The sequence below is a fragment of the Centropristis striata genome, unplaced genomic scaffold (assembly GCF_030273125.1).
Source record: "Centropristis striata isolate RG_2023a ecotype Rhode Island unplaced genomic scaffold, C.striata_1.0 Scaffold_28, whole genome shotgun sequence".
NCBI lineage: Eukaryota > Metazoa > Chordata > Actinopteri > Perciformes > Serranidae > Centropristis > Centropristis striata.
In genome coordinates, this window is record NW_026739044.1 from 246,559 (window position 1) to 309,108 (window position 62,550).

At 33.8% G+C, this 62,550-nt stretch overlaps 1 pseudogene; it reads right to left on the bottom strand.

Moving 5' to 3' along the window:
• Positions 1-8,907: 8,907 nt before the first annotated feature.
• LOC131968003 (uncharacterized) lies at positions 8,908-48,010 on the bottom strand (annotated as a pseudogene).
• Positions 48,011-62,550: the final 14,540 nt, after the last annotated feature.

Below are 62,550 nucleotides of genomic sequence, written 5' to 3' on the forward strand. Positions count from 1 at the left end.
CTCTCGGCTCCCAGCTGCAGGTTTAATTGGTGTTTGGACACCTGAGGACTCTTTTAGCTCAAAGACCCTGGAGAGGAAAAGTGTCAGCAGAGGCTGAATCATGAACTGAGACAACACAAGTAACGGCTGCACAACAAAAAAAAATAGAAAATCTTCTTAGAAGTAAACAGAAACTCACCACCAAACTGTTAGAATCTAAAGGAGTCAGATTAAAGTTCTCATTTCTAACCGTTGAAGAGGATCTGCTGTCACTAATTAAAGCAGTTAACACTCATGTATGGTTCAGTCACCTGTTTGTGTGGAAGGTCCCTTTAATTAATTTTTTTGGTCATTTTGTGTCATTTTTTGGTAATTCTGTGTCTTTTTTTGGGTCATTTTGTGTCTTTTTTAAATAATTTTGTGTCTTTTTAAAATAATTTTGTGTCTTTTTAAAATAATTTTGTGTCTTTTTTGGTAATTCTGTGTCTTTTTTGGTCATTTTGTGTCTTTTTTGTGTCATTTTGTGTCTTTTTTAAATAATTTTGTGTCTGTTTTTTTTGTCATTTTGTGTCTTTCTTCGGTTATTTTGTGTCTTTTTTGGTCTCTACCATGTTCATGAGAATCACCCACTATGAGGATCGGAATTTTTTTAAAATTAATTTTTGTCTTTTAAAATTAAAAAAAAAAATAATAATAATTATTATTTTGTGTCTTTTTTAGTAATTCTGTGTATTTGTTTGGTCATTTTGTGTCTTTTTTTGGTCATTTAGATTATAAATTCATATTAAACAGTGACTTTAGATTAAAGGGTCAAAGAAAATATGTATTGAATGCTGTTAGATTTTTACTAGGAGCTGCACCATGTTGATGAGAATCACCCAGCTATGATTACAAATAAATACTACACATTGTGAATTTAATGTGTACACAAAGTTCAGAATGCTGTTTTGTGCTGAGAACATTATTATTGTTTAGTCTGTGTGAGTGAAGAACAGATTAGAGACTCCAGGAGGAGCTCACTGAGACGCTTTAACCTCAACATCTGACTCTGTTTAGTCCACAATCATCTATCCATCAATCCTCAATCTGTGTGTGTTTGTGTGTTAGTCGAGTTTTTTAACAACCATTCATCTGATCGACATCACAATTAGTGACTAGAGCTGCAAAAAAGGTGTTTAAAAACCAGATCAGACAGTAAATCTGAGGGAAATGATCTTGCTGCATGGACAGATAATTTACCTTGACAAGATTTATTAAATCAAGATTATTAAATCTAGAAATAAGCATGTTGAACACTTAAAATAAGAAATGAACTCTTAAAACCAGATAAAGTAAAGCTGCCAGCAGTGATGAACTGGCCCGAGCAGAGTGACCTGATGATTATTTGGTTCTCAAGATAAAAAAATGTTTTGTGTCTTTTTTGGGTGTTTTTGTGTCCTTTTTGGTCTTTTTTTAGTCTTTTGTGTCTTTTTTTGTAATTTTACGTCTTTTGTTTCTTTTTAGTTTTTTTGTCTTTTTTTTTTTGCTTTTTTGTGTTTTTGTGTCTTTTTTTGGTGTTTTTGTGTCTTTTTTTGTGTCTTTTTTGTCATTTTACGTCTTTTGTTTCTTTTTTGTCTTTTTTGTGTCTTTTTTGTTTCTTACCAAGATAAAAAAAAAACTTTGTGTCTTTCTCTGTGGGTTTTTTTTTGTGTGTTTTTATGTGTTTTTTGGTCATTTTACATCTTTTGTTTATTTTTTGGTCATTTTACGTCTTTTTTTTGTCTTTTTTGTGTCTTTTTTTGTGTCTTTTTGTATCTTTTTTGTGTCTTTTTTGGGGGGTAATTTTGTGTCTTTTTACATCTTCTTTTGCTCGCAAAATGACCATAAAAAAGACAAAAAATGTACAAAAGAGATTAAATTAAGGCTGCAAGAGTGACCTGACAATTATTTGTTTCTTACCAAGATAAAAAAAAACTTTATATTTACAAGTGTTAGATAATTTATCTTGTTTTAAGAGTTAATTTCTTATTTTAAGTGTTCAACATGCTTATTTCTAGATTTAATAATCTTAATTTAAGAAATCTTGTCAAGGTAAATTATCTGTCCATGCAGCAAGATCATTTCCCTCAGATTTACTGTTTGATCTGGTTTTTAGACCTTTAGATTTACTGTTTGATCTGGTTTTAGACCTTTAGATTTACTGTTTGATCTGGTTTTAGACCTTTAGATTTACTGTTTGATCTGGTTTTAGACCTTTAGAGTTACTGTTTGATCTGGTTTTAGACCTTTAGATTTACTGTTTGATCTGGTTTTAGACCTTTAGATTTACTGTTTGATCTGGTTTTTAGACCTTTAGATTTACTGTTTGATCTGGTTTTAGACCTTTAGATTTACTGTTTGATCTGGTTTTAGACCTTTAGATTTACTGTTTGATCTGGTTTTAGACCTTTAGATTTACTGTTTGATCTGGTTTTAGACCTTTAGATTTACTGTTTGATCTGGTTTTAGACCTTTAGATTTACTGTTTGATCTGGTTTTAGACCTTTAGATTTACTGTTTGATCTGGTTTTAGACCTTTAGATTTACTGTTTGATCTGGTTTTAGACCTTTAGATTTACTGTTTGATCTGGTTTTAGACCTTTAGATTTACTGTTTGATCTGGTTTTTAGACCTTTAGATTTACTGTTTGATCTGGTTTTAGACCTTTAGATTTACTGTTTGATCTGGTTTTAGACCTTTAGATTTACTGTTTGATCTGGTTTTAGACCTTTAGATTTACTGTTTGATCTGGTTTTAGACCTTTAGATTTACTGTTTGATCTGGTTTTAGACCTTTAGATTTACTGTTTGATCTGGTTTTAGACCTTTAGATTTACTGTTTGATCTGGTTTTAGACCTTTAGATTTACTGTTTGATCTGGTTTTAGACCTTTAGATTTACTGTTTGATCTGGTTTTTAGACTAAACACCTTTTTTGCAGCGTGCTGCTGCAGGAGAGGGAAACACTGCTGTGGACACAGTTTTTGAGCACAATATATGAATTTGAATGTAGAGTGGCCGAGCTCGACTCCTAATCTCTAGTTTCAATATTCAAAACAAGGGAAGACAAAATCTTCCTTTGAATCTTTAACATATATTGAAATATTGACAAATGAGGAGCATACTATTCAAAGTGTCTGAGCCTCCAGGAGGCTGGAAGATCTTCTTCTGCCCTGCAGCACACTGCAAAAACTGAAATCTGAATAAGATGAAATATCTTAACTATATAATATAGAGTTTTATATGCTTATTTTCTGTCTGATAAGATAATTCTTCTTAGTCAGCAGTTTTTATTTTAGACTGTTTCACTTGTTTGATAGAAAGATTCCACGGCTTTGGCCTTATTTCAAGAATTTTAAGAAAAATATTCTACATACAGAAAAAATTCACTAGTTTTTATTCTGACTTTTCTGGTTTCTATAAATATAAAGCCTATGCATATCATTATGTCAAGATGATGGCTCTAGCATTTACTGATTATTAATTCAAGAATATTTTTCAACATGTTGAGAAAATAGGTCATGTGTATTTCATTAGAATCAAGAAAAAGTAACTTATTAGTCAGAATACACTAATTTTAAGGTATTTGTGGCTTCATTGAGATTAGATATTTTTACTGGTTTTGGAAAGTTTTGACAAGACAAATTTTATTGTTCCGTTGGCAGATAATTTTGATATTTTCAATTAAACCCTTCTCATTCTGCCTGTATTCACCATGTGTCTTTTGTTGGTCATTTTGTGTCTTTTGTTGGTCATTTTGTGTCTTTTTTAGTCATTTTGTGTCTTTTTTGAGTCATTTTGTGTCATTTTTGTGTCTTTTTTTTGTCATTTTGTGTTTTTTTGGTCATTTTGTATCTTTTTTGTGTCTTTTTTTAGTAATTTTTATGTCTTTTTTTAGTAATTTTGTGTCTTTTTTGTGTCTTTTTTTGGTCATTTTGTGTCTTTTTTGTGTCTTTTTTTGGTCATTTTGTCTTTTTTAGTCCTTTAGTCCAACATAAAATGTGATTTTGAATCTTTTTTTACTTTCAAAACACTATCATGCTCAATAAAGAATTTTAAATGTTGAAAAAATGCCCTTTTTATTAGTCAGAATACACTAATTCTAAGGTATTTGTGGGTTCATTGAGATTAGATATTTTTACTTGTTTTAGAAAGTCTTGACAAGACTAATTTTATTGTTCCGTTGGCAGATAATTTTGCCATTTTTAAGCAAAGTACACCTAATTTTTTGTACTTTTTTCCCTTGTTTTTAAGAGCTGGCTTTTTGCAGTGTGCAGAAAAAAGTGGAGTTCTAAATTTGAATAAAATAAAACTTTAAGGGGCTATAAACAAAACACTAACTCAAATTTGAATGCAGTCTGGGGCTATTAAACCCTTTTCATCCTGCCTGTATACACCACTTGTGTCTTTTTTAGTCATTTTGTGTCTTTTTTTTGGTAATTTTGTGTCTTTTTTTAGTCATTTTGTGCCCTTTTTGTGTCTTTTTTTAGACATTTTCTGTCTTTTTTTCTGGTCATTTTGTCTTTTTTAGTCCTTTAGTCCAACATAAAATGTGATTTTGAATCTTTTTTTACTTTCAAAACACTATCATGCTCAACAAAGCATTTTAAATGTTGAAAAAATGCCCTTGTTATTAGTTAGAATACACTAATTCTAAGGTATTTGTGGCTTCATTGAAATTAGATATTTTTTTACCTGGTTTGGAAAGTCTTGACAAGACACATTTTCTTGTTCCATTGGCAGATAATTTTGCTATTTTTAAGCAAAATACACCTAATTTTTTGTACTTTTTTTCCTTGTTTTTAAGAGCTGGCTTTTTGCAGTGTGCAGAAAAAAGTGGAGTTCTAAATTTGAATAAAATAAAACTTTAAGGGGCTATAAACAAAACACTAAGTCTAATTTGAATGCAGTCTGGGGCTATTTTGTCCATTTTAAACCCTTTTCATCCTGCCTGTATACACCACTTGTGTCTTTTTTGGTCATTTTGTGTCTTTTTTTTGTCATTTTGTGTCTTCTGTGTTTTTTCTTTTGTAATTTTGTGTCTTTTTTTAGTCATTTTGTGCACTTTTTGTGTCTTTTTTTGGTCATTTTGTCTTTTTTTAGTCCTTTAGTCCAACATAAAATGTGATTTTGAATCTTTTTTTACTTTCAAAATACTATCATGCTCAATAAAGAATTTTAAATGTTGAAAAAAATGCCCTTGTTATTAGTTAGAATACACTAATTCTAAGGTATTTGTGGCTTCATTGAGATTAGATATTTTTACCGGTTTTGGAAAGTTTTGACAAGACAAATGTTCTTGTTCCATTGGCAGTTAATTTTGCTATTTTTAAGCAAAATAAACCTAATTTTTGTACTTTTTTCCCTTGTTTTTAACTCTATAGAGTCTTGGGCTATTATGTCCATTTTAAACCCTTTTCATCCTGCCTGTATACACCATGTGTCTTTTTTGGTCATTTTTTTTTTTTTTTTAGTCATTTTGTGTCTTTTTTGTGTCTTTTTTTAGTCATTTTGTGTCTTTTTTAGTCATTTTGTGTCTTTTTTTAGTCATTTTGTGACCTTTTTGTGTCTTTTTTTAGTCATTTTGTGTCTTTTTTAGGTCATTTTGTGTCTTTTTTAGTCATTTTGTGTCTTTTTTGTGTCTTTTTTTAGTCATTTTGTGTCTTTTATTAGTCATTTTGTGTCCCTTTTCTGGTCATTTTGTCTTTTTTAGTCCTTTAGGCCAACATAAAATGTGATTTTGAATCTTTTTTTTACTTTCAAAACACTATCATGCTCAATAAAGAATTTTAAATGTTGAAAAAATGCCCTTGTTATTAGTCAGAATACACTAATTCTAAGGTATTTGTGGGTTCATTTAGATTAGATATTTTTACTGGTTTTAGAAAGTTTTGACAAGACAAATTTTCTTGTTCCATTGGCAGATAAGTCTTTTTTGGTCATTTTGTGTCTTTTGTGTCTTTTGTTGGTCGTTTTGTGTCTTTTTTTTGTCATTTTTAGTCTTTTTTGTGTGTCTTTTTTAGTTATTTTGTGTCTTTTTTAGTCATTTTGTGTCTTTTTTTCTTGTTCCATTGGCAGATAATTTTGCTATTATTAAGCAAAATACACCTAATTTTTGTACTTTTTTTCCTTGTTTTTAACTCTATGGAGTTTTGGGCTATTTTGTCCATTTTTAAATCCTTTTCATCCTGTATACACCACTTGTGTCTTTTTTTTTTTTAGCCTTTTTTAGTCATTTTGTGTCTTTTTTGGTCATTTTGTGTCTTTTTTCGGTAATTTTGTGTCTTTTTTGGTCATTTTGTGTCTTTTTTTGGTAATTTTGTCTTTTTCTTGTTCCCTTGGCAGATAATTTTGCTATTTTTAAGCAAAATACACCTATTTTTTGTACTTTTTTTCTTGTTTTTAATAGCTGGCTTATTGCAGTGAAGCAACCGCTACAAATACTGAAGAGACGGACGTCACCGCTCACACCGATGAGTCCAACCGAACACTGAACAACATGTTAACAAGCAAACAAAATGACACAAAACAACTCCAAACAGAAGATTGGAGATTGTTTTGCTCCCAAACTGTAAAACAGAACACATTAGAGAGGCAGACTTATTAAATAGTTCTTAAAAACAGGAGCGTGTCGATGTTCCCCTCTTTGTTTCCCAACTGGAAACTTTTTAAAAAATCTTTTAAGCCTTTTTAACTCCTTAATCTCTTGGTTGGTTTCTCCTCCAGCTCGTGCCACTTTCTATGTTTTGACATTTGTAATTCCAACTTGTCTGCATTGCACTTTACTTTGCTTTGTTGTTTTATTGTAATTGTTTCTGTCATCCACTATGTTTTTATCTTTTGCCTGTAAAGCACTTCGTAACTTTGTTAACCCTTTGATGCACAACATGGGTCTAAAATGACCCTCATTCATTCCCCATTTGTTATTTAATGCTGCTGTGTGTTTCTTCTAACTTATTTTATGATTTAATATTTCAAGTATGCATTAAATATCTTGTTTTGATCATTATTTCCATGTTGCCTCTCATACTTTATGAAGAAAAAACGTTTTTTTGTATTATTACATAGCTAACTACTTGGCTAAGTAGCTTGCTAAGCTAACTATTTAGCCAAGAAGTTAGCTAAGTAGTTAGCTTAGCAAGCTATTTAGCTAATACTGAGCCAAGATGTTAGTTAAGTAGTTAGCTTAGCAAGCTACTTAGCCAATACTTAGCCAAGAAGTTAGCTAAGTAGTTAGCTTAGCAAGCTATTTAGCTAATACTGAGCCAAGATGTTAGTTAAGTAGTTAGCTTAGCAAGCTACTTAGCCAAATATTTAGCCAAGAAGTTAGCGAAGTAGTTAGCTTAGCAAGCTACTTAGCTAATACTTATCCAAGACGTTAGCTAAGTAGTTAGTTTAACAAGCTACTTAGCTAATACTTAGCCAAGAAGTTAGCTAAGTAGTTAGCTTAGCAAGCTATTTAGCTAAAAATGGATATGGATCATTTTTGACCCATGTGCATTAGAAGAGTAGTGACACAAAAAGGGATTTTATTAAAAAATGAATAAAGGAAAACATAAAATTAGGATGTATGATGATCAAAAACAAACTAATTGAGGAAAACCTGGAATACTGAATGATGAAAATAATTTATTGCAAAGATATAGAATATAAAAACTGATACATATTGGGTCACTTTAGACCCATGTTGTGCATCAAAGGGTTAAGAAAAGTGCTATACAAATAAATTTAAATTATTATTATGAGACTGGGGAACATAGGACCCTTATTCCCCGCTTTTCCCAAAAAGGGTCCTATATTCCCCGGTCTGTTACTTTTTCCACCATTACTGCCAAATTCCATGGTAAATGGGCCAAATAGGACCCTTTTTCAGAAAAAGGCTCCTATGTTCCCCGCTATGTATTGCTACAGGGGAACATATAGGACCCTTTTTGGGAAAAACGGGGAAAATAGGACCCGGGGAACATAGGGATGACCCCTTAAAAACATATCTTTTTAACTTAACCTTTTAATAACACCACTCGGAATGAGGCGGGTCTCACTCGCCAAAACGCCCCTAATCTGAATACGAGCTGTCCTAGCAGGGTCTTTTTCCTCCCCTGAAAAAAGCCTGGTTACTGATTGAATAGAACACTAAGCAGGATGTGACGTAGTACTCGACGCCACAACAACACGCACCATTTGTAAAAAAAACGGGAAGCAGCAAGTAGTCATAAACCACAATAAACATAAGCCCCTTTCATCGTGTGGTCCCACAAATCCACCGCTAAACTGCTGGAGATATCTGTGCTAGCTCTTTACCTTAGAGCGTTCATAGTGATCCTGCAAAGGCAAAGTTAGCTCTGTAGCAGTACAGTGTGTATGTGCTAACAGGCTAGCAGTTAGCTCTGTAGCAGCACAGTGTGTATGTGCTAACAGGCTAACAGTTAGCTCTGTAGCAGTACAGTGTGTATGTGCTAAAAGGCTAACAGTTAGCTCTGTAGCAGTACAGTGTGTATGTGCAAACAGGCTAACAGTTAGCTCTGTAGCAGTAGAGTGTGTATGTGCTAACAGGCTAACAGCTAGCTCTGTAGCAGCACAGTGTGTATGTGCTAACAGGCTAACAGTTAGCTCTGTAGCAGTACAGTGTGTATGTGCTAACAGGCTAACAGTTAGCTCTGTAGCCTCATGACTGATGCAATTTGACAGTGTTTTACTGTCATTTCTACAAACTTTTTAAATTTTTTTTTACAGTGTGCACAATCAGCCATGTTGGTTTGTTTATGATCAGCAGCAGACATTGTGCAGTTAGCGACGGCTACTCTTTTTAAATGGCTTTTTCGGTCTTTAAATGTGTTATTTAGCTGATTTTTCCATATCATCTGCTTTCTTTGTATGCATTTAATCTTTGAGCAGCATGTTTTGTATGAAAGTTGATAGACAAATAAAGTTTAATATTAATATTATCATTCAATTCAGTGCATTTCTTTAAACAGTTGTTGCAGTGCAGGGAGTCTGGTGGCCCTTTAGTGCAAAATAAGGCAACATTTACTGAGATTTTACTCAGATGTTATTAAATGTCCCAGCTGGTGAAGGTCCCATTCAACATGTCCGTCCATCAGATCTGTGTCTCTGGGCTCAGCAGCCCGGCTCTCTGCAGAGCTTTGTCCACGTTGGGAATCAGTTTTTCTTGGAAGTCCCAGAGTCTGGTGTCCTCGCGGAGCTGCTCCCGCGTCAACGAGCCCTGCAGAGCCACGCGGACGTGAATGATGCGACAAACGTCCATCGGCACTTTGACCCGCTCTCCAGAAGACTTTAACACTTCATGCACCGACGTCCGCTCCACCAACCTGAGACGCACAAAGACAGAAATGAGTCAGTCTTTTTAAGGTCATTTTGTGTCTTTTTTAGTCATTTTGCGTCTTTTTTAGTAATTTTGTGTCTTTTTTTTGTCATTTTGTGTCTTTTTTAGGTAATTTTGGGTCTTTTTTAGTAATTTTGTGTCTTTTTTTGTAATTTTGTATCTTTTTTTAGTTATTTTGTGTCTTTTTTAGTAATTTTGTGTCTTTTTTTTGTAATTTTGTATCTTTTTTTAGTTATTTTGTGTCTTTTTTAGTAATTTTGTGTCTTTTTTTGTCATTTTGTGTCTTTTTTTAAGTCATTTTGTGTCTTTTTTTGTCATTTTGTGTCTTTTTCAGTCATTTTGTGTCTTTATTTAGTCATTTTGTGTCTTTATTTAGTCATTTTGTGTCTTTTTGTCATTTTGTGTGTTTTTTTAAGTCATTTTGTGTCTTTTTTTGTCATTTTGTGTCTTTTTTTAAGTCATTGTGTGTCTTTTTTTGTCATTTTGTGTCTTTTTGTGTCTTTTTTTTGGCCATTTTGTGTCTTCTTTAGTCATTTTGTGTCTTTTTGCTCATTTTGTGTCTTTTTTAGGTAATTTTGCGTCTTTTTTAGTAATTTTGTGTCTTTTTTTGTCATTTTGTGTCTTTTTTTAGTTATTTTGTGTCTTTTTTTTAGTTATTTTGTGTCTTTTTTAGGTAATTTTGCGTCTTTTTTTAGTCATTTTGTGTCTTTTTTAGGTAATTTTGTGTCTGTTTTAGTAATTTTGTGTCTTTTTTAGTCATTTTGTGTCTTTTTTTAGTCATTTTGTGTCTTTTTTGTCATTTTGTGTCTTTTGGTGTCTTTTTCAGTCATTCTGGGTTTTTTTTGTCAATTTGTGTCTTTTTGGTCATTTTGTGTCTTTTTTTGTCGTTTTGTGTGTTTCTTAAGTCATTTTGTGTCTTTTTCAGTCATTTTGTGCCTTTTTAGTCATTTTATGTCTTTTTTTTAGTCATTGTGTCTTTTTGTGTCTTTTTTTTTGTCATTTTAGCCAGCCACCACAACCCACCTAATATGACACCATAAACTATATCAGCCAAAGATCATCTATATAAATGAGGATGATTGATCTGTGATCGTGTATGATCACTACTATCGGTGTTATCAGCTGTAAATCCTAATAAATAATGGATTAGCAGCCATTTTTGCATTTAACACAGGCTGAGAGCAGTACATTTGTTTTGTTCACTATAATAACCTTGACTGGAACATGTTTGTGCAGATTCAAAAATGCATGATACACTCTGCTGCATTTCCATGGAAAGCTCAGATAAGTGATGCTGACACAGCGGGCTGTAATTAAAGAGACAGGCACTGAAACGAAGTTTCTCTGACAGGCTGAACAGAGCTGCAGCAGTCAGGAGAAGTAAAGATAAAGAGAAAGTCCCCACATCTATTCTCATTTTGTGTCTTTTTGTGTCTTTTTAAGTCATTTTGCGTCTTTTTTTTAGCTAATTTTGTCTCTTTTTTAGTCATTTTGTGTCTTTTTTTTTGTCATTTTGTGTCTTTTTTAGGTAATTTTTGTCTTTTTTAGTCCTTTTGTGTCTTTTTTAGGTAATTTTGTGTCTCTTTTGTCATTTTGTGTCATTTTGTGTCTTTTTGTAGTCATTTTGTGTCTTTGTGTCTTTTTTTGGTCATTTTGTGTCTTTTGTGTCATTTTATTGATGATTTCAAAGTTCTGGAAAAGTTCCATGTTGCATTGCGACACTACCACATGTATTCTCATTTTGTGTCTCTTTTTGGTCATTTTGTGTCTTTTTTCTGTCATTTTGTGTCTTTTTTCGTTTTTTTTCGGGCTTTTTCAGGAGGTGGGCTGTAATTAAAGAGACAGGCACTGAAACGAAGCGTCTCTGACAGGCTGAACAGAGCTGCAGCAGTCAGGAGAAGTAAAGATAAAGATAAAGTCCCAACATCTATTCTCATTTTGTGTCTTTATGTGTCTTTTTAAGTCATTTTGCATCTTTTTTGTCATTTTGTGTCTTTTGTTAGTCATTTTGTAGTCATTTTGTGTCTTTTTGTCTTTTTTAGGTAATTTTGTGTCTCTTTTTAGTAATTTAGTGTCTTTTTTTGTCATTTTGTGCCTTTTTTTTGGTAATTTTGTGTCTTTTTTAGGTAATTTTGTGTCTTTTAGTCATTTTGCGTCTTTTTTGTCATTTTGTGTCTTTTGTTAGTCATTTTGTGTCTTTTTTTGTCATTTTGTGTCATTTTAGTGATGATTTCAAAGTTCTGGAAAAGTCCCATGTTGCATTGCGACAGTTTTTAGTCAGATAATCCAGCCTACCTTGGCTGGATTATCATCTTGTGCGGGTGGTAGATCTTCCTGTCGGGCTCCTCCCGGTAGATGTGCTCCAGAATATTAACCCCGGCACGTCTTTCCACTGAGGCAGGTGAAACCTCCCACTGGGCTCAAAATGTTTCCTGGGGAAGATGTGGTTCTCAATGAGGAACACTCCCGTCTGCAGGATGTGATACAGAATACATACAGAATGTAAACGTTAATAAAAATCATATATAACACTAACATTTAATGTTATTAGTCTTTCTCCAATGCAAACTGCACTACAAAAAAGGTGTTTAGTCTAAAAACCAGATAAAACAGTAAATCTGAGGGAAATGATCTTGCTGCATGGACAGATAATTTACCTTGACAAGATTTATTAAATTAGGTTATTAACCCTTAATAGGACACTCATTGAAATACTTGCAAATTCCTAATTTCAACCCTAGAGAATATTGGAGGATATTACATACAGCCAGAATGTGTAAAAAAAACAAAAACTTTTTTCGTGCATATTTGCCACTTTAAATCTCTTCAATCTGCAACTTTTTTCGCACATATTTGCCACTTTAAATCTCTTATATCTGCAAATTTTTCGCACATATTTGCCACTTTGAATCTCTTAAATCTGCAACTTTTTCCGCAGACATTTGCCATGTTAAATCTCTTAAATCTGCGACTTTTTTCGCACATATTTGCCACGTTAAATCTCTTAAATCTGCAACTTTTTTTCATGCATATTTGCCACTTTAAATCTCTTAAATCTGCAACTTTTTTTCATGCACATTTGCCACTTTGAATCTCTTAAATCTGCAACTTTTTTCGCACATATTTGCCACATTAAATCTCTTAAATCTGCACCTTTTTTCATGCACATTTGCCACTTAAAATCTCTTAAATCTGCGACTTTTTTCGCACATATTTGCCACGTTAAATCTCTTAAATCTGCAACTTTTTTCGCACATATTTGCCACTTTAATCTCTTAAATCTGCAATTTTTTCCGCAGACATTTGCCACGTTAAATCTCTTAAATCTGTGACTTTTTTCGCACATATTTGCCACGTTAAATCTCTTAAATCTGCGACTTTTTCCGCACATATTTGCCACGTTAAATCTCTTAAATCTGCGACTTTTTCCGCACATATTTGCCACGTTAAATCTCTTAAATCTACGACTTTTTTCGCACATATTTGCCACATTAAATCTCTTAAATCTGCAACTTTTTTCTTGTAGATTTGCCACTTTAATCTAGTAAATTTGCAACTTTTTTCTCTGATCTTTCCCCTGATCTTTGCTGATTAGCTGGAAGAAATCCATGTGGTTCTACGACCTCACAGAGAGACATGGGGACCTCATTTTGGAAGTGAAAAGTTTACGAGATTAAAGTGGCAAATCTACAAGAAAAAATGTGCAGATTGATGAGATTTAAAGTGGTGAATCTGCGAGAAGAAAGTTGCTTTTTTTCTCCACTTTTTTCTCATAAATCTGCACATTTTTCGCACATAATTATAAAAATAAATTATCTAACACTTCTAAATCTAAAGTTTTTTTTTTTTTAATCTGGCTGCTCTTCCAGTATTTTAAATGTCTCTTCTGGTGTTCCTCAGGGCTCGGTCTTGGGTCCAATTTTATTCAGTGTCTGTTGATGTGCCGGGTCAAAATGTTCCCAATGCCAAATTTCATTTCTATGCCGATGATACGGTTTTATATTGCTCTAAATCAAGCCTTTGACTATTTGCAGACTGCTTTTAATCTTTTGGAATCCCAACTGATCGACCTGAAACTTGTTTTAAATGTCTCTAAAACTAAACTTATGATGTTCACCAACGGCAGGAAGGTCAGTAATCCTCCACCGCATATTTTCCTTGCAGGGAAACCATTATAAAACCATTATATAACCATTATAGGTACTTGGGAATTTTAATTGATGACCGCCTAACTTTTAAAACCAACATGGTCTCACAGGAATCCGTGGAATAGCCACGGAATCACTCAAATTTCCGTGAAACTGACACGGATTTGGCTACAATGCAAGTTAATGACAGTCATATCCCGTGGCTATTCCAACATACAAAGTGATTATGTACATTCACTGAGTGAATATTTAGAAAATAAAACATATATTTCTCACTAGAAATATGATCAAAATCCATTTTTATGCAGAAACTAAGTCAAAATATTGATTTTTTCACTAAAAATGAGAGAACTGTCTGCCATGTTTTTTGTTCTGACCGCCGGGACCTTGAAAGTCACGTGACTTGGAACAAACCAATAGGAACAAATATCCATGGAATAGCCACGGGAATTTGAGTGATTCCGTGGCTATTCCATGGATTCCTGTGAGACCAGGTTCTTTAAAACCCACATTGAGAGCCTCATCAAAAAGCTGAAAATGAAGCTGGGCTTCTTCTTCAGGAACAAGTCATGTTTCTCCTTTGCTACAAGGAAAAACCTAGTTTCTGCTACCTTTCTCCCTGTGCTTGACTACAGTGGTTCAGTTTAAGGTAGTAATCTGCTCTGTTTCATATCAGTCTTTTCCTAGTCTTGGTTTGCGATCATATCAAACGTGTTTGATTGTGTTGTTTGTGTGTAAAAAGACACAAAATTACAAAAAAAAGACCAAAAAAAAATACACAAAAAGATAAAAAAAGACCAAAAAGACACAAAAGACAAAAACAGACCAAAAACACACACAAAAACACCACAAAAAGACACAAAAAGACCAAAAAAAGACAAAAAAAGACCAAAAAGACACAAAAAAGACAAAAACAGACCAAAAACACACACAAAAACACCACAAAAAGACACAAAAAGACCAAAAAAAGACAAAAAAAGACCAAAAAGACACACAAAACACCAAAAAAAGACACAAAAAGACCAAAAAAAGACAAAAAAAGACCAAAAAGAGACACAAAACACCAAAAAAGACAAAAAAAGACCAAAAAGACACACAAAACACAAAAAAAGACACAAAAAGACCAAAAAAAGACACAAAAAAGACCAAAAAGACACACAAAACACAAAAAAAGACACAAAAAAAACAAAAAAGACAAAAAGATAAAAAAGACACAAAAAAACGACACAAAAAGACCAAAAAAAGACACAAAAAGACCAAAAAAAGACAAAAAGATAAAAAAGACACAAAAAAGACAAAAAAAGACCAAAAAAAGACAAAAAAGACACACAAAAACACCAAAAAGACACAAAAAGACCAAAAAAAGACAAAAAAGACACAAAAAGACCAAAAAAGAAACAAAAGATGTAAAATGACAAAAAAAGACACAAAAGTTTTTTTTTATCTTGGTAAGAACCAAATAATCATCAGGTGCTACACTCAGGAGTACAGGTGCTATACTCTGCTCGGGCCAGTTCATCACTGCTGGCAGCTTTAATTTATCTGGTTTTAAGAGTTAATTTCATCATTGTGTCTTTTTAGTGGTCATTTTACATACATTTTTGGAAATTTTGTGTCTTTTTAAGACACATTTTAAGCGTTCAACATGCTTATTTCTAGATTTAATAATCTTAATTTAATAAATCTTGTCAGGTGAAATGATCTGATCTCTATCTAAGATCATTTCCCTCAGATTTACTGTTTGATCTGGTTTTTAGACCTTTAGATTTACTGTTTGATCTGGTTTTTAGACCTTTAGATTTACTGTTTGATCTGGTTTTTAGACCTTTAGATTTACTGTTTGATCTGGTTTTAGACCTTTAGATTTCCTGTTTGATCTGGTTTTTAGACTCTGGATAAAGACCCACGTCTGGATGCTGCTGCTGCAGCGTCTCCATCAGAGGCGTGAGGTGGTTGTGTTTGTAGGGCATGATGATCTCGTCCACGTCGTTCAGCAGGACGTAGCGTGACCTCTGCATGGACCTGTAGATGCACTCGTTGAGGGTGGTCAGCTGGCCGTAGTAGTGGACGTCCCCCCCGCTCTGGGAGAAGAGCCAGCCTGCAGAGGGCTTCAGGTGCTGGTCTATGGGCCAGGGGACCACCTCCACCAGGCCCTCCCGGCTGTAGACCTGCAGCAGGCGGTCCACATCCAGACCACTGCTGGTTTTATAGATCACCACCCGGTCTACACCCAGCAACCTGCAGCAAGGGGACAAGCAAAGCAAAGGGCTGATTAGTTTTGGGCTATTTCCTCCATGTCTCATGTCTGACTTTTTTTTGTCATTTTGTGTCTTTTTTTTAGTTATTTTGTGTCTTTTTTTGTCATTTTGTGTCTTTTTTTGTCATTATGTGTCTTTTTTTTTAGTTATTTTGTGTCTTTTTTTGTCATTTTGTGTCTTTTTTTGTTATTTTGTGTCTTTTTTTGTCATTTTGTGTCTTTTTATTAGTTATTTTGTGTCTTTTTTTGTCATTTTGTGTCTTTTTTTTAGTTATTTTGTGTCTTTTTTTGTCATTTTGTGTCTTTTTTTTTAGTCATTTTGTGTCTTTTTTGTCATTTTGTGTCTTTTTTTGTTATTTTGTGTCTTTTTTTTGTCATTTTGTGTCTTTTTTTTGTCATTTTGTGTCTTTTTTTGTCATTTTGTGTCTTTTTTTTAGTTATTTTGTGTCTTTTTTTGTCATTTTGTGTCTTTTTTTAGTTATTTTGTGTCTTTTTTTGTCATTTTGTGTCTTTTTTTAGTTATTATGTATATTTTTTTGGTCATTTTGTGTATTTTTTTAGTCATTTTGTGTCTTTTTTTGGTCATTTTGTGTCTTTTTTTTGTCATTTTGTGTCTTTTTTTGTCATTTTGTGTCTTTTTTAGTTATTATGTATATTTTTTTGGTCATTTTGTGTATTTTTTTGGTCATTTTGTGTCTTTTTTTGGTCATTTTGTGTCTTTTTTTTGTCATTTTGTGTCTTTAGTCATTTTGTGTCTTTATGGAGTTTTGTTCTATTTCCTCCATGTCTGAATCTTTCCATCCTGCCTGTATTCACCACTTAAAACATGTTTAAATACCATGTTGGTATATTTTTCACCTATATGACCTGATAATAATAATTTATTTAATTTGTGTCTTGTGTGTTTAACGTAACAATTTGTCATTTTGTGTATTTTTTAGTCATTTTGTGTCTTTAGTTATTTTGTGTCTTTTTCTGTGATTTTTTGTGGTCATTCTGTCTTCTAATTTTGTGTCTTTTTTTAAGTAATTTTGTGGGTTTTTTGTGTAATATTTTATATTTCCTCCATGTCTGAATCTTTCCATCCTGCCTGTATTCACCACTTAAAACATGTTTAAATACCATGTTGGTATATTTTTCATCTATATGACCTGATAATAATAATTGATTTAATTTGTGTCTTGTGTGTTTAACATAACATTTTTTGTCATTTTGTGTCCTTTGTTGTGTCTTTTTTTAAAGTTATTTTGTGTCTTTTTTGGTCATTGTGTCTTTTGTTCTTTTTTTGGTCATTTTCTGTCTTTTTGTGTCTTTTTTTGTCATTTTGTGACTTTTGTTGTGTCTTTTTTTAAAGTTATTTTGTGTCTTTTTTGGTCATTCTGTGTCTTTTGTTCTTTTTTTGGTCATTTTGTGTCTTTTTTGTCATTTTGTGTCTTTTTTCCTCATTTTGTGTCTCTTTTTGGTCATTTTCAGCTCTAACATATATACATATACCAGGGCAGGAATTTGGTCCACGTGCCCTTAAAAAAACATATCCGCCCTTGGGCCCCGGTGAGCTTGATGCCCCGCCCACTGCCCCAGTTGGTTTTGCGGTTTTCTATTCTGCCTCTTTCCTGTCAACACATGATGACATTCATCATCAGCGGTGAGTTTGATTGGAGCCTGGCATGAAGCGCTCAGACGGCTATAATAACCCAAGTGTTATAGTCTAAGCAGTTATGTTGGATTGGGTTGCAATGTTTTTCTTTTATCCTTTGTATTATTATTGTATATATTTGTTTGAATAGTAGCCCATATGTATTTATGTATGTATGCATGCATGTATATATATATATATATATATATATATATATATATATATGTATATACACACATATATATACACTACCGGTCAAAAGTTTTAGAACAGCCCAATTTTTCCAGTTTTTTATTGAAATTCAAGCAGTTCAAGTCAAATGAACAGCTTGAAAGGGTACAAAGGTAAGTGGTGAACTGCCAGAGGTAAATAAAAAAAGGTAAGCTTAACCAAAACTGGAAAATAATGTACATTTCAGAATTATACAAGTAGGCCTTTTTCAGGGAACAAGAAATGGGTTAACAACTTAACTCTATGGAGTCTTGGGCTATTTTGTCCATTTTTGAATTCTTTTCATGTCTTTGTAAGTCATTTTGTGTCTTTTTTGGTCATTTTGTGTCTTTTGGTGTCTTTTTTTTAGTCATTTTGGTGTCTTTTTTGTCATTTTGTGTCTTTTTTTGGTCATTTTGTGTCTTTTTTTAGTCCTTTAGTCCAACATGAAATGTGATTTTGAATCTTTTTTTTACTTTCAAAACACTATCATGCTCAATAAAGAATTTTAAATGTTGCAAATGTGCATTAATTTCAGAGTACACTGAGACATTAAACTGCATCATTTTCAATTAAATTCTGGAAAAGTTGGTGTGTTCTAAAACTTCTGACCAGTAGTGTATATGTAATACTAATGCCGTATTACGATCTATAAACGATATCTAGTCTTACATCATGATATTGATAATATCAACATAATGCCTCGCTCTAGTTCAAAATAGTTCAAACTTCATACATATAATAATAATATAATAATAATAATATATAATATAATGTCTCTACTCCACATAGGGATGGGTACCTTTCACATTTGAATCGATATGGTACCGATACCCGGTACCTGGGAATCGGTACCGGTACTCAACGGTACCAATTTTCGGTACTTTTGCGTAACATATTTATTTCTCAAAATATAAACTTTAAAAAATATATCAAAACAATATAAAATCCAGGATGAGCAGTGCTTTATTGTTGAGTGAACGTGCATTTTGTAACATGAAGGTTGCAGTGTTATCAAAGGATGCAGAGGAGCGCTCTCAGGTGGCAAGTGCACGGAGAAAAAAAAAAAAAAGTTGCAAGTGCACGTGTGATTTGTTGTGATGACGTCGTAGCTGTGCGGCGCAGCACCGGTCAGACAGTATTGTGGGCATAGCATGGTTGGAATAAACAAAGTTGAGTCGGGCTGCTCTGGGCACATATCGAGGATGACGCAGGAGTCTGAGGGATTTAATTTCAGCGAGGCAGTTTGGAGTAAAGTGGCCGGTAATATTCCTGAGTTGAAGAGCGGAGTATTAGCGGAGGACCAGAGATGCAGCAGCTAGCTGCTAGCTGCTAATGACTGCTCTACAGAAGAATGGAGAGAGCAAACGGAGTAAGGAAGGTCCAATCTGGAGGCAGACGAAGGCCAAGCCCGGGTAGAGACATTGGAGAGATAGTAGCTGGCGGCTAGAAGACCTAGAGCCGGCTGTTGGTCTCTGTTCCGCGGTGGAAGAGGGCAGCAGCTAGTGGCCGCGGTGAGCAGACAGGACCAGACGAGGAGGTAAATACATTTAAAAAAATAGTGCGATCGTCAGCACGCTTGTTAATCAAAGACGTCAAATGAAAACGGGTTGAAATCAATGATCAGTTTAAAGTTAACGCCGTTTAGGTACCGAAACATGGTACCGTTTGATTTTACATGAATCGGTACTCGGTAGTACCGACGGAATTCGGTCGGTACCTATAAAAGTACCGAATTCGGTACCCATCCCTAACTCCACATCAACAGTAACACCAACAGTAAACTATGACGCTGGTCTGACTGGTTTGTTGTCTTGTTGCTGTTCTCACCTGTACATTTCCAGAGATTGTGCAAACTGGAGCACGTTGTTATATTCTCCAAACAGGCTGGAGATGCAGACGGTGAAGTTATACTTGAACTTATTCTCCTCCTGCTCCTCCTCCTTCAGGTTCCTGATAGGCAGCCATGTGTGGTTCAGTCCCTCTGTTTGCTCCGTCTGCAGACTAACATGTGTGGCCTGGCAGCTCGGAGGGATCCGACACAAGACGTCGGTGGTGATAAACGGGAAGCCAAAGTTATCATAGTGAGGAGATACTGATGCTGGAGTGGATCTAGTCGATAAGTGTCCTGCACAGCAGAAGAAGCAGTAGAGCGTGGGCAGGGAGTCCTTCTTAAACATGCCGATGATGCGGATATCGTAGCCGCTGGTTCTCTGGTCCATGTAGGCCGACACCAGGAGGTGCCTGGTGTTGTTGAGGGGGGTGATGGTCTGTGTGGAGACCCAGGACGGGCAGGTCTGAGGGGGCCCATGAGGCTTTGGGAGGACCTCATCCCAACTCCTGGGTGTCCTCATAGTGAAACAGAGGATGAAGATGATGGTAGCGATGAAGAGGAGGAATAACTTCCCTCTGTATTCTTTGGCCTTGTCCATCCAGCCACAGACGACAGGCACTCCAAACCTGAGGAAGAAGAAATAAAACTCAGGTTAGAAAGATCTGATCTGACTTTTATTATAGTGGGACGCGGTTTTATTTGTGTCTTGTGTGTTTGGCCGAACAATTTTGGGTCATTTTGTGTCTTTTTTCAATCATTTTGTGTCTTTTTTGGGTCATTTTGGGTCTTTTTTAAATCATTTTGTGTCTTTTTTTTAAGTCATTTTGTGTCTTTTTTTAAAAACTCATTTTGTGTCTTTTTTTGGTCAATTTGTGTCTTTTTTAGTCACTTTGTGCCTTTTTTCAGTCATTTTGTGTCTTTTTTTTGTCATTTTGTGTCTTATTTGGTCATTTTGTGTCTTTTTTTGTCATTTTGTGTCCTTTTTTTGTCATTTTGTGTCTTTTTTCAGTTATTTTGTGTCTTTTTTTAGTCACTTTGTCTCTTTTTTTGGTCATTTTGTGTCTTTTTTTAGTCATTTTGTGTCTTTTTTTTGCCATTTTGTGTCTTTTTTGGGTCATTTTGTGTATTTTTTAAATCATTTTGTGTCTTTTTTTGGGTAATTTTGTGTCTTTTTTGTCATTTTGTGTCTTTAGTCATTTTGTGTCTTTATGGAGTTTTGTTCTATTTCCTCCATGTCTGACTGCTTCCATCCTGCCTGTATTCACCACTTAAAACATGTTTAAATACCATGTTGGTATATTTTTTCACCTATATGACCTGATAATAATAACTGATTTTTTATTCTGACTTACTGGATCAACATTTAGAACCAAAAAGAAACAAAGAAAAACCAACATAAATGTGATCTTGTGATTGTGTGTGATCCTGTCATCAACTCTTTTTTTAGTCATTGTGACTCTTTTTTTGGTCATTTTGTGTCTTCTGTGTTTTTTTTTTGGGTCATTCTGTCTTCTCATTTTGTCTTTTTTGGTCATTTTGTGTCTTTTTTTTGTAATTTTGTGTCTTTTTTTGTCATTTTGTGTCTTTTTTGTAATTTTGTGTCTTTTTTAGTTATTTTGTATCTTTTTTGTCATTTTGTGTCTTTTTTAGTCATTTTGTGTCTTTTTTTGTCATTTTGTGTCTTTTTTGGGTCATTTTGTGTCTTTTTTGGTCACTTTGTATCTTTTTTTTAGTCATTTTGTGTCTTTTTTTGTCATTTTGTGTCTTTTTTAGACCTTTAATCCAACATAAAATCAGACCTTGAATCTTTTTTTTCACTTTCAAAAACACTATCATGTTCAATAAAAAAAAATTAAATGTGTCAAATGTGACCAAAGGTGTCAAATCTACCATATAAGAGGGTTCCATCCAGTTCTATCATTTGATACTAAATCTATTTGAGCTTGTCTCCAGTTTTACTTGGTATATCATCATCAAACTGAAACTGGCCTCATGTACCTGTACAGTAGGGCTCCACGCTGCTTTGTTTTCTAGTCAACAACAATTTAAATACTGTCACTGTAATGCTGTGTGAATATATATATATATATTGTTTGATCCCAGAGATTGCCCTTGTGTAGGAATCTGTGCACTTGGTGAATTGCTAGGTTAATTTTAGTGACTGCAACAATCAGCCCCAAGGATAGTTAAAATTTCTTTGGCTAGAGTAACCGATAAAAACCTAGTTATTACACACCACCTTTTAATACCAAAAGATTAAAAAATCTAAGGTCCACTACTTCACTTTTCCTGCGAGTATTCCTTTAAGAATTATATACCGGACCCGGCTGTCTATAACACAGTCAAGAGACCTGAACGCCAGATTTTTACTGATCAAAATAGCTACACCCCTGCTGAAAGAAGAATATGAAGTAGCAAAGACCTGCCCCACCCAACTCCTTTGCAACTTAGCATTATCCTTATCCTCCAGGTGAGTCTCCTGGAGGAAGGCCATAGATACATTTTCCTTTTTCAAAAATGATAATACCGCCATCCTCTTGGCGGGTTTTTGGAGGCCACGGATGTTCCAAGAACAAATCTTGATATTATATAAATTAGACATGGCCGTATGATACCATTATCAAATCCACAGGACAGTTACATTTAGCAGGGACAGAAAACGCCACAGATAACTTATTGACATGTCAGGTCCTGAGCTGAACACATGAACTACATTGAACAAACACAAGAAATGTACAACAAAGAAAAACAAACTGAGGGTCTTTCCCCAAATAAACAGGGACTGTTCACCATACAAGCACCTTTCAAACTCACCAAGAGTGAACTGACAGCTGATGAATAGCGTGCAAAAAAAAAACCTAAAAGAGTCCTCCCTCTCCCTGTGGGAGTGATCAAAATATGGTGGAAACGTAATACTCACGTTAGGATTAGCCGTGCCACTCGGTTAGACAATGTTCAGAATGTTCATTAACAACTAGCATAAGTAGAAAAACTACGGCTGTTGCAGAGTGTCCTAAACCAGACAAACGAAGCTCTGCAAAGGTGTCATCCGGGCAAGGATTCAATGAAAGCGCGTGCCTCTTCCGGCGTGGAAGCATAGCATACGGCAGCCATTCTCAACCTTGGGGTCCCGACCCCAATTGGGGTCGCGAGATGATTTCTGGGGGTCGCTAAATCATTTTGGAAGTCAGCTCTGTCTCCACTGTGTTAAAGTGTTCATGTGTTTTTTATCTTTTTGGTCATTTAATGTCTTTTTTGCCCATTTTGTGTTTTGTTTTTTTCTGGTCATTTTGTGTCTTTTTTTGCCCATTTTGTGTGTTTTTTTTTGTCATTTTGTCTTTTTTTGGTCGTTTTGTGGTCAATGTGTGCCTTTTTGATTATTTTGTGTCATTTTCTGGTCATTTTTTGGTCAATTTGAGTCCTTTTTTGCTTAATTTTATGTAATTTTTTGGTCAATTTGATTCTTTTTTTGGGTAATTGTGTGTCTTTTCTGACAAATCCCAAATTAGCAAGTTATTACTTTACAAGGAGTCTCTGGCTTGAAGCTGACTGTCACAAAAAATATATAAATGCACAGACAGAGATGTTTTAGTTGTTGTCTGCTTCATTATTTGTCCAAAATTTGTCGTATCAACTGAGTTTGTCTGATCTGAACTGTGAGATTGTGTTCAGTGAGACAACATGCATGTTAAATTGGGGGTCGCGACTCAAAAAGGTTGAGAACTCCTGGCATACGGCATCCCTCGCTCTCGCTGCCGCTGTTTCACCGCATCGTATGCCTTGCGTTTCTTTATCACCGTCGAGGAGAAATCGCTGTAAAAAGAGACCATGGCTCCATTGAAGATTAAGCCACCGTCCTGGCTCATTCGGCGTGCCGCTTCCATGACACTGTTTGTCTCTGAACACGTGAAATCGCAGCAACAGCGACCTGGGGCTCCTGTTCGGGTCCGGCTTCGGCGCTAGGGTGCGGTGGGCTCTCTCCAGCTTGATGCGGCCAGCTTTCGTGGTCATCTTTAGGACGCGAGGTAGCCATGATTCGAAAAATTCCACCGGCTGCCCAGTCTCCGTATCCTCCGGCAGGCCGACGACTCGGATGTTGATGCGCCGGCTGTAGTTCTCGGCAAGGTTATTATAGTTAACGAAAACTAACGAAATAACGAAAACTAGAATTGAAAAAACATTTTTGTTAACTGAAATAAAAATAAAAACTAGAGTTTTTAAAAAAACGATAACTAACTGAAACTGTATTGTGAGGTTACAAAACTGACTAAAACTAACTAAAATTATAGTGAAAATGTCCTTAGTTTTCATTTTTGTCAACTTTTTTTCATTCATAATAGTGGAGCGGCTAAGTGATATAATCTTTCAGTTTATGATACAAGCGTGAAAATTGGCATGAACACTCTCCATGGGTCACTTGACAAGAAAATTGTCCGAGACATTTAAAATTTTAAGATGGCGGCCATTTTTCAAGATGGCCGACACCTAAGTGGAGCAGTTAAGTGATATAATGGTTTATTTGGTGATACAAGCATAAAAATTGGCATGAGCAGTCTCTGTTGGTCACTTGACAATAACCCACCCACAGTTACTTGAAATTCCAAGATGGCGGCCATTTTTCAAGATGGCCGACACCTTAGTGGAGCAATTGAATGATATAATGGTTTATTTGGTGATACAAGCATAAAAATTGGCCTGAGCAGTCTCCATGGGTCACTTATCAAGAAAATTGTCCGAGACATTTGAAAGTGTAAGATGGCGGCCATTTTTCAAGATGGCCGACACCTTAGTGGAGCAATTAAATTATATAATGGTTTATTTGGTGATACAAGCATAAAAATTGGCATGAGCAGTATCTGTGGGTCACTTCACAATAACCCACCCACAGTTACTTGAAATTCCAAGATGGCGGCCATTTTCAAGATGGCCGACACCTTAGTGGAGCAATTGAATGATATAATGGTTTATTTGGTGATACAAGCATAAAAATTGGCATGAGCAGTATCTGTAGGTCACTTGACAATAAGCAACGCACAGTTACTTGAAATTCCAAGATAGCAGCCATTTTTCAAGATGGCCGACACCTTAGTGGAGCAGTTAAGTGATACAATGGTTTATTGGGTCATATACGCATAAAAACTGGCATGAGCAGTATCTGTGGGTCACTTGACAATAAGCCAGCCACAGCTACTTGAAATTTCAAGGCGGCAATTTTTTTTTTCAGGATGACTGCCGCCTGCCATGTGGGCCTTTAAATTATGAATTTTCTCATAGAAATGTATTGGGTTCCTCAAGAGAGGTTGTTTGACTGTGCTTTGTCTGAATCCTTGCCCACGACCTGTCCAGTTTGGTAAAACCTGACAGGAGTTCCCTCCCACCGGCGTAGCTCTCCGGGTTCACCGAGGTACACATGCTCCCTTACCATGAGGGCTTTTGTAAATACTTTTTTTAATTACTTTTTTTATAACTAACCATTACTACTGCCATTAAACATGCCAAATAAATACTAAGCGGTGGGGAAACACAGTTGTGGTGCTGAACGGACAGTGCTCCAAAATAATAATTGAGCAATGGTTAATACTGAATGGCAATAATGACAGATCCAGAGGCAACAGCAGCTCTGGCTGACACGGAACCATGACAAACAGTATCTGAAACTATACTAGGGAACTAAACTGAAAATGTGAAAGCAATGCTACAAAGTAAAAACTGAACATGTCACAGTAATAGGCTGGTGACAAAATAGAACATAATGCGCCGATGTGGCGAGGGGAAGCCGAGCCATAGGCCTACACTTGAAAACACAAAGGACAACAAGGAATAACACTGGCAAAACAAACAAGCAAATAAGTTCTAGCAGGGGCAACTGAGTCCATATCTGTAGCACTTACACTTTCCAGTACAAGCCTTGGTGCACCCACATTTTGTCAACTCCCAACAACTCTCCGCAATAGGTGGAAGTGGAGTCCAGAAGACTTTCCACTCCTTGTCCTGTTTAACCCATCCCCAATCGGACGGGCTCGGCATTTGTGGGTGTCTGTTCAATGCCTGTCCCCACACATATCCAGCCTCATAAGAAGTCTGGGATCTTCTTGACCTCTGAAATGGATATCTTTGGTATCTTCAGTGTCTTTAGCAGCAGTGGATGCCTTTTTTTGTGCCCTTTCCAGCTGTGTGTTGTTGAACATAAGTTTATAGCTTGAATGATATTTTGCTCTGTTTCTTGTCAATGTGCTTTCTATGCCATCACCTTCATCTAGTCGGGTTGGACTACGTAAGATAGGCAGAGCATTTATTTTATGAAATTATGGAACATTTGTGGCAATGGTATCATAACCAGTATGATCTTGGTGTCCTGCTGTTTGTTTTCTCAACTGTTATGATTGCTTCTGCAATGTCTGCAGCAAATTCAAAGGCAGAGGCCAAGGGTTTAGCCTTTTACCACTTTTTAATAAGCACTTTGATGTATGGGATACAACTAAGTTCATGCCTTAACCCTACACTTAGTCCAATTGTTCATCCAATGCCATTTTTACCCTATACGATCTGTACACAACCCGGTTAACTAAAACTACTCAGAGAGTTGTCGTCTCTTCTTTGACTAACTTTACAATTGGCTGACACTGAACCCCACTCTGAGTTTAACAGCAGTCATATATCACCAGTGTGCCCTGGTAGTGCAGATACTCACCCTTGTCTAATCTGTCTATGATCAACAAATCAAAACAACTGTATTATGATGTGTTAAAACTTGTTTTCCAGAATAATCTAAAACCCAATACATTTCTCTGAGAAAATTTATCTTTTGAGGATCCAGGGGGCAGCCATCTTGAAAATAGAGATTTCAAGTGGCTGGGAGTGTTTTTTTGTCAACCCAAGTAACTGTGGGTGGCCTATTGTAATTTAAAGGCCCACATGGCAGGCGGCAGTCATCCTGAAAAAAAAAATTGCCGCCTTGAAATTTCAAGTAGCTGTGGCTGGCTTATTGTCAAGTGACCCACAGATACTGCTCATGCCAGTTTTTATGCGTATATGACCCAATAAACCATTGTATCACTTAACTGCTCCACTAAGGTGTCGGCCATCTTGAAAAATGGCCGCTATCTTGGAATTTCAAGTAACTGTGCATTGCTTATTGTCAAGTGACCTACAGATACTGCTCATGCCAATTTTTATGCTTGTATCACCAAATAAACCATTATATCATTCAATTGCTCCACTAAGGTGTCGGCCATCTTGAAAATGGCCGCCATCTTGGAATTTCAAGTAACTGTGGGTGGGTTATTGTGAAGTGACCCACAGATACTGCTCATGCCAATTTTTATGCTTGTATCACCAAATAAACCATTATATAATTTAATTGCTCCACTAAGGTGTCGGCCATCTTGAAAAATGGCCGCAATCTTACACTTTCAAATGTCTCAGACAATTTTCTTGTTAAGTGACCCATGGAGACTGCTCAGGCCAATTTTTATGATTGTATCACCAAATAAACCATTATATCATTCAATTGCTCCACTAAGGTGTCGGCCATCTTGAAAAATGGCCGCCATCTTGGAATTTCAAGTAACTGTGGGTGGGTTATTGTCAAGTGACCAGCAGAGACTGCTCATGCCAATTTTTATGCTTGTATCACCAAATAAACCATTATATCACTTAACTGCTCCACTTAGGTGTCGGCCATCTTGAAAAATGGCCGCCATCTTAAAATTTCAAATGTCTCGGACAATTTTCTTGTTAAGTGACCCATGGAGAGTGTTCATGCCAATTTTCATGCTTGTATCATAAACTGAAAGATTCTGGCAAAAATGAGCACTTAGCCGCTCCACTATAATTCAGTGTTTCTATTTGAACATGCAACACATGGTAAATATGTTTACTGAGACTGGGATGTTTACACTAGAACCAAAATTCAAAACAGTTAATAACCTTATTGGGGCTGAGATGATAAACCAAAGGAAATAAAGGAAACATTTATTATGACCACTTTGAATCTCGCACCCAACACATAGCCCATTACAAAAAAACTAAAACTAACACTAAAACTAATAAAAACTAAACTAAAACTAAGCATTTTCAAAAACTAAAAACTAAACTAAAACTAGAAAACTCACTCTAAAAACTAACTAAAACTAACTGAATTTGAAAACAAAAATTGACAACGAAATTAAAACTAAAACTAATGAAAAATCCAAAACTATTATAACCTTGGTTCTCGGCCATGTCCAGACTCTCCGTGAGGGCGCTGACCTGCTTTTCCAGCTCCACGATCCTCGGCTCTTGTGTCGCGGCGGAGTTTTCAACTGCTAATAGCCTAGCTTCTACTTCATCTAGCCGCTTGCTAGCGGCCTGGATCTCCGTGGCATTCTTGTAGATGGTCTCAGTCAGAGGGCTGAGTTTATCATCAATAACTTGAATAATGTTGCGGGTCATTACACTCAGGGTCAAGCCCCTCTGCGGCTTCAAATTCGGCCTGGTCGCCATCATGTGTGTCGCCGCCGGGCTCGGTCGGGACATCTTTTTTGTCTTCGTTTCCTCTGGTTCTTCCCATATTGTCGAAAGACTGTGGCCAAAAGTTTTCCAAGGACCAAGCCTGTTATGTTCATAAGAAAATTGCCGGTTGTTGTCAGGATAATGACAAAATTGGCACCGAGTGGGACGGATCTCTGGCACAAGCGTCTGCTCAGCTCACCGCCATCACGTGACCCCCCCCCCCCACTACTTCACTTTAAATGCAATTGAAAATGTATTGATAATATAGCAAGGTGCAAGCATACAGCATAAATTGATCCAAAATTGATTACGCTTAAAATATTCAAAACTCCCAATAATAAAATGATTATCGTCTGATTAATGTCATACCCTAATAACCAAACTGCCTGTGTTGAATGAAGCTGTAGCTGGGAATGGATCCTGTAAATTTGGAGAAAGTGACAGGAAAGTTGCCTGGCCAAGCAACTCTGTCACACTGTCCGGCTTCAGGGCTCAGCTGTGGCTCTCCACTCTGTCCAAAGTCGGAGCGATCCTTGACTGGACCCTTGGTCCTGGCGTCAGTGAGAACTCAGAAAGAAGACTTCTTTAACCCTCCTGTTGTCCTCGGGTCAAGGAAGGAAGAAGAGGGAAGGACGCAAAGAGAAGTAAAAAAGGATGGAGGAAAGAAGGAAGGAAAGAAAGAAGGATGGAGGAAGGAAAGAAGAGAGGAGGAAAAGGAGAAAGAATGGAAAGGAGAGAGAAAGGAAGGAGGATGGAGGAAAGAAAGGGGAGGAGGAGAAGAAAGGAAGGAAAAAATAAAGACGTAAGGAGGGAGAAAAGGAGGGAGGCAGGAAGGAAAGAGGGCAGAAAGGAAGGAGGAAGGAAAGAAAGAAGGATGGAGGAAGGAAAGAAGAGAGGAGGAAAAGGAGAAAGAATGGAAAGGAGAGAGAAAGGAAGGAGGATGGAGGAAAGAAAGGGGAGGAGGAGAAGAAAGGAAGGAAAAATAAAGAAGTAAGGAGGGAGAAAAGGAGGGAGGCAGGAAGGAAAGAGGGCAGAAAGGAAGGAGGAAGGAAAGAAAGAAAGAAAGAAAGAAAGAAAGAAAAGGGGGGGCGAGGGAAGGGAAGAAGGAAGGAGGATAGAGGAAGGAATGGAAGCGGGAGGGATGAAAGAAGGAAGGAGGAAAGGAGAGGAAATCAGGAGGAAGGAAAGAAGAGAGAAAGGAAAGGAGATAGCGGAAGGAGGAAAGAAAAGAAGGGAAGGAGGGAGGAAAGGAAAGGAAAGGAAAGGAAGGAAAGAAAGAAAGGAGGGGCGGGGGAAGGAAAGAAGGACGGAGGATAGAGGAGGGAGGAAAGAAGGAAGGAAGGAGGAAAGAAGAGAGGAAGGCAGGAGGAGGGAGGAAAGAAGGAATAGTCAAAATAGATTGGGTCAACTTGACCCGGAAGGACGACAGGAGGGTTAATCGATCGTCGACTGGTGTTGGAATGGTTATTCTTCTTGTCACTCGTCTCTCGTCTTCACCGGTCAGATTGGAATCTTCTGTCTTGATGTTAGCGTCCTTCTTCTTCTGTCTCTATTTCTTGATTGTAGAATCAGAGTTTCTCCGTCTCTTCTTGTTGTGGAATCAGCGTCCTGTCCCCCGATGTGGTCGATCAGGCGTCGTCTCTTCATCCTGAGAGTCGGTTGAAGAGTCTTGCCGTTCCCCGTGAAGAATATAACACCGATTCTTCTTGTGTTGCAGCTTATATACTCTGCCGCTCCTTCTTTCAGAGCATTTCCTGCCACTCCTCACCAGTCCTCTCATTGGTTACATCTCCCTCCTGGTTTCCACTGTTGCCATGGCACGATCTCTCGGACCGTCCCTCTCACCTCTTCTTCTTCACCTGTTTCCTTCGACCCAACAAGTTCCGCACAGACACCATGTCTCGGCTTGATCCTTCCTCTTTTGAGTTCCCCTTTGTCTACTGGCTTTGCCCTGTCTCAACCACCTTATTACGAAATGTCTAACGATCAATCCGGTTACCACACATACTGGTACAAACTGACTATTATTGCATTCATTTCAACAGTTATTCCATCAAGTCACATCAACATTGTAACTCATCATTTTACATACAATCACCATCAACTTTTCATTAGCATTTTTTTCCACTATAATCATACTAGATCAACATCAATCATTACAGTGCCATTCGTGTATCACATCATCTATTAGGAAAGTGCCCAACTGTCAACAACTGTTGTTACCCTTCTGGAAAGTCCCTGATTTCCACAGTCTCATACCACTTAGCTGGTGTGTGGCGAGTAGAGATCTCAACTCACTTGACACCCCCTCCTTGAGATCACTCGTAGCCTCATTCTTCCTCAGATGAGATGTCCTCCTCGTTCTGGTCGGGGTATGTTGTGTCAAACAGAGAGTCATCATCACCTATATCATCGACGACAAGTTCCCCCGGGATTGCAGCTGCTGGTGTTGGTGGAGGCCAACTATCGAGGACCATGATATCTTCCTCACACAATTGATGGCTCCTGACGAAGGCTTCTCCAGTCGGGGCTGGTTGCTTCATGCTCTTCTGGGCCCTGTCTTGGGATGGACGCATGGTATTCCGTCATCTGTCTTCCAGGTTCCTCATCTGGTCCCTCCGGGTCCCCGGTATTGGGATTGGGCAACTCGTTGTCTTGAGGAGGATCATCGATCTGGGAAGTGGAGATGTGTGCTCCTTCTTCTGCCGTAGCTTGTGGTGCACTGTCTTCCAGTACTGCCTGGAGGTCCAATAAACTGGAAACATTGGTGGTAGCATTGGGTGCACCATAGTACTGAGGTGACCTCCCAAAGGTAGTTGGCTTTATCCACTGTGATTCCACATTGGATACAGCTGACTTCTTCCTGAATGATAAGGCAACATAGGTTTTTATTTTCTATATTTTTTTTATTTCAGTAGTTACTCAGCGTAAGCAAGCAATGATTCTGTTTCTGTTCCCTGTCTAAGGGCTTCTGGCCGCACGCCTCTCAGCCCGTGAGGCCAGCCATGGTGCTTTACACTTCCTCTCTGTTTGACACAACATACCCCGACCAGAACGAGGAGGACATCTCATCTGAGGAAGAATGAGGCTACGAGTGATCTCAAGGAGGGGGTGTCAAGTGAGTTGAGATCTCTACTGGGGCGGCTGTGGCTCAGTTGGCCCCCAACCGAAGGGTTGGTGGTTCGATCCCTGGCCGTTGCAGCCTACATGTCGAAGTATCCCGATGCTGCGTTCATCGGTGTGTGAATGAATTCCCAACGGTGGCAGGTGGCACCATTTAGGGTAGCCTCTGCCACCAGTATGAATGGGTGAATGAGCGCAGTCTGTAGTGTAAAGCGCTTTGAGTGGAAAAGTGCTATATAAGTGCAGCTCCATTTACCATCTACTCGCCACACACCAGCTAAGTGGTATGAGAGATTTGCTGTGAGACACAAAGGTGAGGAGATCTTTAGGCTATAACAAAATAAACAGCCTAAAGTATGGTTAATGTATAGTAAAAGTATTGTTTAAAAGATCTGATATGGTGAATCATAAACTGTATGGTGAATATGTTTCTGAATATGGGGCTGTATTAAATCCTGTGCAGTCTATCAGTGAATGATCATATTGAAGCAATAATACAGAAATGATCAGGCCTCATTCAACAATGATTCAATATGATTTAGCCAGCCCAAATGTTTGTGATGACTGCATTTTTTTTATTAATGCTATCTTATTTTGTAGATGAAAACATTTGGTCCATACGACTCTATGAGAGGATGTAGTGTGAGAAGCAGCAACACCAGAGGACTGCCTGCTTCCTTGATGCATGTGACAGTTTAATTATGAAATAATAATAAATAAATATGAAATTATATAAAATATATTCTGTATGATTAATATATTAAAAGGGCCATTGTCTGTATATATATTTTTAATTGTATGGATATGTACTTGTAAGTAATTGTAAGTACATGTGTGCACGTGGCTCACTATTTAATATTTTATAAATATTCTTTATATTAATATTTTTAAAATATTATATTTAAATACCCATCATATATTCTGTATTACATCATATGTACAGTATATTTGTTCATATTTTATCATTATTGTATTCCAGATGTTTGGGATACTTGTCTACACTGTAAAAAATGTTTGTAGAAATAACAGTAAAACTCTGTCAAATACATCAGAAATAGGGCGTAAAATGAAAAATTGTATATCACCGTATTAGACACTTTTAATTACCGTAAATCAAAGAATAGCACAAAACTTTTACTTTTACTGTCATAAACTGGAAGAAACACACAGTTTTCCTGTAAAAATATAACATTTTCATGCAAAACTTATGGAGAAATACCATGATGTGTGAATGAATGACACAATAACCCTAAAAAATAACGGGAATATTCAGTCTAAATGACATTTTTTGCTGATATTTACATTTAAATTTAGAATAGAAAACCCACTCACTGTATTTTTTACGGTGAGGTTCTGGCAACCACAGCTGCCGGTATTTTTTCCGTAAATTAAACAGATTATTTTTTACAGTGTACATGGGCTTCTAGGCCTGTACTGTGTTGTGTATGTGCTCGTGCACGAGGTCACGTGCACGTGGTCACGTGCATGTGCATGTGTGACAGTATGAGTAGACTACACATACAGATGTGGGGTATCACCTTTGACCCAAAAATATCGTGTTCATTTGGACTCTAGTCTTAATAAATGTGTTTTAATGTGAAACATGATGAATCTGTATCATTTTCTTTAAAGCTCTTTTTCTCAAAACTAACTTTTGATAACAGTCGAACTTTGGATGAGCATATCTCATGGAATATTTGGCGTAGAAACATAATGTTGGTATTGACATGAAGTTAAGAGTCTCCTCTTTACAGACATCAAAATCTCATATATATATATATATATATATATATATATTAGGGCTGTCAAATGATTCATTTTTTTAATCGCAGAATTTCCATAGTTAATCGCGATTAATCGCGTTTTGAATTACATGTTTAAAATTCTGTTATTTCGCATTTAAAGGCAGTTTTAAGCCCATAATGTAAATCATTTGTTACCATTGTGTCTTAAATGGGAATCAAATGAACACAAAGAAAGAATTTCCTTTTTGACCTTTTGTATTTTCTTTCAAAAAAGTGCCATGTAGACGAACTTAATACACTGTCTACTTCTAATAAAGTTTTTCAAATAAAGTACCACTTGTCTATTTCAAAATAAAAAATACAAAAATACAGCTAAAGCAAAATGCTACAACAGTGTGGTCATGAAACCATGGCCGACAGGCAGGAAACAACTTCCAAGTATTAAGAGGAATAAAGTAAAGAGATTCAATATATCAGGTCACTCTGCTTCAAAAATAAATAATAGCAAAAAGACTTGTGATTAAAATGCGATTTAAAAAAATTAACGCGTTATGGATTGCATTAATCTAATCTCGATTAACGCATTAACGCTGACAGCCCTAATATATATATATATCAAAAATGATACTGCAGCTGCACCAAGATCCTGCTCACTGAGAAATATACTAATCTCCATTAGGCTTCATTATATACTGATATAATCTCCACTATTAGAGTGATATTCCATCAGGGGGACCACATCTTAAATGATAATTATTCTTTGATCCTAGCCTGCTTTTAAAGCTTCATACTGATTTGAAACCGCCGTTCATAAACGTGACTGACGGTTGGTGAAAGCAGAAACTTCAGATTGTGGTTTTCGAACAAAAATTGCAACCTTGAATGAATCAATGAGGAAATGAAAGTTCATGTCTGGGTCTATCTCACTTTTTCAGTTCCAGAAAGTGGAAGTTCTGAGTGTGAGTTCTGACACACAGCTGACACACAACACAAATAGATATGTTGTGGCCCCCACCTTGATATGAAAGTTTACTGTGAGTTTTCTATGAATGTCTCTTCACCGTGTTGTGTGTGGAAGGTCCCTTTATTGCTCCAGCTGGAGCTTTGTTTCACTTGTTTCTATGACGACGTTAACAAAAAGAAAGGCAGCTGCTACCAGAGCGCTTATTATCTGCCGTCTTGTTGTCACCGCAAGAAGTGGAAATGTTATGTAATGTCATTTTGTGTCTTTTTTTTGGTAATTTTGTGTCTTTTTTTATGATTGTGTCTTTTTTTTAGTAATTTTGTGTTGTTTTTTAGTAATTTTTTGTCTTTTTTTTTAGTAATTTTGTGTATTTTTTTGGTAATTTTGTGTATTTTTTAAAATAATTTTGTGTCTTTTTAGTAATTTTGTGTATTTTTTTGTAATTTTGTGTCTTTTTTTGTAATTTTGTGTCATTTTTTTCATAATTTTGTGTCTTTTTTGGTAATTTTGTGTCTTTTTTGGTAATTTTGTGTATTTTTTGGATCATTTTGTGTATTTTTTTCATAATTTTGTGTCTTTTTTGGTAATTTTATGTGTCTTTTCTGTGATTTTGTGTCTTTTTTAAAAATAATTTTGTGTCTTTTTTTAGTCATTTTGTGTTGTTTTTTTTCTGTCATTTTGTGTCTTTTTTGTGTCATTTTTTTAAAATTTCGTGTCTTTTTTTTGTAATTTTATGTCTTTTTTTCTGTCATTTTAAATCTAAATCCTCAAACTATCATTTTCCTTCCTGCTTACCAGATTCACTGTGGCATTACAATTCTCTCTCATATACAGTAACGACTGACAAGGACTCAGAGCCAGAAACGTCCAGAAAAGAAACCTGGTTATTATAAATTAAATTAAATTAAATTATAATTAAATTATAACACCATGCACAGTGATGTTGCTCTTGTCCTTCCTGTTACTGTGAGATGTTTTCTCTTAAAACCCTAAAAAGCTGAGAGCAATAAATCAGACAGAATAAGAGCGTCTCTCTACCTTTGTTGTTGTAGAAATCTTTATCTCCCTGGTCTGTTTCTGTGTGTGAAGCTGATTAGTGATGGGAGAATGCTGTGTTCTGTGTGTTAAAGTCTCTCAGCTGCTGTTTATCTGCTCATCACCCAAACTACTTCAGATCCTGAACCACAGTCAGCCACAGCTGCATTATCAGTCAATCACACTCTATCTGTAGAGCACTTTTCATACTAGAGAGATGCAACACAAAGTGCTTCACATAAAGAAGGAGGAAGTCATAATAATAATAATAATAATAATACAATAATAATGACAAAGCATAGAAACTTGCAAACAGCCTCCACCCCATTATAAATAAAACACAAACTGAGGAAACTCCATCTCAACATGGAGCGGAGAGGAAACACTGGAGGCATAAAAGTAAAAAAAAGTAAAAGAGATAAAAACAAGAAATAAATAGTTTATTTAGTTATTTTGTGTCTTTTTGGTCATTTTGTGTCTTTTTTTAGTCATGTTTTTTCTTTTTTCTTTTTCTGGTCATTTGGTGTCTTTTTTTTAGTCATTTTGTGTCTTTTTTTTTTTTTTTTTTTAGTTATTTTGGTCATTTTTTGTCTTCTATGTTTTTTTGGTCATTTTGTCTTCTCATTTTATGTTATTTTTTTGGTAATTTTTTGTCTTTTTTTAGTCATTTTGTGTCTTTTTTTGGTCATTTTGTGTCTTCTTTTTTGTCATTTTGTGTATTTTTTTTAGTCATTTTGTCATTTTTTTTTTGTCATTTTGTGTCTTTTGTTGTGTCTTTCTTAGTTTTTTTTGTGTCTTTTAGTCATTTTTTGTCTTTTTTTAGTCATTTTGTTTCTTTTTTTGTCATTTTGTGTCTTCTTTTTTGTCATTTAGTGTCTTTTTGTGTCTTTTTTTTAGTCATTTTGTCTTTTTTTGGTCATTTTGTGTCTTTTGTTGTGTCTTTCTTAGTTATTTTGTGTCTTTTAGTCATTTTGTGTCTTTTTTGAAGTCATTTTGTGTCTTTTTTAGTCATTTTGTGTCTTTTTTAGTCCTTTAGTCCAACATGAAATGTGATTTTGAATCGTTTTTTTACTTTCAAAACACTATCATGCTCAATAAAGAATTGTAAATGTGTCAAATGTGACCAAAGGTGTCAAATCTACCATATCAGAGGGTTCCATCCAGTTCTATCATTTGATACTAAATCTATTTGAGCTTGTCTCCAGTTTTACTTGGTATATCATCATCAAACTGAAACTGGCCTCATGGAGTTTACAGCCAGAACTTTAGAGGTAAATGTACAGTAGGGCTCCACGCTGCTTTGTTTTCTAGTCTGATGGAGGCAACAAGTCTGGATTATTTGGAGCTTTATGAGACTCCAGAGGGTTAACTACTATCACTCTTGTTACCTGACCTCTGACCTCTGCCTCCTACCGGCCTTGACAGCTTCTTTAGTTACCGTTTGTTTTCTGTTGTACCGTACAGACATTTTCTATCGCTTCTGTGTTGAACTCTGCACACATTGCAGTTCACACATCATATGGGAGGGGCTATCACTGGCCACAGAGATAACACATTCACACTCTGTCATTAGGGCCTCGGGGCACTGGTCCCAAACAGCAATAATCCACGTTTCGATAGGTCATATAGTTTTTTATCAATCCCTGTTCAATGACCATGATCATTTTTGGAGAAATCCTGAGATTATAATGGGTGTGTATTGCACGGAATGTTCGTGTCACAGTGTGTGACATCATCGCCAGAGTGTAGAGGGAGAGAAAAAACTGTCAAAAAATAAATTTGAAAACTGCGCTCCAGGCCGCAAATTCCACTCTACAGAAATAATTTATACATAGAAACGTAGGAAAATTAGTCTTCTCCCTCACAATCCTCTGGTAAAGCTGTCAGAGTTATAGTTTGGGCGTAGGACGCACAGATGATCCACCAACACCACCAACAGCCTCATTGGCTCCCATATTAAAAACACAGGAAGATTTCTGTAGAAAAGCATATTTAACAGTTTTTTAGATCGCTCTAACAAAGCTATTTTTTAATTTTTCTTAAAAAAAAACATATGTAGACGTTCAGGAAGAACTCAGGACGCTCAAAGTGAAGTCGGATCAATGATAGGTATTATGGTTTTGCCAAAAATGCTTTCTGTTCGAGGCCAGAAATTCCAGTCAGTCCACCTCTGGCTGCTGTCACTCTTCCGGGAAATTGGCAGGTGTCAGTTAATTCTGTTGATTGTCTTTGATCTTTGATGTGATTACAGTTACAGATACACACACACACATGCGCGTAAGCACGCACACTCCTCACACATGCATACACATGCTTCAAACACACACACACACACACAGGTAACTTCATGTGATTTTAATTACACACACACACACACACACACACACATTTTGAGGTTAAAGGGCATAGTTATAAATCTCTGAAGAATCTCATCATAGTGTACACACACCGGCAGTAGCCCTCGTGGCCCTTTCAGAATTTCCCCAGAGGACATTTTCTAGTTTCAGTTTCTAATTCAAATGAACCAAGTGAGAGTCACCACCATGTCAGGTCTGAAACAAGACTTCTTCTTGGCCAACAAAAACCAATCTGACACCCAACATCCAAAAATAACAAGTGGCGGCCATGTTGGAACTGGCAAAAAGGGAAACTGGCCAAACTCTAGTAGGTGCTATAAACAGTGGCTTGTAATAGTATTAATCCTCTTTGATGTTTCACCCCTTTGTTGCGTTTACACCTGAAATCATGGCCAATATAAGTTGGCTCTACTCTATGGAGTTTTGTTCTGTTTCCTCCATGTCTGAATCTTTCCATCCTGCCTGTATTCACCATTTAAAACATGTTTAAATACCATGTTGGTATATTTTTTATATATATATATATATATTTGGCTCTTGTGTGTTTAGTGGAACAATTTCGGTCATTTTGTGTCTTTTTTGGTCCTTTTGTGTCTTTTTTTTGCTCAATTTGTGTTGTTTTTTAGTGATTTTGTCTCTTTTTGTGTCATTTTTGGTCATTTTGTGTCTTTTGTTCTGTCTTTTTTAGTTATTTTGTGTCTTTTTTGGTCATTTTGTGTAAAATAAGATAAACCAGATAAAGTAAAGCTGCCAGCAGTGATGAACTGGCCCGAGCAGAGTGACCTGATGATTATTTGGTTCTTACCAAGATAAAAAAAAAACTTTAGATTTAGAAGTGTTAGATCATTTATCTTGTTTTAAGAGTTAATTTCTTATTTTAAGTGTTCAACATGTTTATTTCTAGATTTAATAATCTTAATTTAATAAATCTTGTCAAGGTAAATTATCTGTCCATGCAGCAAGATCATTTCCCTCAGATTTACTGTTTGATCTGGTTTTTAAACACCTTTTTACAGTGTGTGTCTAATCATGTTGAATGGTTAAGTTACTTTTTCTGAAAATAACTATTTCAGTGTCTCTTTATATCTCAATGTTCATCTTTTTTTGGTGATTTTACATCTCTTTATTTCGTTTTTGTGTCTTTTTTTTAGGTCATTTTGTGTCTTTTTTTTGTTCATTTTTTATATATTTTTGGTGATTTTACGTCTTTTGTTTCTTTTTTTGTAATTTTTGTGTCTCTTTTGGTCATTTTGTGTCTTTTTTGTCATTTTTGTGTCTCTTTTGTGTCTTTTGCGGTCATTTTGTGTCTTTTTTGGTAATTTTTGTGTCTCTTTTGTGTCTTTTTGTGGTCATTTTGTGTCTTTTTTGGTAATTTTTGTGTCTCTTTTGTGTCTTTTTTGGTCATTTTGTGTCTTTTTTGGTAATTTTTGTGTCTCTTTTGTCTTTTGTGGTCATTTTGTGTCTCTTTTGTGTCTTTTTGTGTCTCTTTTGTGTCTTTTTGTGGTCATTTTGTGTCTTTTTTGGTAATTTTTGTGTCTCTTTTGTGTCTTTTTTGGTCATTTTGTGTCTTTTTTGGTAATTTTTGTGTCTCTTTTGTGTCTTTTGTGGTCATTTTGTGTCTCTTTTGTGTCTTTTTGTGTCTCTTTTGTGTCTTTTTTTGTTCATTTTTTATATATTTTTGGTGATTTTACGTCTTTTGTATCTTTTTTTGTAATTTTTGTGTCTCTTGTGTCTTTTTTGGTAATTTTGTGTCTTTTTTGGTAATTTTTGTGTCTCTTTTGTGTCTTTTTTTAGGTCATTTTGTGTCTTTTTTTGTTCATTTTTTATATATTTTTGGTGATTTTACGTCTTTTGTTTCTTTTTTTGTAATTTTTGTGTCTCTTTTGTGTCTTTTGTGGTCATTTTGTGTCTTTTTTTGTTCATTTTTTATATATTTTTGGTGATTTTACGTCTTTTGTGTCTTTTTTGTCATTTTTTGTCCTTTTTGTGTCTCTTTTGTGTCTTTTGTGGTCATTTTGTGTCTTTTTTGGTAATTTTTGTGTCTCTTTTGTGTCTTTTTGGGTCATTTTGTGTGTCAAGGTAAATGATCTGTCCATGCAGCAAGATCATTTCCCTCAGATTTACTGTTTTTATCTTATTGTTAGACACTCCTTTTCTGCAGTTCTGATTACACGATGAAGCAATGTGTTTTCTGAATAAAAAGCCTCCGATAACTTTGATTACATGCACAACAGAAGCAGAAGTTAATCTTTTCTCTGGTTGAGAAACAACATGCTGCTAACTGTGCACCAGAAGTCTAACATGAGTCATTTCACAATCACTTCTTCCACACGCTAAGTTCTCTTTATCTTGAGCCAATCAGCTCAGAGATGTGTTGCCGCAAGCAAACAGTGAAATCACCTTCAAACAATCAATCTTCCTACCACAGGAGCATGTGACAGAGTCTAGATACAAAGTGGCTTTGCTTCAAAGATGAACATCTACACACAACCTGTCAACCACACAGAAGAAACACCCTGTAACACTCCCTCAACATTTACTCAGCCAGAGTGTCCAAAAGCAAATATTTAAAGCCTTTTTTACAACTTCTAACACTCCTTTTTCCTCAACACACAGCTGCAGAAAAGGTGTTTAGTCTAAAAACCAGATCAAACAGTAAATCTGATGTAAAATGAATAAAAAGAGACACAAAATTTCTAAAAAAGGGTGTAAAATGAATAAAAGGAGACAAAATTACTAAAAAAGGATGTAAAATGAATAAAAAGAGACAAAATTACTAAAAAAGGATGTAAAATGAATAAAAAGAGACACAAAATTTCTAAAAAAGGATGTAAAATGAATGAAAAGATACACAAAATTACTAAAAAAAGGGTGTAAAATGAATAAAAAGAGACACAAAATTACTAAAAAAGGATGTAAAATGAATAAAAAGAGACAAAATTACTAAAAAAGGACGTAAAATGAATGAAAAGAGACACAAAATTACTAAAAAAGGATGTAAAATGAATAAAAAGAGACACAAAATTACTAAAAAAGGATGTAAAATGAATAAAAAGAGACAAAATTACTAAAAAAGGACGTAAAATGAATGAAAAGAGACACAAAATTACTAAAAAAGGATGTAAAATGAATAAAAAGATACACAAAATTACTAAAAAAAGGATGTAAAATGAATGAAAAGAGACACAAAATTACTAAAAAAGGATGTAAAATGAATGAAAAGAGACACAAAGTTACTAAAAAAGGATGTAAAATGAATAAAAAGAGACACAAAATTACTAAAAAAAGGATGTAAAATGAATGAAAAGAGACACAAAATTACTAAAAAAGGATGTAAAATGAATAAAAAGATACACAAAATTACTAAAAAAGGGTGTAAAATGAATAAAAAGAGACAAAATTACTAAAAAAGGATGTAAAATGAATAAAAAAGATGCACAAAATTACTAAAAAAGGATGTAAAATGAATAAAAAGAGACACAAAATTACTAAAAAAGGATGTAAAATGAATAAAAAGATACACAAAATTATTAAAAAAAGGATGTAAAATGAATGAAAAGAGACACAAAATTACTAAAAAAGGATGTAAAATGAATGAAAAGAGACACAAAGTTACTAAAAAAGGATGTAAAATGAATAAAAAGAGACACAAAATTACTAAAAAAAGGATGTAAAATGAATGAAAAGAGACACAAAATTACTAAAAAAGGATGTAAAATGAATAAAAAGAGACACAAAATTACTAAAAAAGGGTGTAAAATGAATAAAAAGAGACAAAATTACTAAAAAAGGATGTAAAATGAATAAAAAGATGCACAAAATTACTAAAAAAGGATGTAAAATGAATAAAAAGAGACACAAAATTACTAAAAAAGGATGTAAAATGAATAAAAAGAGACAAAATTACTAAAAAAGGATGTAAAATGAATAAAAGATACACAAAATTACTAAAAAAAAAGGATGTAAAATGAATGAAAAGAGACACAAAATTACTAAAAAAGGATGTAAAATGAATAAAAAGAGGCGTAAAATTACTAAAAAAGGATATAAAATGAATAAAAAGAGACGTAAAATTACTAAAAAAGGATGTAAAATGAATAAAAAGATACACAAAATTTCTAAAAAAGGATGTAAAATGAATGAAAAGAGACACAAAATTACTAAAAAAGGATGTAAAATGAATAAAAAGAGACACAAAATTTCTAAAAAAGGATGTAAAATGAATAAAAAGAGACACAAAATTACTAAAAAAGGATGTAAAATGAATAAAAAGAGACACAAAATTTCTAAAAAAGGATGTAAAATAAATAAAAAGAGATGCAAAATTACTAAAAAAGGATGTACAATGAATAAAAAGAGACAAAATTACTAAAAAAGGATGTAAAATGAATAAAAAGAGACAAAATTACTAAAAAAGGATGTAAAATGAATAAAAAGATACACAAAATTACTAAAAAAGGATGTAAAATGAATAAAAAGAGACGTAAAATTACTAAAAAAGGGTGTAAAATGAATAAAAAGAGACAAAATTACTAAAAAAGGATGTAAAATGAATGAAAAGAGACACAAAATTACTAAAAAAGGGTGTAAAATGAATAAAAAGAGACAAAATGACTAAAAAAGGATGTAAAATGAATAAAAAGATACACAAAATTACTAAAAAAGGATGTAAAATGAATAAAAAGAGACGTAAAATTACTAAAAAAGGGTGTAAAATGAATAAAAAGATACACAAAATTACTAAAAAAAGGATGTAAAATGAATGAAAAGAGACACAAAATTACTAAAAAAGGATATAAAATGAATAAAAAGAGACGTAAAATTACTAAAAAAGGATGTAAAATGAATAAAAAGAGACACAAAATTTCTAAAAAAGGATGTAAAATGAATAAAAAGATACACAAAATTACTAAAAAAGGATGTAAAATGAATAAAAAGAGACGTAAAATTACTAAAAAAGGGTGTAAAATGAATAAAAAGATACACAAAATTACTAAAAAAGGACGTAAAATGAATTTTAAAAATACACTGGCACAATACAAAGTGGCTTTGCTTCAAAGATGAACATCTTCTACACACAAAAGAAACACCCTGTAACACTCCCTCAACATTTACTCAGCCAGAGTGTCCAAAAGCAAATATTTAAAGCCTTTTTTACAACTTCTAACACTCTTTTTTTCTGAACACACAGCTGCAGAAAAGGTGTTTAGTCTAAAAACCAGATCAAACAGTAAATCTGAGGGAAATGATCTTGCTGCATGGACAGATAATTTCACTCTTAAAACATGATAAATGGCCAAAAAAAGGACACAAATTGACCACAAAAAATGACCAAAAAAGATGCGAAATGGCCAAAAAAAGACACAAATTAACCAAAAAAAAGATGCAAAATGGCCAAAAGACACAAACTGACCACAGATTGACCACAAAAGACACAAATTGACACAAAAAAGCACAAAATGACCAAATAAAAACACATAAAATGGACAAAAAAGACACAAATTGACAAACAAACAAATTATATTTGAGCATTGTACTGCACTGGTAAAAAAAAAAAAGGTGTTTAAAAACCAGATCAAACAGTAAATCTGAGGGAAATGATCTTGCTGCATGGACAGATAATTTACCTTGACAAGATTTATTAAATTAAGATTATTCAATCTAGAAATAAGCATGTTGAACACTTAAAATAAGAAATTAACTCTTAAAAAAGACTTCTAAATCTAAAGTTTTTTTTTTATCTTGGTAAGAAACAAATAATCATCAGGTCACTCTGCTCGCTTTTTACATCTATTTTTGGTAATTTTGTTTCTTTTTGGATCATTTTGTGTCTTTTTTGGTCAATTTGTGTCTTTTTAGTGGTCATTTTTACGTATATTTTTAGTCAGTTTGTGTCTTTTTTGGTCATTTCACGTCTTTTTTGGTCAATTTGTGTCTTTTTTGTCAATCTGTGTCTATTTAGTGGTCATTTTTACATATATTTTTGGTAATTTTGTGTATTTTTTTGATCATTCTGTGTATTTTTTGGTCTATTTGTGTCTTTTTTTTGCTTTTTTTTTGTCATTTTTACATCTAGAGTCATGGAAACATTCTTGATAATAACCAAAATCATTATGAATAAAACCATGTTAAATGTCTAGATATCAGCTCTTAAATTAAACTCCGATCAGCTATTTTTTGTTGTTATCATTATATTTGTCCAAACAAATGTTTTTAGAGTTAATTTCTTATTTTAAGTGTTCAACATGCTTATTTTTTGGTTCATTTTGTGTCTTTTTAATGGCCATTATATGTCTTTTTGGTAATTTTGTGTCATTTTTTGATCATTTTGTGTCTTTTTTTAGTCATTTTTACATATTAAAAATTATTCTTCTTATTCTTGATAATAACCAAAATCATCATCATTATCAATAAAACCATGTTAAATGTCTAGATATCAGCTCTTAAATTAAACTCTTATCAGCTATTTTTGTTGTTATCATTATATTTGTCCAAACAAATGAACCTTTAGTTGAACCAGACATTAAAATGAACAAGAAACCAAAGAGAATTTATCTTGTTTTAAGAGTTAATTCCTTATTTTAAGCGTTCAACATGCTTATTTCTAGATTTAATAATCTTAATTTAATAAATCTTGTCAAGGTAAATTATCTGTCCATGCAGCAAGATCATTTCCCTCAGATTTACTGTTTGATCTGGTTTTTAGACTAAACCAGATCAACAGGTCATTAATATTTCTCCTTTTGAAGTCAATTTCCATGTACAACTACAGTATGTCCCAGAAGTTGTTGCAGCATTTTTTTTGGCTTGATACTATTTGTTGCATATATTTGCTGCTGAATTATGCAATTTTAACCATATAGAGAATCAATAAACATGCTAATGTCCCTCAGATTTACTGTTTTTATCTGGTTTTTAGACCTTTTTTTGCAGTGAACGAGCTCCTTGGTCATGAACTCAGGTGACTGACATGTTTTCATGCAGAAGCCTTTAAGTCTTTAAGGTGGAGACACAGTAAACATCCACCAGAGTGATCTCTGGGGGGACGAAGCCTCAGATTTTATCACACGGGTGGCATTTCCTACATAACAGCCTCTCATGTATGGAGATTAGATCCACACACTCGTTCTGGTAAATGAAGCAGTTGTAAACAAATTTAAAGGAATTCATGATATGAAAAAGAACAAAAAGTATGTTTTTTTTAATTTTGCATATTATATAGTATCATAACATTACTAGTATTAATTGTTTGAAATCTCTGAAGAATCTCATCATAGTGTACACACACCGGCAGTAGCGGTTTTTGCCGTGCAAATAACAAAGACCCCTTGACTTGTCACATCTCGGTCATCCTCTCCTTCCTTCAGCACCTTTTTGTGCTGGGTCGGGCTGAATCTACCATCAGGGGTTATCTTGCTGCAGTCTCAACTGTGCATGATAAGTGTGATGGTTTTTCCCCAGGTCCGCATCCCCTGGCTTCACAGTTCTTGCGAGGGGTGAGACGGAGACGTCCACCCCGGAAACTTCTGCTACCCCCGTGGGATCTCCAGGTGGTCCTTGGGGCTCTTTGCCTTCCCCCTTTTGAGCCACTGTCGGGCACTGACCTTCGTCTTCTAAGTTGGAAGACTGTTTTTCTTTTGGCACTTGCCTCGGCCAAACGGGTGAGTGAGCTGAATGCCCTCTCCGTAGGCGTGGCATGTCTCTGGTTTGGGGACAATATGGTCCAGCTTTTGCCAAATCCAGCTTTTCAGCCTAAAGCCTGATTTCCACCGGGCGCGTTACTGCAGCGTAACGTCAGCGTCACGTATGACGTTGCAAATAGGTAACACTCTAATGAATGAGAGCATTTCCACCGGGCGCGTAGCGTAACGTTACTGCAGCGTCAGCGCGAGCATTAGGTAGGACTTCTATTTCTCCGCGAGACGCTGCCAACTCGCGTGAATCTCAACAGAGCAGATCACCAGACAGGAAGTCCGACTCAGAATCACCGTAAAACACTTCCACCCCTTTCAAAATAAAACACAATACGCAGTTCATGCAGCCTAAAACTACCTCACATCAACGTTATGTTATGACCGGGGCACCAGATCAGCAATCAATCAATCAATCAATCAATCAATCAATCAATCAATCAATCAATCAAAGGGTCTCAGAGGATCGGCGACACGGACGACAAGAGACTGATTGTTGAAGTGGAACATCATACAATCATTTATGACATAACATATTGTTTTTATAAGGATAGATGGTCAGATCAACATATCTTTCACGTCAGAGCAGCAAAGTAAGTTGGTTTTTTGTTGTTCTTGTTTACTTTATACACACAGTTTATCCATAGACTGTATAAATAGAGTTTAAAGTTTATCACGGGATCTTGCGGTCTCCCGTATGGTCAGGATTATCGCGTGATCTCGTTATCTCGCGTGTATACGGCCAGCTCGCTAAACTGACGTGCTGCTGCTGGAACGCGTCCGGTGGAAATCCCCAGTAAGGTTTTGCCTAAAAATTTTGTATCCAGGCCTCTGGTTCTTGAGGCCTTCCATCCACCACCACATACCTCCTCAGAAGCTGAGAGGCTTCACAACTTGTGCCCGGTGAGGGCCCTCAGATTCCACGTTGACCGCACAAAGTCCTACCGTGCTTCAGACAGCCTGTTTGTGTCTTATGGAGGGACCACATTGGGCAGGGCTGTTACAAAACAACGTCTGGCCCATTGGATAGTGGATCTCATAGCCCTTGCGTATGAGCATGCCGGGGTGGATCCCCCTTCAAGACTCGTGGCGCACTCCACTAGGGGAATTGCACTACATGGGCTATGTTAAGGGGTGCACCCTTGGAAGAGGTGTTGGCTGCAGCTGGCTGGTCTTCTTCTTCTGTTATCCCCTCATCTGTTCTCGGGGTTGCAGCACATAATTAAATTTGTTGCTGTTTTTGTTTATAATGTCACTTCCCTCTCTTATGTACGATTGAGTGACACTGGGTCATGTGTTTCTGTTAACACCATTTTCCAGAGAGACGGATTTTTTGTTTACCATGCTTTATTCAATCACGATAATAAAAAGCTTGAACCCAGTTGATTGTGTTCAGTGTATTTCCTGAGATGTCATCTGAATGACCTCGGTGCACATAATGTCCTGTATTTAACCTGCAGGTGGTGCCACCTCCCTCTCCTCATGACTGATTTGGTATTCAGTTGTCACATGGTTACAGGTTCACTTCATTCATAAAACCGTGTTTACATACGTAAACCTTTTTGTTGCTGCTACAAACTTTTCTCAGCACGCCACCGACGCTGTGACGCCTCAGCCAATCATGTGTCTGATTCACTGTCTGTCAGTCAGCTGATCTTATGTAACGTAACTTCTGAAACTTAATACTAAACTTCAGAGGCAAATATCGCACTTTGCATGCCACCACATTTGTGTGGCAGCTTATCATTTATACAGATAAGTTTCCATGCTTCTTGTGTCCTATGAAAACTTTATGAATGAGGCACACACACGCACACACACACACACATATATATATATATATATACATACATACATACATACATATATATAATATTAACTTTGCGTGAGTTTTGTGCTCCTCTGTGTCTTTTTTCTTTTATTACTTTTTTTTACTTTTTACGTCTTTTATTTATTTCACTATGTTTATCTGTTTGATTGTATTGTTTTATTTAAAGCTTTTAGATTTATACACTTATTATTTATTGCTGATTGTTGTATGGAAATGTTTGTTTTTATTGTTGATTCTATGTACAGCACTTTGGAGACGGTTTTGTTGTTTAAATGTGCTGTACAAGTAAAGGGGATTGGGTTGAAAGTGGATATATAATATATATATATATATATATATATATATATATCATAACATACAGAACATACAGTCGCTATGCACTGCACCTTATTTGTTTCACGGCACCTATATTTTATTCTGCACTAGAATAAATACTCCTTCTTTAGACATTTTTATTTTTATTGTATTTTATTGCTTGAATATGTCTAGGTTGTTCTTTTTATTTAACTGTGTTGTTATTGTCTCTGTTAAATAAAATATATTTATCTATATTAAACTACCAACAGCAACTGACTGCCACTGAACATAAAGTATTGATGTTTATTTACGAATTAATTGAATTTCTAACCATCTTAATTTTCATCCCTAGAATCGATTGACAGTCTAATATATTGCAATGTAACTAATGTATAATAATGTTAGATATTCTTTCATATAGTTATTTGTTTAAGACAGCAGAGACTTTTTGCAGAGTTATTGTTGCACAAGACACAAATAAAAGGTCTTTTCACATTCCAGCTCATTAATTATATTGGTGATCAGTATTTTTTTTGGTTTTACTTTCAAAATCAGTAAAAAAATAAAATAAAATAAAAATAATAATCGGTTTGCCTCTTATATCTCCACCAGGACAACACATAATATGTATGCAGCAGTTATACAGGGAACATTTATATATTTTATATTATATTTTGTGGTACTTTTACTTACATGAAGGATCTTTTCATACTTGTTCCACCGCTGGTTGATTCACAAGAAGTGATTTCATTCCCGCAAAAAAATCCCTGCAAAACTGCAAAACTACACGATGATTTTGTAACATTTGAGAACTACAAAAACACTAAAAAACACGAGGGACCAATAACGGAAATCTATTTTACCGTTAGTCGGCAGGGAGTTATTTCCTGCTACACACACACTTATCAATCCAGCAACACACACTTATCAATCCAGCAACACACACTTATCAGCAGTGCGCAGTAGAGACGCATCTCCAAGACTTTTACGCGCATCCGCCTTGGTTTTAATGTCCAAATGAAACCAAATAAACCAAATAATCCTCCTGCTGCTGCTGTGGAGAAAGAAGAGCTAACAGGTGGCTGTTCCTTTCTCCTCCCTCCCCCCCTCCATGCCTCTGTCTTTTCTTTTTATAACTGGGTGTTTATTAGTGTGGGCGTGGCTAACCTCTCGCGTTTACACTGTCGGTAAATCGCTTCAAAGGGAGAAAATGACAAAGCGCAGAGCTTGTTGACGCACAGAGAGATAAAAACAGGCCTTGGCTGGTTCACTGATAGATGGATTTATCATTCTCCTTCTGCTGCATTTCCTGCATGACTCTGCTCATATTACTGTGAGTAATCAGGGAGCGGATTCATAAAAGCATTCTGAAGAAAACAATGCTTCTTAACCCTCTGGAGTCCATCTATTTATTGGAAATACACGTTTTATTTACAGTAATAACTTTATTTATATATGATATGTATTTTTGGTAATTCTGTGTCTTTATAAAAATAATTTTGTCTTTTTTTGTGTAATTTTGTGTAAAAAAAAAACATTTCCATAGACACCTGTGTCTTTTGTCTGTAATTTTGTGTCTTTTGTCTGTAATTTTGTGTCTTTTTTTAAATAATTGTGTGTCTTTTTTAATAATTTTGTTTCTTTTTAAAATAATTTTGCGTCTTTTTTTTGTAATTTTGTGTCATTTTTGGTAATTGTGTCTTTTTTAAATATTTTGTGTCTTTTTAAAATAAGTGTGTGTCTTTTTTATAATTTTGTGTTTTTTTAATAATTGTGTCTTTTTTAATAATTTTGTGTCTTTTTATAAGTCATTTTGTGTCATTTTTGGTAATTGTGTCTTTTTTTTAAATAATTTTGTGTCTTTTTAAAAATAATTTTGTGTCTTTTTTGGTCATTTTGTTTATTTTTTAAGTAATTTATTTTTTTCTGTCATTTTTTGTCTTTTTTGGTGATTTTGTGTATTTTTTTAGTAATTTTGTGGAGTCCATCTATTTATTGGAAATACACGTTTTATTTACAGTAATAACTTTATTCTTTTCTTATTTCTTTTGTTTGTATTTTTTCTGTCATTTTGTGTCTTTTTTTAAATAATTTTGTGTCTTTTTTAATAATTGTGTGTCTTTTAATAATTTTGTTTCTTTTTAAAATAATTTTGTGTCTTTTTTTTAGTAATTGTGTCTTTTATGGTCATTTTGTGTCTTTTTAAAAAAATAAGTGTGTCTTTTTTTAATAATTGTGTTCCTTTTTTAATAATTTTGTTTCTTTTTTAATAATTTTGTGTCTTTTTAAAAATAATTTTGTGTCTTTTTTTTTTTTTAGTAATTTTGTGTCTTTTTTGGTCATTTTGTTTATTTTTTAAGTAATTTAGTTTTTTCTGTCATTTTTTTGTCTTTTTTGGTGATTTTGTGTATTTTTTTTTGTAATTTTGTGGAGTCCATCTATTTATTGGAAATACACAATTTATTTACATTAATAACTTTATTTATATATGATATGTATTTTTGGTAACTCTGTGTCTTTTTTTAATAATTTGATGTCTTTTAAAAAATAATTTTGTGTCTTTTTTTTCGTAATTTTGTGTCTTTTTTGGTCATTTTGTTTATTTTTTAAGTAATTTAGGTTTTTTTTGTAATTTTTTGTAATTTTTGGTCATTTTTTGTTGTTTTTTGTAATTTTGTGTTATTTTTGGTAATTCTGTGTCTTTTTAAAATCATTTTGTGTCTTGTTTTAATAATTGTGTGTCTCTTCTAATAATTTTGTGTCTTTTTAAAACAAATTTTGTGTCTTTTTTTCTGTCATTTTTTGTAATTTTGTGGAGTCCCTCTATTCATTGGAAATACACGTTTTATTTACATTAATAACTATATTTATATATGATATGGATTTTTGGTAATTCTGTGTCTTTTTCAAAATAATTTTGTGTCATTTTTGGTAATTCTATGACTGTTTTTTTTATTTTTTCTGCTGTTTTTGTATGTAGAAATGGTAAAAAAAAAAAAAACTTATGGTCATTTTGTGTCTTTTTTTGATAATTGTGTCTTTTTTTAATAATTGTGTTTCTTTTTTTAATAATTTTGTGTCTTTTTTTTTTAGTAATTTGTGTCATTTTTGGTAATTGTGTCTTTTTAAAATATTTTGTGTCTTTTTTAATAATTTTGTGTCTTTTTAAAAATAATTTTGTGTCTTTTTAAAAATAATTTTGTGTCTTTTTTGGTCATTTTGTTTATTTTTTAAGTAATTTAGTTTTTTCTGTCATTTTTTGTCTTTTTTGGTGATTTTGTGTATTTTTTTAGTAATTTTGTGGAGTCCATCTATTTATTGGAAATACATGTTTTATTTACAGTGATAACTTTATTCTTTTCTTATTTCTTTTTTTTTCTGTCATTTTGTGTCTTTTATGGTCATTTTGTGTCTTTTTTAAAATAATTGTGTCTTTTTAATAATTTTGTTTCTCTTTAAAATAAATTAAATTAAATTAAAATTGTGTGTCTTTTTCATTATACTGTATATTAACATGATTATAATGTATATTAACATGATTATAATGTATATGAACATGATTATAATGTATATTAACATGTTTATACTGTATATTAACATGTTTATACTGTATATTAACATGATTATAATGTATATTAACATGATTATACTGTATATTAACATGATTATACTGTATATTAACATGACTATAATGTATATTAACATGATTATAATGTATATGAACATGATTATACTGTATACTAACATGACTATAATGTATATTAACATGATTATAATGTATATGAACATGATTATACTGTATACTAACATGACTATAATGTATACTAACATGACTATAATGTATATTAACATGATTATAATGTATATTAACATGATTATAATGTATATTAACATGATTATAATGTATATTAACATGATTATAATGTACATTAACATGATTATAATGTACATTAACATGATTATACTGTATATTAACATGATTATAATGTATATTAACATGATTATACTGCATATTAACATGATTGTAATGTATATTAACATGATTGTAATGTATATTAACATGATTATAATGTATATTAACATGATTATAATGTATATTAACATGATTATAATGTATTAACATGATTATAATGTATATTGACATGATCATAATGTATATTAACATGATTATAATGTATATTAACATGATTATAATGTATATTAACATGATTATAATGTATATTAACATGATTATAATGTATATTGACATGATCATAATGTATATTAACATGATTATAATGTATATTAACATGATTATAATGTATATTAAGTAGTACAAAACATGATTATAAGAGTTAGATGATTTTAGGAGAGGAAACGAGGTAGAATAAAATGTACCCTGATGTTCAGAGCATCATGTATTAACATGTTTGAGTTCATCTTAACATTTCCTAATTTCATAGAAGGTTATTGCATCATAATATTATGATGAAACTGCTGATCTCACTTTCAGTTCCAGGTAAAGTCAAGGTGAAGTTATTTCCTGAGACCTGTCTAGTACTTTATAATTATCTTTCACATTAATTATGCTTATTCTGGCAGTTTCCTGGTTATTCTGGTATTCTGTTATTTTAGTTATTCTGACCTATTCCTAGATTCCACTACAATGTTCTCTTAGTAAATCACAGAGGCAGCTGTTGTATTTGATACTACTTCATTAATCACTATGATCATATTATTTAAGTAGTTACTGAAACCATGCAATTTTCTTAACTTTAAAAAAAGACAAAAAAATGACAGAAAAAACTAAATTACTTAAAAAAGACACAAAATTATTCTATATACAGCTATTGCTGTATGGGACCAGAGGCCCTAATTACTTTAAAAAGACACAAAATGACCAAAAAAGACACAAACTAAAAAACGAAACAAAATTACTAAAAAAAGACAAAATAACTAAAAAAAACCCACAAAATTACCAAAGAAAGCAACAAAATAGTAAAAAAAATTACCCCCCCAAAAAAAGAAAACAAAATGACATTCCATAACATTTCCACTTCTTCTGGCAGATAATAATAATAATAATAATAATAATAAACGCTCCGGTAGCAGCTGCCTTTCTTGTTGTTGTTTCTTGTCGTCATAGAAACAAGAGAAACAAAGCTCCAGCTGGAGCAATAAAGGGACCTTCCACACACAAGTGCTATTCATATAAAACAAAATTACCAAAAAAAGACACAAAATGACAGAAAAACACCTAATTACTTAAAAAAGACACAAAATGAGCCAAAAAATACAAAATTATTCGAAAAAGACACAAAATTACCAAAAAAGAAGCAAAATTACTAAAAAAAGACACACATTTATTTAAAAAAGGCACAAAATGACCAAAGAAAGCAACAAAATTACAAAAAAGACACAAAATGACCAAAAAAACACAAAGTTACAAAAAAGACACAAAATTAGGAAAAAAAGACACAAAATTATTAAAAGACACAAAATTATTAAAAAAAGACAAAATTATTAAAAAAAGACAAAATTAAATAAAAAAAGACACAAAATTACAAAAAAGGCACACAATTACTAAAAAAAAGACAAAATTACCAAAAATACACAAAATTACTAAAAAAGACACAAAATTAGGAAAAAAAAGACACAAAATTATTTAAAAAAGACACAAAATTACAAAAATAAGTAATAAAGGGACCTTCCACACACAACACGGTAAAGTGCCATTCATATAAAACTCACATTAAACTTTCATATCAAGGTGGGGGCCACAAAATATCATCACGAGGGCCACAATTGGCCCACGGGCCGCCAGTTTGAGACCCCTGATTTACAGTGTATTACACTGAATTAACCCATTTATCATTTTACATATTTTACCGTCATAGTTTAGCAGTTTTTCACCCTAAAAACCTACAGACATTTTTTATAGTGTACAGTTAAGTGGAAAAATATTAATTTTTAATTTTGGGGGTAAAGTCTCTCTTTAAAGTTTTTCTTCTAACAGTCTAAAGTTTAATCCAACACCTGTTAACCAACACTGTAAAAAAGACAACTGTTGTTTTAAATTACACATTAAACATTAAACATAAACATTAAATTACTTAAAAAAGACAAAGAATTACAAGACAAAAATTGACCAAAAAAAGACACAAAATTACCAAAAACAGTAATTAGAGGGACCTTCCACACACAACACGGTAAAGTGCCATTCATATAAAACTCACATTAAACTTTCATATCAAGGTGGGGGCCACAAAATATCGTCACGAGGGCCACAACTGGCCCGCGGGCCAACAAAATTATTAAAAAAAACACAAAATTACCAAAAAAAAGACAGAAAACTACTAGAAAAAGACAGAATTACCAAAAAAGACACAAGATTGTGAAAAAAGACACAAAATGAAAAATAAATTATTGAACAAAGACACAAAATGACCAAAGAAAGCAACAAAATTACAAAAAAAGACACAAAATTCCCAAAAAAGACACAAAGTTACAAAAAAAGACACAAAATTACCAAAAGAAAGCAACAAAATTACAAAAAAAGACACAAAATTCCCAAAAAAGACACAAAGTTACAAAAAAAGACAGATTTATGAAAAAAAGACACATAATTAAAAATATCGTCACGAGGGCCACAATTGGCCCGCGGGCTGCAAATTCGAAACCCCTGACCTAAAGTTTTCCTTCTACCAGTGTAAAGTTTAATCCAACACCTGTTAACCAACACAAAGACATAAATAAATCAGTAACAGATCATATTCCTGTATAATCTCACCACAGTCTGACGTGTTGGCCCGTTAGTGTTCTCGTCTCTTCTGGAGCTTTGAGGCGAAGCAGAGAGTTCATCAGTCGGACCAGCTTCATCCTGTCTGACTCTAGTCAGGAATCAGCCCGTATCAGTGAATACCTGTGATATCTCTATCAGGATACTTTGCCCTTGGATAGAAATCTAAAGGCTCGGCCCACTGGGCTGCACCTTGGAAACACAAGTAACCTACACGCTGTTTGAATAGAGAGATTATATGGAGATAATTGGTGTTGGATATCTTTTGTTGGGACGGAGTGAAAGAAATGTTCCTGGAAACTCACAACAAATACAGAGCTTTATGTGAGATGATTTAGGATCATGTTTAATATTATCTTCATTATTATTATTATTATGTACTTCAAAAAAACCCCAGGTCAAACAGTAAATCTGCTGCATGGACAGATAATTTCACTCTTAAAACATGATAAATGGCCAAAAAAAGACACAAATTGACCACAAAAAATGACCAAAAAAGATGCGAAATGGCCAAAAAAAGACACAAATTAACCAAAAAGAGATGCAAAATGGCCAAAAGACACAAATTGACCACAAAAAATGACCAAAAAAGATATGAAATGGCCAAAAAAAAGAGACAAATTAACCAAAAAAAGATGCAAAATGGCCAAAAGACACAAATTGACCACAAAAAATGACCAAAAAAGATATGAAATGGCCAAAAAAAAGAGACAAATTAACCAAAAAAAGATGCAAAATGGCCAAAAGACACAAATTGACACAAAAAAGCACAAAATGACCCAAAAAAAGCACATAAAATGACCACAAAAGACACAAATTGACAAACAAAACAAAAAAATTGATATTTGACCATAAGTACTGCACTGCTAAAAAAAAAAAAAAAAAAAAAAAAAAAAAGGTGTTTAGTCTAAAAACCAGATCAAACAGTAAATCTGAGGGAAATGATCTTGCTGCATGGACAGATAATTTACCTTGACAAGATTTATTAAATTAAGATTATTAAATCTAGAAATAAGCATGTTGAACACTTAGAATAATAAATTAACTCTTAAAACAAGATAAATTATGAATTAACATGTTTTTTTAAGAAAAACAAGAGTTAGAACCAAATAATCATCAGGTCACTCTGCTCGGGCCAGTTCATCACTGCTGGCAGCTTTCATTTTATTTATTTTGGTCATTTTGTGACCAAAAGAAGGTGTAAACAGACAAAAAAGACAAAAAAAGACACAAAAACACCAGAAAAAGACACAAAAAAGACACAAAAAGACCAGAAAAAGACACAAAAATATGTAAAATGACCAAAAAAGAAACAAAAGACACAAAAAGACACAAAAGGACCAAAAAAAAGACACAAAAAGTAAAAAAAAAAACACAAAAGGACCAAAAAGACACAAAAAGACACAAAAAAGACACAAAATGACCAAAAAAAGGACAAAAAAATAAATAAAAAAAGACAAAATTATTTAAAAAAAGACACAAAATTATTTAAAAAAATACACAAAATTACCAAAAAAAGACACAAAATTACCCAAAATACACAAAATTACTAAAAAAGGAAAAAATTTAAGGAATTATAAAAATAAGGAAAAAAAGACACAAAAAGACCAAAAAAGACACAAAAAAGACGTAAAATGACCAAAAAAAAGACAGAAAAAGACAGAAAAACACCAAAAAAAACACCCCCAAAGAAGACACTAAAATACGTAAAATCACCAAAAAAGAAAAAGAAAAGAAAAAGACAAAAAAAAAACACCAAAAAAAGAAACAAAAAGTTTTTTTCTATCTTGGTAAGAACCAAATAATCATCAGGTCACTCTGCTCGGGCCAGTTCATCACTGCTGGCAGCTTTAATTTATCTGGTTTTAAGAGTTAATTTCTTATTTTAAGTGTTCAACATGCTTATTTCTAGATTTAATAATCTTAATTTAATAAATCTTGTCAAGGTAAATTATCTGTCCATGCAGCAAGATCATTTCCCTCAGATTTACTGTTTGATCTGGTTTTTAGACTAAACACCTTTTTTACAGTGTGGCCACTTTCTTGTCAATGTGATTTCTTTTGAGAGTTTTATAACTCTGCAAGAACAAAAACAACTAGAAGTGATTAGTATTGGTAGATTATTAACCGTCTGGAGCTCAGAGACGAAGATAGCAGCATGTTTCTGCTGCAGCTCAACTCTAAAGTTTCTGTGTCTCATTTAATGCATCAACTCTTTTTCAGCAAAGGTAAAAAACACCTCGACCAGGTGTAGGAACATGATTTGGTAGTTAGAGATTTTTTCTAATTTTGCAGTGTGCATTCAGCATTTTAATGCAATCTTTTATTTATTTATTTTTGTTTTTTTGTGCTTTTGTGTGTGTTTTTTTTGCAATTTTTTTGTGTTTTTTAAATGTGTTTTTGTGTGTTTTTTATGTGTTTCTGTATGTGTTTGTCTGTTTTCACGTGTTTTTGTGTGTGTTTTCATGTGTTTTTGTGTGTGTTTTTATGTTTGTTTTTGTGTGTTTTTGATGTGTTTCTGTATGTGTTTTTGTGTGTGTTTTTAAGTGGGTTTTTGTGTGTTTCTGCATGTGTTTTTTGTAATTTTTTGTGTTTTTTTTGTAATTTTGGTATGTTTTCATGTTTGTTTTATGTGTTTTGTATGTGTTTTTTGTATTTTTTGTTTTTTGTAATTTTGTGTGTGTTTTATATGTGTTTTTGTCTGTGTTTTTTGTAATTTTTTGTAAGTGTTTTCGTGTGTTTTTAGTAATTTGTGTTTTTTTTGTTTTTTTTTGTGTGTGTGTTTTTGGTGTGTTTTTATGTGTTATAATATGTGTTTTTTTATTTTTGTGTTTATGTGTTTTTGTAATTTTTTTGTATTTTTTTCTGTGTTTAAGATCTTGATCAGTAAGTAGTAAGTCAAAATGAAAAAAAAAAAAACAATAGTCAGGTCATATAGGTGAGGTTTTGCTGAAAACAATGACACCAACACGTCATAATAAAGATTTTTAAATGGTTTAAACAGAATGAAAAGGAGTCAAAAACCAACAAAATAGCCCCAAACTCTAAGACTTAATAGTTCTAATAGTCATTTTCTGATCATAAACAATTAGGAGCAGAAACCAGTTTGTTTTTTTTTAACAGTAAACCATATTTCCCACCAGCAGATGTCCCCACAGAGACACAAACATTAATCTTTCTTCTCTGCTGCTGCAGAGTATTAGTTGTATTCTCACCATGGAGCAGCTCTTTATCACAGCAGACACACACAGAATGAGAGAATCCAGTGAATAAACATCTGGGAGCCTGGTGAAAGACACTTCTTCTGCACAAAAAACAGAAACCAGTGGACCAGGGGGGCTTCCCAAACGGGTCACTGTAAAACACAATAAAAATAGAAAGGCAGCTCTTGATTGCAGAAAAATGAAATCATTTAATTTGCTAAAAATGTGATTGGATTACAGACAAACGACACAAAAAGGAATCAATTCAAGCAGAAGTGCTACATTTTTGGTCAAAATTGAGTTATAACTAAAAAATGAACCCCTTGATGTCTGTTTTATCTTGTGACAAAGTTTTAGATTTCAATATTTGCTTAATTTCAGAGAAATAATGATATAAAAACCACAAATTCCAACTCTAAACCAAGCAGCAATTGCACTTATCACAGTCTGCTTTGGATATAAATACTAACTTAAACACGAAAATAATAGAAATTATGAGTTTATGTGAAAGGGAAATTATTATCTAGATAGTGACGAAGTTAAAAAGTGAGATAAAATTATATTAAGACTAAAATATAATATTACGTCTAAAATACGCAAAACTTTGAATAGAGTTGTTAAACACTTTTAAATACATTCATAACAAAATCTATTTGAAAATGTTTATTCACTGAAAACTAAATATAAAAGCTGAAAGAAGACAACAACATTATAGTTCCTGCTCTCTGTTTATTATCACCATTAGAACCTTTTACAGCAAAACCAGAGTAAAGTAACTATGTTTTTGGGGTCAAAGGTCAAATAAATCATCATGATTTTTGAGCATAAAAATGAAATCATCAATACATGTAGAAATAAGTGTCCTATCACTTATCTACATGTAACTAATTAGTCTGGCCAGTTAAAAAATGTTTCTTATTTCTTTTGTACTTTTAATGTCTCTTTTGGTCTTTTTGTGACCAAAAGAAGGTGTAAAAAGACAAAAAAGACCAAAAAAGACACAAAAAGACACAAAAAAAGACACAAAAAAGACACAAAAAGATGTAAAATCACCAAAAAAGAAACAAAAAATACACAAAAAGACACAAAAAGATGTAAAATGACCAAAAAAGAAACATAGACACAAAAAGACCAAAAAAAAAACAAACGAAAAATGACCAAAAAAAGACTAAAAAAGACAGAAAAACACACAAAAAAACACCCCCCAAAAAGACACAAAATGCATAAAATCACCAAAAAAGAAAAGAAAAGAAAAAGACAAAAAGACAAAAAAAAAAACACAAAAAAAAAGACACAAAAAGTTTTTTTTATCTTGGTGAGTAACTATGTTTTTGGGGTCAAAGGTCAAATAAATCATCATGATTTTTGAGCATAAAAATGAAATCATCAATACATGTAGAAATAAGTGTCATATCACTTATCTACATGTAACTAATTAGTCTGGCCAGTTAAAAAATGTTAAAAAAACTTTAACCTCCTGAGAGCCAAGCTTTTGTTTTGTATGTATTGTTAGTTTCTCCTAGATATTTTGGATCAGTAGGACCTGATAAGTACAAAAACTAAGCATTGTCTTTGAACAGGAATTAGTTTTTTGGGGGGAAAAAGGGTTAATTTTACTTTATAACTGACTTTTTTAGTCATTTTGTGTCATTGTAAGTCATTTGTGTCTTTTTTTTTTTGTCATTTTGTGTCTTTTGTTGTGTGTCTTTTTTAGTTATTGTGTCTTTTTTTTTGGTCATTCTGTCTTCTCGTTTTGTGTCTTTTTTAGTCATTTTGTGTCTTTTGTGTGACTTTTTTGGTAATTTTGTATCTTTTTTAGTCATTTTGTATCTTTTTTAGTCATTTTGTGTCTTTTTTTTGGTTAGTTTGTGTCTTTTTTGGTCATTTTGTGTCTTTTGTTGCGTCTTTTTTCTTTATTTTGTGGTCATTTTGTGTCTTTTTTAGTCATTTTGTGTCATTGTAAGTCATTTGTGTCTTTTTCTTTTTGTCATTTTGCTAAGCATTTAAAGAACGACAGTAAAAGTCTATTCCTTCTCAAATGAGTACTTCCTGATTAGCAGAGTCGTAGCTTGTTGCTAATGCTAAAAAATAGTCAAACTACATGATAAACATTATTAAGCACAAATAAACAAGTTTTAACCATAAAATCTGATCAGCTTTTGTACCTGGTCCACTTTTTTTCTGGGGATAAGCTGCTGATTGACTTTACCAAGATGCTGCCATCTGATTTTTATACTGATTAATGTATTGACTACTGAGGACAACAGCTCATAGTTAAGCAAAATTAAGTATAAAGTCCAGCAAACCTAAAATTAAATGCCCCCAGATGAGGACGCAGGGTCACAGGAGGTTAAAGCAGTTTTTCTCAGTTTTACCTTTTGTGTAGTTACTGCAGTTAGACTCTGTAGGACAGAATAGTCTATGATTTTGTGATGGACACCAAAGAGTCTAAAATAAATAAAATAAAAGTCTCTCCAGCATGAGAGGAGGCTCCTGATAATAAACTGGGTAACTCCCAGTAGGAGGTGGAGCTGATTAAAGATTCTAAGGTCTCTAAATCAGATTAGAGGCTCATCAGATGACAGGATGACTCTATGACTGAACAACTGGAAGGATAAAATGACGGTCCCCGGCCTCAGATTCTGAATATAATACTCATCTACAGCATGGTGACCTGTTTATTCTCTACACCACAAACACAAACACCGGCCGTCATGGATCTCTTCTTCTTCTAGGAGTCTGGAAAGGAGACTTTTTTAGTTTCGCTCCAACAACGGTTGAATCTAATCCTTTTTTGGTCATTTTGTGTCTTTTTTGGTAATTTTGTGTCTTTTTTTAGTCATTTTGTGTCTTTTGTTGCGTCTTTTTTATGTATTTTGTGTCTTTTTTGGTAATTTTGTGTCTTTTTTGGTAATTTTGTGTCTTTTTTTTGTCATTTTGTGTCTTTTGTTGCGTCTTTTTTATTTATTTTGTGTCTTTTTTGGTCATTTTGTGTCTTTTTTCTTTATTTTGTGTCTTTTTTGTCATTTTGTGTCATTTTGTGGTCATTTTGTGTCTTTTTTAGTCATTTTGTGTCATTTTGTGGTCATTTTGTGTCATTTTTTGGTCATTTTGTGTCTTTTGTTGCGTCTTTTTTATTTATTTTGTGTCTTTTTTAGTCATTTTGTGTCATTTTTTAGTCATTTTGTGTCATTGTAAGTCATTTGTGTCTTTTTTTTTGTCATTTTGCATCTTTTTTTTGTCATTGTGTCTTTTTTTTGCATTTTGTGACTTTTGTTGTGTGTCTTTTTTAGTTATTTTGTGTCTTTTTCTTGGTCATTTTGTGTGTTCTGTGTTTTTTTGGTCATTCTGTCTTCTCGTTTTGTATCTTTTTTAGTCATTTTGTGTGGCTTTTTTGGTAATTTTGTATCTTTTTTTAGTCATTTTGTGTCTTTTTTGGTCATTTTGTGTCTTTTGTGTGACTTTTTTGTAATTTTGTATCTTTTTTAGTCATTTTGTGTCTTTTTTAGTCATTTTGTGTCATTGTAAGTCATGTGTCTTTTTTTTTTGTCATTTTGCGTCTTTTTTTTTGTCATTTTGTGTCTTTTTTTGTCATTTTGTGTTTTTTTGTCATTTTGTGTCTTTTGTTGTGTGTCTTTTTTAGTTATTTTGTGTCTTTTTCTTGGTCATTTTGTGTGTTCTGTGTTTTTTTTGGTCATTCTGTCTTCTCGTTTTGTGTCTTTTTTAGTCATTTTGTGTCTTTTGTGTGACTTTTTTGGTAATTTTGTATCTTTTGTCATTTTGTATCTTTTTTTTTGTCATTTTGTATCTTTTTATGTCATTTTGTGTCTTTTTTTGGTCATTTTGTGTCTTTTGTTGAGTCTTTTATTTATTTTGTGTCTTTTTTGGTCATTTTGTGTCTTTTTTGGTCATTTTGTGTCTTTTTTTGTCATTTTGTGTCTTTTTTTGTCATTTTGTGTCTTTTTTTTGGTCATTTTGTGTCTTTATTATTCATTTTGTGTCTTTTTTTGGTCATTTTGTGTCTTCTTTGTGGCAGATATTGTCCATATATAAACTCTACCTCTGTAGCTAGATTGGTATCTGAGGAGATCAGAGAGATTAGACATCGGAGGAACAAAGTGAACACGTCGTCTCATTAGAGCGACCAGGAACACTGAAGAGGAGAGAATGTGACAACGTTTTATTAATCCTCAACATCTCCTTTAATACCTGAGGAGGAACGGAAGAGTTAAAGTCTTGTCTTGTACAAATCGTCTGTTAACTCTTCTTCTATGTTTAAACAGCGTGTGATGTTTCACCAACACCTCCACGTCTTCTCCATGACAGAGTTCATCTGGAAAAATGTTCTTAAGTGAAGAACTCCTTGATCTTCACTCATACACCAAGTTATTTTGTGTCTTTTTTTTCTTTTTTTGGTCATTTTGTGTCTTTTTGTGTCATTTTGTGTCTTTTTTGGTCATTTTGTGTCTTTTGTTGCATCTTTTTTAGTTATTTTGTGTCTTTTTTGGTCATGTTGTATCTTTTTTTGGTAATTTTGTGTCTTTTTTATTCATTTTGTGTCTTTTTCGGTCATGTATCTTTTTTTGGTAATTTTGTGTCTTTTTTTTTGGACATGTGTCTTTTTTTGGTCATATTGTGTCTTTTTTTGGTCATTTTGTGTCTTTTGTTGCGTCTTTTTTAGTTATTTTGTGTCTTTTTTGGTCATGTTGTGTCTTTTTTTTTAGTCATTTTGTGTCTTTTGTTGCATCTTTTTTAGTTATTTTGTGTCTTTTTTTGGTCATTTTGTGTCTTTTGTTGCGTCTTTTTTAGTTATTTTGTGTCTTTTTGGGTCATTTTGTCTTTTTTGGTCATTTTGAGTCTTTTGTTGCGTCTTTTTTAGTTATTTTGTGTCTTTTCGGGTCATTTTGTGTCTTTTTTGGTCATTTTGTGTCTTTTTTCAGTCATTTTGAGTTTTTTTGGTCATTTTGTGTCTTTTTTAGGTCATTTTGTGTCTTTTTCAGTCCTTTAGTCCAACAAGTCTTCATCTATTTTTAAACAGCGTGTGTGATGTTTCACCAACACCTCCACGTCTTCTCGATGCCAAAGTTAATTTGGAGAAATGTTCGTAAGTGCAGAAACTCCTTGATCTTCACTTATACGCCAAGTTATTACAGGAACACCTGAACAATCTAATGCAATCAGCTACAACACGCTGAAATTAGTCCTTTCATCTGCTGATGGAGGAAATGAGCTCGGCTGACTCACTGCTCTCCTTTAAATCTCTTAAAATACTTTTAAAGCAGAACTCTTCCTCATTTTCTCCACTCCAGTCAGTGGGACTTTTAGTTCTCACCTTCCTGATGACTTCAGACTTGTTTTTAACAGCAAATAAAGTCTGACCTCATAATGAATAAACCAGTTAAAGACTCATGACTTGTCTGTTTTCAGTTTAAATAAGGGCTGCAACTAACGAGTATTTTCATTATTGATTAATCTGTCGATTATTTAAACCAGGGGTCTCAAACTGAGACAGCTGGAGGCAGCATCAAATTACCCAAAAAAAGACACAAAATTACTAAAAAAAAAGACACTAAATGGCCGAAAAAAAACTAAATTACTTTAAAAAGACAC